This window comes from Solanum dulcamara, chromosome 1 (assembly GCF_947179165.1).
Source record: "Solanum dulcamara chromosome 1, daSolDulc1.2, whole genome shotgun sequence".
Taxonomy (NCBI): Eukaryota; Viridiplantae; Streptophyta; class Magnoliopsida; order Solanales; family Solanaceae; genus Solanum; species Solanum dulcamara.
Window position 1 is genome coordinate 76,915,662 of NC_077237.1, and position 72,089 is coordinate 76,987,750.

General features: G+C 34.3%; 3 protein-coding genes and 1 pseudogene across 5 annotated transcripts; 3 read left to right on the top strand and 1 right to left on the bottom strand.

The window, feature by feature from the left end:
• The first annotated feature begins 24,522 nt into the window (after nucleotides 1-24,522).
• Nucleotides 24,523-28,992, top strand: LOC129894299 (uncharacterized; annotated as a pseudogene).
• Nucleotides 28,993-30,771: 1,779 nt separating this feature from the next.
• On the top strand, nucleotides 30,772-46,056 carry LOC129902708 (GBF-interacting protein 1-like). 3 transcript variants are annotated; one of them, XM_055978114.1, is made up of 10 exons: nucleotides 30,772-31,186; nucleotides 33,273-33,316; nucleotides 33,620-33,752; nucleotides 35,173-35,302; nucleotides 36,433-37,022; nucleotides 37,329-37,617; nucleotides 43,654-43,924; nucleotides 44,033-44,116; nucleotides 44,319-44,774; nucleotides 45,596-46,056. In XM_055978114.1, exons 1-10 carry the CDS (start codon nucleotides 31,012-31,014, stop codon nucleotides 45,929-45,931), a joined length of 2,508 nt encoding a protein of 835 aa, XP_055834089.1. In that variant the 5' UTR covers nucleotides 30,772-31,011; the 3' UTR covers nucleotides 45,932-46,056. The 3 variants fall into 3 exon arrangements, with proteins under 3 accessions (XP_055834089.1, XP_055834168.1, XP_055834246.1); XM_055978193.1 differs by having other exon boundaries at nucleotides 36,436-37,022; XM_055978271.1 differs by having other exon boundaries at nucleotides 35,179-35,302.
• Nucleotides 46,057-52,851: 6,795 nt separating this feature from the next.
• LOC129888995 (uncharacterized) lies at nucleotides 52,852-54,277 on the bottom strand. Its single transcript, XM_055964092.1, has 2 exons — nucleotides 54,026-54,277; nucleotides 52,852-53,050 (listed from the first exon to the last, which is right to left on the bottom strand). The coding sequence occupies exons 1-2, from the start codon at nucleotides 54,257-54,259 to the stop codon at nucleotides 52,853-52,855; spliced, it is 432 nt and encodes a 143-aa protein (XP_055820067.1). The 5' UTR covers nucleotides 54,260-54,277; the 3' UTR covers nucleotide 52,852.
• Nucleotides 54,278-68,232: 13,955 nt separating this feature from the next.
• Nucleotides 68,233-69,977, top strand: LOC129889003 (protein BIG GRAIN 1-like A). The gene is made up of 2 exons (XM_055964103.1): nucleotides 68,233-68,826; nucleotides 69,527-69,977. Exons 1-2 carry the CDS (start codon nucleotides 68,763-68,765, stop codon nucleotides 69,973-69,975), a joined length of 513 nt encoding a protein of 170 aa, XP_055820078.1. The 5' UTR covers nucleotides 68,233-68,762; the 3' UTR covers nucleotides 69,976-69,977.
• Nucleotides 69,978-72,089: the final 2,112 nt, after the last annotated feature.

The following is a 72,089-nucleotide window of genomic DNA, read 5'->3' on the forward strand; positions in this document are numbered from 1 at the left end:
ATCCAGTAAATGTTTATCTTCCCGTAATAATTTATTGCTATTACCTTTTATTGTTGTTAATAAAATATATAGACTTTTGGTATAAAATGAAATGTTCAATAATTTACGGTTAAAGCCACACCAATTTGCACTGATATATATATATATATATATATAAAAGAAGACCCTTTGATTTATATAGATGGAGTGATAGATAATCAATAAATAATTCAATTTAATTTAACAAAAGGTAATCATGTAGTTAAATTTTGAATGGAGAAGAAGGTTTGTGTAATAAGAATTAGGACGCTTTATTGAATTTAAATGCAAACTTGAATTTGATTTGAAACTATAATTTTAGATAATATTTTGATTTTATAATAGTTCAAATGATTGTTTGTAAATCGCCTGCATGTCAGCGCGACAAAAAATAAAATTTTAAAATAATTAAAATTAATTACATGTAATAGGATTAAATAATAAATCATTATTTTATTTTTAAAATGATTTTAAAGCAGTTTACACCGTACATAATTGTTGCTATGTTAAAACTTTTAATTTATCCAATCTTTCTAAATTTACTATATCTTAAAACTGTGTGGATTTGTCAATTCAGGTTTAGTCTTGTTCCAATATTATTATAAGAAATTGAAATATCAAAAAATATTGAAAAATACAGAATTTTTTTTTTTGGGGGGAACAGACCCTACACGAGGCTCCCACCTCTCGTGCACAGTTAGGGGTTGAGCAGCACCCCCAAGACTTAACATAAATAAAACAATAAAAATAATAAAATACACGGAGGGGGACATAAACCTTACCTCCGAACTTAAGATGGTTCAGAAGTCAGCCGACCTACTAAGATCGGCCAGCTCCTCTCCATTGGTAGATGGAAATCGATAAACCTATGAGAGGACTCCTCTCAATACAATAAAACTAAGAAAAACGTAAATGAGGGAGACTCTCCCCTTCCATGTCAATACAAGAAGAAAACCTACGCTAGTCCTATTCAACTAAGCTACATTAAAACATAGCTAAATTGAAGAACAAGTATATGAAACTTCCAATTTCCATGGATCGAGATCGTTCATTTCATCTTCGCCTTCTTAATCTTTTTCATACCGAGCTTGTCCATGAGATGCGAGTGCTTCATGCAATGTCAGTGCATGGTGTTGCATATTTGGTGACATATGGATGTATTTCATTTGATGAGTCTTCAGTCGGCTAACTTTTTCAAGGTTGCTCGACTAACGTCTCCAGTTATCCGTTTAGGTTGTGACTTTTTGAGGTCTGTAGTTGCTACATATGCTATCATACTACAACATGTGGGATCAGTTTGATGTTGCATGATGCATATTGTTGAGATTTTGCTGACTGTTGCTGAATTGTGTGTTGCTTTTGGCTTGTGTTGTTGCTGATGCTGTTGAGTGGTTGATGCATATGGAGCTTCTGTGTGACCTGCAGAATCAGTTGGACCACAAACAAGTACTACTGTTGTTGCTCTGGTATCTGCAAGGGATTTAGGGTTGTTGTTGTGTGCTGGAAATGGTTGAAGATCTTCCAGGTAAGCTGCTGCTGTTATAGTACATGGCTTGTGCAACTGCAGCTTGTTATAGTTTGCAGCTTCTGATGCTCTAGCAACCTGCATAAACAAACAAGCAAACACAAAGGTAGTGGAGCTCTTGTTGGTTCCAACAGTTGCTCCAGCAGTGGGTGTTTGGTTTCCTCATCTGGTGTAGTTGCATTGTTGAGAAACAGCCATAGTGAGTGCTGCCTGTTGGAAGTTGATGGATTTTTTCCACCTGTTGGTTGTTGTTGGTGTTGTGTGATTCATCAAGGTGTTGTAGGGTGTTGGTTGTTGGTGATCTTGTTGTGGGATGCTGCATGTGTGTTGCAACCATGAATGGGCCTCCAATTGCTGGATGGTCTATTGTATGTCTGCACCTACCTGCACATCCAAGAATGAGAATAAAGGAGAAGACCTCTACTCTATTCTTTACCTCTAGTGGTATGTTGATTATTCTATGAAAGCAATAAACTAGGGAGACTCTCCCTTTACAATATGACATAGCTATGTTGACTAAGAAAAAGTACATTGCAAATACATATAGGAAACTATTACACAATCTGACTTAAGATATATTAATCAAGGAGGTTGTTTGATCCTTTTTAGGCTTTTCCTTCTAAAACTTGCCAGTCCTAGCTTGTCCATCTTGAAGTAACCCTTTGTTTCTTTTGGAAGCTGCTGCAAGTTGTAGAATTGTTGTGTCTGATTGAATATGTGGCTGCATTTAGATAAGGTATCTGCAGGGTGATTTGTTTCTCTGAATATGTGTATGCACTGAAAGAATTCCAGTAGCTGGACCAAAGACTGCAAATTTGCAACATATTTGTAAATGCTCCAAGGTGGTTTGATATCTTGTTTCAGCCACTTGGTCAATAATTCTGAATCAACTTCCAATATCACTCTATTGTAGCCATGTTGAAGGCACCATTTGATGCCAATAGTTGCTGCTAGCACCTCTGCTTGGTTGTTAGTACCCTGTCCCAATGGAGTTGCAAAGGCATATATTAAGTTCCCATTGTGGTCTCTTAATATTCCCCTGCTCCAATTTTCCCAGGGTTGTCTAGTGCACTTCCATCAGTATTCAACTTCACTATGGAAGGTAGAGGCCTGATCCACACCACTTTGATCACTCTCATATCATGCTGGCATTTTTCTACCATAGTAACTAGCTCCTTCCAGCTCTCTGGACACTTAATGTATGGGTAAGCATTGTTTATCAGCATGTATAGATCCTTACCTATGGAGAATTTAACTCTAGTAACACTAGATTTCTTTCCTCCACACTTGCTTGCACATCTATTCTTCCATATATGCCAACAAACAAAGATAGGAGTGGCCTGCAACATGAGCTTATGGACATCATTATTGGGCTTGAAAGTCCACCACTTCATCAGGATGCATCTCAGGGACATGGTGTCATGCAGGATCCCCCAGGAACTGGAGAATTATTGCCAAATATGCTTGGCAAAATCTCCAGAAGCAAATATGTGCTCTATATCATCCAATCCAGGTCTGTAGCAACAAGAGCATGCTGCTGGTGCTACTCCAAACTGGCCAAGTTTATTATTGGTGGGCAGCTTATATCTGAGAGCTCTCCAAAGTAGAAAGGAAGCTTTGAAAGGAATGTTGGTGTGCCAAGTGCTGCCATCAATTAAGGTCCTAGCTTTCTTCTCCCTGATTTGTTCCCAAGCAGATTTGCATGTGAAGCCACCATGAGAATTCAGTTTCCAGCAAGCTTGATCAGGTATGTTGTGTTTGTAGATAATATCAGTGCTAAGTATCTGCTGCACCAGCTGAGGAGGAGCATCTTTTCTGATTTTCTGCACATTTCATTCCCCATTCTCCAGATATTCAGAGACTGTAGTATTATTGAGCCTTGGTAGATAGCTATTGTGATTAGCTAGTGGTCCTATACCCATCCAATCATCCCACCAAAAGCTACATGTACCTGAATTGATGTGCCAATTTATATGAGGCTCAATATTCATTTTATTTGCCACCATATGCTTCCACATAAGAGATTGACCTGTATTCCATTTTTTTATCACTGGATGTGCTCTTTGGCAGTACTTAGCCTTTAAGAATTCTCCCCATAGTGTTTTCTTGGACCTGAAGGTCCACCACTGTTTGTATTGCAAGGCCAAGCACACATCTTGTATGTTTTTCATACCAATACCCCCTTCCTCCACAGGGTAGCTGAGTGTCTTCCAGGATGCCCAATGGTATTTTCTCTTTTCTTTGTCCCAGCCCCAGAAAAAATCTGCCATAAGCCTTGTAATTTGTTTAAGGGTAGTGACTGTAGGGGTGAGAGCTAACAACAGGTGGATTGGAAGGGATTGCAACACTGACTTAATAAGAGTAGCTCTTCCCCCATAGCTCAATATTTTGGTCTGCCATCCTCTAATCCTGGAGATCACTTTGGAGACCATATTATTAAAGTAAATGATTCTTTGACCCCCAATATATAAGGGACATCCTAAATAGGTAATAGGGCCATGAGTTGATTTGAAACCAGTGATAGAAGTTACCCTTTCAATAATAGCTGGATCAGTATTCAGAGGGATCATACATTGACTCTTTTCTTTGTTAATAAGCTGTCCTGATGTGTGTTCATATAGCTGCATAGTCTTCATGATCAGCTTGAGGGAAAAGTTGGAGGTTGAAGTGAAAATAATTACATCATCAGCAAAGCTTAGGTGATTAATTGAAGGACCCTTCTTCTCCATGTGAAAGCCTGTGTACAAATAGTGTTGATGAAGGTTGTTGAGTAGTCTTGACAGCACCTCAGCACCTAAAATAAATAGGGCTGGAGACAAAGGATCTCCCTGTTTGAGGCCTCTTGTAGAATGAAAGAAACCATGCCTACCTCCATTCACAATAACTGAGTACTAGTTATTAGCCATTAACCTCCAAACCATGTCAATAAATACATCTCCAAAACCCATTCTTCTCATAACTAGACATATAAATGACCAAGACACCCTGTCATAGGCTTTGGCCATGTCTAGTTTGATAACAACATTGTCTCCAATCTTTGGTTTTTTGATGCCATGAATGATCTCTTGTGCTAACATAATATTTTTAGAAATGCTTCTTCCCTGTACAAACCCAGACTGATTTTCAGAGATTACCTGAGGGAGAATTGGGGCTAGTCTGAGGTAAAGGACTTTAGAAATCACTTTATTGGTGAAGTTGCTGAGTGATATAGGCCTGAAATCTGAAAGTTTATTAGGATGGTCTACTTTTGGGAGTAGAACCAAACAAGCATGTGTGATGAACTTGGGAATAGAATGTCCACAACAAAAGTACTTTACTAAGTTTAACAAATCTTCACTAATAATATCCCAACAAGTATGGAAGAATTTGCCATTAAATCCATCAGGACTTGCAGCAGACACATCACTGAGAGAAAATACAGCAGCTTTCAACTCCTCCTTGGTAGGCATAGCATTAAGAATTTGGTTTTGCTGAGCTGTGATGGTATTGGGTATGCATTTTAGGATATCTTCATTGATCAAATCCTCTTTTCCAGTAAAGATCTTCTCAAAGTATTCACAGGAAGCAATAGCTATGTTTTGATCACCTTGAATGGTGTTTTCTTGGTCATCAGTAATTTTATGAATAAATAATCTTCTTCTCCTTCCTCTGATGATAGCATGAAAATATTTGGAGTTGGAATCTCCATCCTTAAACCACTGAAGCTGAGTTTTTTGCTTAAGGATGGAATGCTCTATCTTCAAATATCTAATGTACTGAGCATTCACCTGATTAAGCTTGCTCCTATTACTTTCAGAATTGTGTTGGATGATAGCCTCTTCTGCTTGTTGTACCTTCTGTTCAAAATCCTTGACAGCTTCATATATGTCTCCATACTATTGTCTTGACCAAGTGCTAAGAGTGTTTACCACTCTCTTAAGTTTCATATGGAATATTCTCATTGGATTACCTTCAATAGATTCTTCCCAGCATGCTCTAACAGTGTCCAAAAAGGACTCATTCTCCACCCAGCAATTAAGGAACTTGAAGTATTTTATAGGATTATTGTGAGTCTCCTTGCATTCAAGTAAAAGAGGACAGTGGTCTGAACCTGTAGAAGCAAGATGAGTCATGGTAGTCATAGGTATTATCTCTAACCACCTATCATTCACCATGGCCCTGTCCAACCTCTTCCATATTCTAGCTTCCATGTCCCTGTTGTTGCACCATGTAAAATTCTGCCCATGGAAGCCCAAATCAATGAGACCACATGCTTCAATTACACTTATGAACTCAAAACTTTTGTTCATATTGTATGGTTTCCCTCCTAGTTTTTCTTCAACATCTGTGATCACATTAAAGTCTCCAATAGTGCACCATGGTTTATTTGTGTTAGCATACTGCAGCATCTTATCCCAGAGGCTCCTTCTCATGTAATCCTTACACTTGGCATAAACAAAGGTAATAATATGGGAATTAGGATTAGCCACATGTTTGATTTCACAAGTAACCTGCTGTTCATCTTGATCTATAACAGAGCAGTCCACATCCTGATTCCAAAACAACCAAATTTTGTTATTAGGATTATGGATGGCACTGTCCATTCTCAATTGATTTCTGTAGTGGTTGAGCTGTGATTGATTTGCAAATAGTTCCAGAATTGTTAACATGGATAGGTTGTGATAATACTTGAGTTTTTGAAGTCTGTCTAAGGCACCTTGAGTATTAATACTCCTTGCATTCCAGCAAATTGTACTAATCATCAAAGTTTGTGGGATTTAGACCTTGTGTTGATGTTGCTTTTGAAAGCAACATTATCAGAACTGGTGATGGTACTTTTCTTATTCTTCTTCTTTGTTTGTTTACTTGTTGAAGATGGATCATTTTCCTCATTGACCTGCTGCTTTTTCTTCTGCAACAAAACTTCCATAGTGGTTCTAAAGGCTTTTATTTGATCTTCCGGGTTTATTTCCTCCCTTTGGTCAGGATCATCCTCATCTTCAGAATGAGTGACCCTGTACTCATCAGTTAAATCTTCTGAGATGTATCCTTTTCTAAGTGCACACTTCTCATTAGATGTATCTTGAATTTGTAGAGGGGTCACATGTATGCCTGCTTGTTCTGGCACAAGAACATAGTTCACACTTGGTTGTCCAGATTTTATGTCCTGAACAAATTTCTTTTTAATAGCATCCCTCTTCTTTTTACTCAAAGATAGAGTACTTTTATTGTTCAGAAGCTGAGCTACTGCACCCTGGTTTTGTTTACTGCTCTTTGGAGATTTAGCATCTTCCTTATCAGTCATATTAATCTGGAGGATGTCCTCAGAGATCTGTTGAACATCCTCTTGTTGAACCTGCCAGTTGGACCTTATGGCTGCTGAAAAAGTGGTTGCAAGGGCTGTAGAGTCTCTTCTATGGTCTACCAATAGATGTTCCCTCCCCCTGGGTTCCCCTTCCTGCAGATTAGTGAGTTTCTCCTGTATTCCCCCAACCTCACCTCCACAGACTTCTTCAGCCACAACAGCAAAATTATTTAAGACATTAAAAGTATTGGGGGGGGGCCATGGTGGTGTGGGAGCATTGAGTCAATACCTGTGATGGCATTGTTGCATTCCACATTAAGCAAATCAGTATTAGGATCAGATCTGGTAGTATCTGCAGGTTTGCTTGCTTTCTTCACATGTAGTACCTACTGCATGGGATTATGGGGACTGGGATTCACTATTGTATGGGGATGGGGGGGTTGGCTCTGGACTCTAGAGTCAACATTACAAGTTTGGATATTAGAAGTATTAGAGTTAGAGTTAATAATCATACCTGCCTGCTGCTGATTTCTTACTTGATGGTTGTTGTTGGTCTTGTGTTGGAGAGGTACAGAACTTTCCCCTTGTAGCATGAGGCTTTGTGTTTTATTCTTTTGTGTTTGTTGTTGGTGGTGTTGTCCATCTTTCTTGCCTTTCCTCTTTTGAGTTTGCCACCCTGCATGTTCTTGATTTCTCTGTTCAGCTTCAGCCCTGTTAGTGTTTTGTTGTTCCTTAATGTGTTGGTCTTCTTGGTGCTGTGTTTTCTTGTGTTGATCAGTAGCCTGTTGCTGAGCCTTTCTCTTATCAGTGATGTTCTTGTTGGTGTTCCTGACCTCTTCGTCTTGATCATTCTTTTTCTTATTATCTCCATCTCTTTTTTTAACATTACAAACATGTATGGTGTGCCCTTGATGCTTACAGTAAGGACAGTAATCTGGCACTCCCTCATATTGAATGGATTTCCACCTGCCATCTCTATTTTCATCTTCATCAAAGCCCATCCAAATGTGCTGGGGTCTTTGTTTGGTTAGATCAATTTGAATTTTGACTTTGGCTACACTACCTTTTGTTTTCTTGTAAGTTGCCAAGTCCAAGAATAATGCCTTTCCAATTGGAGACAGTAAAGGGGTTACCACTTTAAGCCTATAGCAGTGCCATGGCAGTTCAGGTAAGATAGCCCATATAGGAACCAGAGGTGTTTCTTCTTCAGGCTTGAAGGTGGGAGTCCATAGTTGGAGTCTCATAAGCTGCCCATTTATATACATTTTTCCTTTGGACCATACAGTAGAGTGTTCATACTCATTGTCCAAGTCTATGTAAAGATGTCTAGAGTTAAAATGTGTAAGTTTCACTCCTCCTCTGAGTTCTGTTTGAAGGATGAATTCCTTTCTAATGATTTCCATTTTGGGCATGGTGTTGGTGAATTTACCTACTAATGTATACTTACAGTCAGTGGCTAGGTTTACCATGAAATCTTCTTTTGTAAAAACCACAGCAGGATATCCCTGTTTTGTAGTAATTTTAGGAGGGGTAATATCAATATCATCATTTTTCCTTGCCTCTTGGGCTCTCAATTTAGTAGCTAAAGTGTGAGGGATGACAGGGTTAGGAGGGGTGGTTATATTGGTATTAGGAGGCTTATTTTGAGAAACACTCAGGTTAGGATTTATGTGGCTAGGCTTGTTTCTAATGATAGCAGTAGCTGGGTTATTGGAGTTATGCCTTTCAAATTTATTTGACACTCTCATAGGATTACTATTAGGGATATAAGGTCTTTGTACTGGTTGCAGATTCACATTGTGTCCCTCACTCAAATGTGTTGGTTGTTTTTGCACATTTCCAATAGTAGTATTCCCCTTTGCATTGTGTTTATCCACATGACCAACATATTGAACTGGAGGAGTCACTGTAGGACTACTGTTGCATTGCTGATCAGCACCTCCTTTTGGGACATGATCATGATCCTCAATGCATTCCAATGTATGCACTTTACCCCTTTTCTGCTGGTATTGGTCATGAACCAACACACCATCCACTGTTTTAGCTTGAACATTCATGTTACAGTGTTCTTCCGCTTGAAGAGTGTCTCGACGACATTTTGAATTTGAGCTTTTTGGCACTGATTCGAGGTACCCTTGATAGCTTGGAAGTTGTATAACACGTTGATGAACCTTTTGGCATTGGTCGCCAGTCAATTGGATCGCCGGAGCTCCGGCACCACCACAATCGTCTTGACGACTTTTTGAATTTGAGCAATTTGGGGAAGATTCGAAGTTCCCTACCTGGATAGGATGATGCGCACCCCCATTGTGGTTCTTTTGGGGTTGATTTTGTGCCGGAAAATTCATCGGAGCTCCGGCGAGAAATGTACTGTCAGTGTTCTTGGAGATATTCGAAGCTTTTGGTGAGGAACTGATATGGTGCTCGTGGGTGGGAAGATGCACAGCATCTTGTTGAAAATATTGGCATTCATCTTGTTCGATTTGGGTCACTGGAGCTCCGGCGCCGCCATGACTATGTTCGCCGGCAATGGTTCCTCCGTCAAAACTTATACCCAAAGATTCATCTTGGCATGGAGAGCAAACCCCTGCTACTGCGCCATCACGAACGAAGCTGGAATCTGCTCGAATTTGAAGGAGCAGTTCCTGTGTGTGTGCAGCGATGCTTGAAGAAATTGTCTGCTGATTGCTGGGCATATATTCGAGAGAGTTCACCTGGTGGGGTGTATTTGTATCATTGAATCGCCCCGTTTTGCATTGGTTTCCACCTGAAAATGTCGCCTAAGCTCCGGCAACCTCGCCGGTAACATCGTCCCCGATGATTTCATCGTCCATTTGGGTTGAAATTTTGGTGGTAGGAGCGCCATGAGGTGGGGAACAAACCCCTGGGGGTCCGCCATCTCGAATGTCGCCGGAACCCCTTCGAATATGAAGGCGCAATTCCGGCGACTCTGCGATGTTTCTCTCAGGAGTCTCCTGTTCAGTGCTCTCAAAAGGTGCGGTGGTTTGATCCAATTCTTGGACTGTATGTAGTCCAATTGATAAGGAATCATCTACCACAGCTCTTGATACTCGAATCAAACCATGTTTCTGAAAATTGATGATCTTGTGTGCAATTCTCAGCTCCTCTTCAGAGACAGTGATTGCATCAGTATTTTGTTGACCGATCGATTGTTGTTGATTCAAACCAGCTTCACTTGAAATTGCAGTGTTATTTTGCAGATTCAGAGTGTCATTAGCCGGATGAAGGGGTGGTGTTTGATGATCTATATTCGGTGGCCAAGGGAGCTTCACCGGCGGCGGTGAAGCCATTCAGAACTGACCGGAGCTGATGAACAGTATGAGGAGAGAGAGATGAGATGACCGTTAGCTAGAGAGAGATGTTACGGACACTGATTGCTAAAAAAAAAATATACGGAATTGCACTTTATATATATTGTCTTTGTTATGTTTTTTTTTTTACCCCCAATTTTGGAGGATTTATAGTGTTTCCACACTTCCCCTCCCGTGTGACTCGAACCCAGGACCTACCGGTCGTGGGTGAAGGTGCTTAACCAACTGAGCAACCCTCACTTGTCATTGTCTTTGTTATGTGGCTGATAATATCACACCATTCCAAAAGTATATTTGAATTGTTTTAGCCAGTTTTTTGTTTTCAAGTTCACACACAATAAAAAAAAATGAAAATCTCAACAATAATAACATACACACACACACTGTATTATCATAAGTGAAATCTTGGAGAACAGAGTGTATGTAGAACTTTCTCTACTTAGAGAGTTAGAGATATTATTTTTAATAAACCTCAGGCTCAAGGGGTAAAAAAGTTTCAAGCAGGTCGAAAAAAAAAAAATTATCCAAAGTGAACTAGCAAAATAATATAGCAATGGAGAGGAGCTGGCCGATCTTAGTAGGTCGGCTGACTTCTGAACCATCTTAAGTTCGGAGGTAAGGTTTATGTCCCCCTCCGTGTATTTTATTATTTTTATTATTTTATTTATGTTAAGGCTTGGGGGTGCTGCTCAACCCCTGACTGTGCACGAGAGGTGGGAGCCTCGTGTAGGGTCTGTTCCCCAAAAAAAAAATGTCAAAATATTAAAATAATATTAACTTTAAATTGTGGTGGTTGTGGTTATACAACATAACAACACACGTTCTGGAATCCTTCTTAATCTAATGTTAGATAATTTAAATTTAAACTAAATCACGTTTACAAGTCCTATGTTTAAGAAATAATTTTAAATAGTATAAGAAAAACTAATTTTCAATAGTAGCGGCATTTTTCCAGGAATAGGAAAAAACGGCCGTAAAATAAATAAATAAATTAGGTTAGGTGATAATTAATTACTCTTTTTGAATTTGAAAAATATTAAATATCAATATATTTTTTTAACAAATCATGCATACGGTTGAAACAACTCTCCATGTATACGCAATGGAAGTTATCAGATTCTTCTATTAACTATCTGAACTTAAAAGATAAATTTTAATTAATTTAACATATTTGAATTTTCGTTTCAAGACCTATTGTTGTGAAACAATATGAATAAATTTCTAAGTGCATATTAACGCTCCATGTTGTAGTCCTAAAAACGTGCAAAGAAAATTCAATGTATGTTTAGGACTTTTATTTCTTTTTTTGTTTTTTGTTTTTTGGAAGTTATTAAAATTTTATATTAACCATTTAAACTAAAATATATAAAACAATTTTTAAAAACTAATAAAATAGAAAATTAGAACAATAAATGTTTACAAAGAAACTGAAAAAAATAATGGAAAACGTAATAACTGAAAGTATATTTAAATTTTAAAAATAAAACAAGCCTAAATTTGTGCCATACTTTTCTACTCATATTTATTTTCATTTGAATTTCCTTTTTTCCTTTTAAAAATTTCACAATTCAAAGTATTTTAATTTGTAAACCTAAAATCCAAAAAAGAAATTCAACAAATGAATAATAAAACATTGCAGACTCAAAAATAACGATACCACTAAAAATTTTAATCACATTTTTTTACTTAATTTTATAGCAAATTAGCAACTACTTCTTTATAACAATTACAAAGTCAGTTTTATCTCCTAGAGATGTTAAATTGATTTATTTATCTTTAAATTGAAATATATCTTTTAGTGTTATTGCAGTTACTAATTTTTATTAATGGGGGTCAATTTAAAATTTGTGTAATTACAGTTATCTTTTGAATTTTGATTTAAGCTGAAGGATAGTGGTGGATTCCTCAAAATTAAGATAACTAATAAATATTTTTTTTTGTTGAAAGTAAATACAATCAGAAGGAAGGAGGACGGGGGGGGGGGGGCGATAATAATATTTAAGTGTAAAAAGCAGTTATATATGATCTCAAACAATAGGAAGACATAAATGTGTCTTATCCAACATAATTGAAGTCTTATTAAAATAAATATACTAAACAATAAAATTAAAATACAAATAACATAAAAGCTATGTATGACTTTAAATTAGCTTATATAATAATATAAACAAAATAACATTACATAGATATATTATTGATACTATATCTAACTTATAAAATAAATTTCAACAATCTAATGAAAGTTTAAAACTAAAAGAAAAATTCACTATAAAAATTAACTATATTGTATTAAAGGAGAGTAATAGACAAAAATATTTAAAAAATGAATAACAATCATACAAAATTAAAATTAAAATTTCATTCAAAATGAAAAGGTGATAACTCCATCAGGGGAGTTAGACTTGAGAAAAGGAAGGCAAGTAGCAGAAGGAAGAAGAAGAATGTACAGAAGAAGAAGAATTGTAGAGAGAAGGAGGAGCATGGAGGTAGAGAGAGAAAAATATCTAGCAAATGAATAATGTGTGTATTATTACTTCATCAATGTATATACATATACTTTTCCACTTGTACATGTACAACCTTTATACATTTATACATTTAACTACATTTCAACTAACTACAACAACCTACTAACAACCTACAAACTACTTTTAACAACTCTCAACAATATTCTAACCTTTCTTTAACCATGTTAGCTTGTCAAGTTAACACTCCTCCTCAAGCTTATGGTTTGAAGAGGTTCATAACTCCAAGCTGATTTAGCAATTATTGATGTTGAGATTTTCCTAGACTTTTGGGAGTATATCAGCTAGCTGGTCTTTAGTATGTATGAAGTTAGTTTTCAGCATGCCTTGACATAATCTTTTCCTTACAAAATGACAATCTATATCAATGTGTTTGGTTCTTTCATGAAAGATGGGATTTACAACAATTTGAATAGCAGCTTTGCTATCACAGAACATGTTAACAGGCAATTCAATCTGAACTCCTAGCTCTTTAAACAGACTTACCAGCCAGGTGATTTGAGCTGCACAGTTGGCCATACTTCTAAACTCAGCCTCTGCTGAGCTCCTAGACACTATCTCTTGTTTCTTTGATTTCCAGGAGATTAGTGATCCACCAAACTTTACTAAGTATCCAGTGACAGATCTTCTTGTTTTTAGACAAGCACCCCAATCAGAATCACAGTAGGCAGTCAATGTATTTGTACCTTGAGATGGCATTAACAGCCCAAGGCCTGGAGCTTCCTTGAGTTATCTGACAACCCTCAGTGCTGATTCCATATGTGACTCCTTAGGATTATGCATGTATTGACTCAACACCTGGATTGGAAAAGTTATATCAGGTCTGGTCATGGTGAGATACAAGAGTCTCCCCACCAGTCTCTAGTACCTTTCAGGATGCTGCATTGGTTGATCATCAACTCTGCCTTCATGTGAGATGTGTTCATCATATTTCACTGATGTAAGTTTCTTATTCTATTCTAGTGGTGTTCCAGCAGGCTTAGCTCCTCCTAGCCCACATTCAGCAATCAGTTTTAGTGCATATTTTCTTTGAGACATATGGATTCCTTGGCTGGATCTAGCACACTCAATGCCTAGGAAGAACTTCAGCTCACCTAAGTCTTTCATTTTGAATTGCTTTTGTAGGTCTCTTTTTGTATCCTCTACTAGACCAGTGTTACTACCTATAACTAGCAAGTCATCCACATAGACTAGTACTACAAGTATGTTACCATCAACTTGCCTGGTGAACAGGGAGTAGTCATAGTGGCTTTGATAAAATCCCAACTTCAGCAAGGACTCAGTGAGCTTCAAGTTCCACTATCTGGGGGCTTGTTTGAGGCCATACAAGGACTTATGGAGTTTGCAGACCTTGGTATTGGATTCCCCCTATCTAGCAAACCCATTTGGGATAGTTATGTACACCTTCTCCAGCAGTTCCCCATTGAGAAAGGCATTGTGCACATCTATTTGATGAATAAACCACCCCCTAGATGCAGCAAGTGCCATAACAGCTCTAACAGTGACCATTTTGGCCACTGGACTGAAGGTTTCACTGTAGTCTAGGCCCTTTTGTTGATTGAACCCTTTAGCCAACAGTCTTGCTTTCAGCCTTTCAACTTCACCTGTGGATTTATATTTGACTTTGTACACCCACTTACAGCCAATAGGTCTTTTGCCAAGTGGTAAATCTACCAGAGACCAGGTTTGATTAGCCTCTAAGGCATCAATTTTCAACTACATTGCCTGAACCCATTGAGGATCAAGAGAGGCAGTTTTATAGATGGTGGGTTCAGTGATGGTTGAATATGCAGCCAGATAGGTGCTGTAGGAAGGAGAGACGTGAGAATAGGATATATGTGCTGCAATAGAATATGAACAAGAGTTGCCTGTAGAGGTTGTGATAAAGTCTTGAAGCCAAAAGGGGGGCTTACTAGGTCTGAAAGATTTTCTGAGAGGGACAAGAGGGGAAGGAGGGAGGCTGGAGGTTATCATGAGATGTTGTAGGAGTAGAAGGTGGTTGGATGGAATCTGAGTATAGATGTGGAGAGAAGTCTAGAAGTGTAAGAACTGGAAACATGGGATTAGAGGAGGTCTAGACATCTTTGAAAGGGAAAATATCCTCTTTGAAAACTACATGTCTGTTAACAAAGAAGGACTTGGAGTGGAGATCATACAGGAGATACCCTTTGTTTGATAAGGAGTACCCCATAAGGACAGCTGGGATGGCTCTAGGAGAGAATTTGTCAAGAATATGTGGATATGTGGCATAGCAAAGGCAGCTAAAGACTTTGATGTGGGCTAAAGAAGGAGGATGTAGATGAAGCATCTCAAATGGGATTCTAAACTGAAGTAGTTTTGATGGAATTTTGTTAAGGAGGTAGACTGTAGTGGTGACACACTCCCTCCAGAATTTTAAGGGTATAGAGGATTGGAACCTGAGTGCCTTGTCCATCTCCAGAATAGTTCTATGTTTCCTCTCAGCAACTCCATTTTGTTGAGGAGTATAAACACAGGTACTCTGATGGAGAATGCTAAGTGTAGACAGCATAGTCTGAAATGCAGCACTGAGGAACTCACTGCCATTATCAGTTCTCAAAATCTTCACTGTTGTGGGGAATAAGTTGTGAATTTGTGTGAAGAAATTTCTTAACACCACAATTGTGTCAGACTTAGAGGCTATAAGAAAAATCTAAGTAAACCTGGAGTAATCATCAACCACAGTTACAAAGTATTTCTTTCCATCATGAGTGGGTACCCTATAGGGACCCCAAATGTCACAGTGAACAAGTTCAAACACAGCATTTGACACATGTGAACTTACAGGAAAAAGAAGTTTAGTTTGCTTAGCAAGTGGGCAAACTATACAGGTAGAATGTTCATTGTCTAGAACCTCAATACTAGAGGATTTCTTTATTATAGCTATAGGTACATGACCTAGTCTTAGATGCCATAGAGTAGCTGAGATAGGTTTGCCAACTGGATGGACACTGCTACTTATGGAGAGTGCAGGAGCTACACCTGGGAACTGAGTTGAACAACTATTGACTGCTGCCTTTGGACCCCCTTCCTTTAGAATGTAGAGCCCTTGATCCTCTTTACCAATCCCATTGACCTGACCACTAAAGAGATCCTGGAAAACACAGAAGTCAGAGAAGAAGGATGCCATACATTTGAGCTCTTTGGTGAGCTGTGATACAGAAAAAAGATTACACTTGAAGTCGGGAACAAACAGAACATTGACAATAGATTGATTCCCAAGGATGTGTGTGTTACCAACACGTGAGACTGATACAACATTTTCAGTGGGTAACATTACTTGTCTCCTCTCAGATGGTGGTATAGTATGAAAGTTATTTAGAAGTCCAGTCTTAGAAGTCATATGATTTGTGGCTCCACTATCAACTATCCAGCTTTTATTTACATATTTAAACACTAAAGCAGATAAAGCACTACCTGTTGTAGCTGATTTAGCTGAGTGTTCTCCTCCATTTTCACCTCTTTTGGCCAGCATCTGCAGTATTTGATGGTACTGATCCTGTGTGAAGAAAGTTGTAGGTATAGGTATGTCACCAGTAGATTGTGGACCTCCATACTGAGTAGCCTCAGCCTGATAGGCATATGAATTAGAATTGAAGTGTTCCCTCTTTTTCTTTGACTTCCACCCAACCGGATAGCCTTTCACTTTGAAATATTATTCCTTAGAGTGTCCCCTAAAACCACATGTGATACCCTGGAAATTTTTTCGCAAAGAATCGAACATTTCTTCACGTGTGGGTAGACTCGGACCGGAGGACTTGTAATTCTACACATGAGTTAGGATTAATTCCTAAGTATTTGAAGTGTGTTAGATGTGTTTAGGGGTCATAAGGGATCTCTAACACCAAGTCGAGTCCAAAGAACTCCAATCGATTAAGTTTTTGGACGAGTTAGTACAAGGGTCAACTTCAAACGACCATATCTCCTAGGATATAAAGAACTGTGTGGCCCATAACCTACCAAATTAAAGGTCTTTGAGTCTTATTTCCAACTCTACCAAGATTGTAATATTTGGAGTTCAGAGTAAAAAACTATGACCAATTTACTACAGTTTAGTACTACAGGAATTTCAGGCCTGGGCGAAATTCAGGCTTGGCGCTCCAGTGGCGCCCCACGCTACTATAGCACCAGAAAACAGCCTCAGTAGTTTGGGGCTTGACGCGACGTACCACTATTAGATGTGCAGGGTTTTAAGCCTATTTTGGCTTGGCGCTGCAGTGGCGCGACGCGCCACTATAGCGCCAGCAAGACTTTTACCCAAATTTCCAGATTTTTGGAAGAGGGGCAACTTGGACTTTTTCCAAATTATATATACACCATCCTTGAGCATTTTGTACCATTATTTTCAGCTTCTCTCTCTCTCTAAAAAGCCCTAGAATTTTTTCCTCTCTTCTTTTTTTTCTTCCCTAAATTCATCTCCAACAAAGGGCGCCTTCAAGAGTTTTAAGAATTCAAGCCTTCCATTGAAGACTAATATCAAGTTCCTTCAAAGTCTTCAAATAAGGTATGTAAGGCTAACCCAAAAATATGGATTGAGTTCTTCCATATGCCCATAGATGTGTTGAATAGGAGTTGTGAAAGAGTTGAACCTTCTAAGAAGGTTTTCTTAAAAGTTTTCCTAAACTATAGAATGTGTTTTTAGATACTATTGGTTGATTGATGTTTTTAATGATTTGAGTTACTAAATAGTTATCTTTCATATTATTGAGTATAAATGTATCTTTGTATATAGGTGTTGACGATATTCTTGAGTTGAGTTTTGTTGAGAGTATGGATTCATGTTTCATTCACATGAACCCAAGATGAGATTTCTTTGGTCATAATTTATCTTGAGTTGAGGTGGATGGTTTTGCGTATATATGTATTGATTGGATAGTTAAGAATGTCCTTTTGCTTCTATAAAATGAATATAGAACTAAAATAAGGATTTTGGAGTAAATGTTTGATGATGATGTGAATGATGATATATGATGATGATGTGATGATAATGTTTGATGATGATGTGAATGATGATATATGACGATGATGTGATGATGATGTTTGGTGACGATGTGAATGATGATATTTGATGATGATGTGAATGAAGAGGCTATGTTGATGAGAATGTTGTGTGATGAAGTGGATCGGAGTCTAATGTAAATTTTTGGTATGTGATGTGCATAATTTGAGTTGATTGGAGTCTTAGGGGTATTTTAAAAATAAATGATCTTTTGAGGAGGAGCTCTAAATAAAATATTTGTGAACCGTTTTGCATAAACTATTCATATACTATTTTGAGTCTAAAGAATTATTAGTTTCATCTTTGATTTAAAAAGGAGTTTAAGTATGAGTTGAGTATGAGGAGCCTTTAAATGAGTTGAGTATTTTTACATTAAAATATCTATTTTTAGATTGAGTTGAGGAGTTGAAATTATATTTTAATGTATAAAATATTTTCTGCATTCATTGAGTTGAGATTGTATAAATTTTAAAGAGAAGATTTTGATGATTTGAGATGAGTCGATTTGAAAGAAGGTCCAACGAGGCCGGATTTGATTGAGTTTTTGAAAAGAGTCCAATGGGACTAAATGAGTTGATTTGAAAGAGTCCGATGAGACTAAATGAGCATTTTGAGTATTTTACTCACTTGATAGATATGAACATATTGAGTCTTGGGAGGAGTATCGAGCACCAAATTGGGTAAGAGTATAGTCCATACTCGAACCAATAAACTACGTCGCCAAACGTAGAAGGGGATTGAACCGTTAAAGTCGGATGCTTCCCCAAAATATTTGTCCTGACATTATAGGACTTGGTTGGATTGGATCCATGATTGGTTGATTCGTTCATGCCCTGGCAAGGTATGAACGGATGTGGCAACAACGTCGGCTTGTTGTACTATCACTCGCTCATATGGTGATGGTTGTCGGTTAGAGAAACTCCCAATTGAATGGATTGTGCTTGATGTGATTGGTTTGATGGTGATTGTAGATGATTGAGTTGAATTGTAAAACATTTCATAATTTAATGTGCATATTTATTGAGTTGAGTCCTTTTAGTTGATATTTGAGTTGACTGTTGAGTTGATGGTATATGATCGGATTGGATTAGATGAATTGTGATTGGATTGAATAGAATGGTATGTGACTAGATTGGATTTGATTATTGAGTTGAACGTTGAGTTTAGTGTATATAATCGGTACATGATTGAAAGAGATCGGATTGTAAATGATTTGATTGAACTGTATTATACATAATTGGATTGGATTGTATGGTATATGATTGGTCTCTGTCTAAACTGTATTCTTACTTTAGACTTACGATACCTTATTTGATGTCTCTCTTAGCTTTTTGATTTGAGATATGTGTACCGATGTTATTCTTTCTTGAGGTATGTTTCATTCTGCCATATTACATACTCGTATATTCCACGTACTGACGTCCATTTGGACCTGCATCATTTCATGATGCAGAGACAGGTTTAAGAGATCATCAATAGGAGCATCATTGGGGATCTATTCGCATTCAGCGATTGGTGAGTCCTCCCTTACATTCGGAGGACACCTCTTATATTATTCTTGTATCGAGTTAGCCCTTTTTATTTGATTTGAGGTAGCCATGAACATGTCATTGGCACCAATTAGATAGTAGTGATAGAGGCTTCATAGACTAGATAGTGAAGGATCGATTGAGTATTTCTTTCCTTAAATTATTCTTGTCAAACTATTTTTAATGACAAATATTAGAGTTGATTTGTCGGCCCATGTCCTTTATTCTTTGAGTTAGATTGATGTTTTGAGTTGCCCACCAAATATTCTCTTTATTTTAATTCTTCCGCTGACTGAATGAATGAACGGATGTCTGATCAGGCTATGTGGTTCGCTTGGGAGCCAGAAATGATTTCTGAGTGCCGGTTACGTCTAGGGTACCCTCCCGGGGCGTGACACCACAGACCTCACACACAAGACTTGACTTCTGGAATTTTTGTGGCTTGTATTGGTTGTCATAGTGCCCTCTTCCTGGGTTGCCATTACCTCTTGGTTGATGGCCAAAACTACCACCCTGATTAGGGCCATTTCCCTCTTTTTTATTGAACAGAGCAGTACATTCCACCATTTTAGAGTCAACACCTTCATGACATGCACTTGCCAGGTTTCTTTGGCTTTCATGATCGACAATCAGAGAGTAAGCTTTGTTAAGGTTAGGAATTGGATCCTGCATCAATATCTGACCTCTAGCAGCTGAATATGACTCATTTAGTCCCATCAGAAACTCAAGCAACCTCTGGTATTCAAAGTGTTCTTGGAACCTTTTTGATTTAGCACAAGAGCACCCTGGGCATGGCATGATGGAATCAAATTCATCCCACAACCCTCTTAAGTATGTGTAGTATTCTGTAATAGTCATAGTTCCTTAAGTGAAACTATGAATTTTCTTGTGCAGTTGAAATACATGTGCACTATTAATTTTGTCAAATCTCTCTTTCAGATCACTCCATATCTTGTGTGCATCACCAGCATAAACAATACTACTCAACAGACTAGGTGTAACAACATTCATTATCCAAGACAAAACTACAGCATTACACTTTTCCCAGATGTCAAACAGTTTAGGTGCAAACTGAGACTTATGAAACCGTCCATCCACAAACCTAATTTTCCCTTACCTAAGAGCCCAATGCGCATAGACCTACTCCAAACAACATAGTTCTCGAAACTTGTGAGATGAAGGGAGATTAGAGAGCCACCTGGAGTGTCGTTAGGATGGAGGTACAGAGGATGATTGTGACCTACAATCGGAGCTTCATAGCTGGTTGGAATAGCAGTTGCATGCGCTTCATTCAAGTTTGGGCCACCAGTTTCCATAGATTCCGACGTAGCTTCAGCTGTATACATCTCTATTGACAGCTTAAGCCCCTAGATCGCCGGTTGACTTCTTCTACTGGAGTCTAGATCGCTGATTGTGAACCTTTTTTCTTCTACCCTACGATCCTTGTAGGCTCTGATACCATGATAACTCCATCAGGGGAGTTAGACCTGAGAAAAGGAAGGCAAGTAGCAGAAGGAAGAAAAAGAATGTACAGAAGAAGAAGAATTGTAGAGAGAAGGAGGAGCAGGGAGGTAGAGAGAGAAAAATATCTAGCAAATGAATAATGTGTGTATTATTACTTCATCAGTGTATATACATATACTTTTCCACTTGTACATGTACAGCCTTTATACATTTATACATTTAACTACATTTCAACTAACTACAACAACCTACTAACTACTTTTAACAACTCTCAACAATATTCTAACCTTTCTTTAACCATGTTAGCTTGCCAAGTTAACAAAAGAATAGTAAAATTTAATCGCTATTGCACGAAATATCAAAATAATTATCAAAAAATTGATATATCTTAGATCAATACTGATTAATGAAATAATTCCAAACAATAGAGTGAAAATACAAAAATATAATTAAATCTCTCATATGTGAAATGTTTATTATCCAAAATTTAAGCCGTTAAAAATAAGGACAAATAAGAGGTCATTTTTGGTCCGATAGATAGACGAAGAGTAATTTTGTACCAATTCGCATAGTTGAGGAGTATTTTAGGTCCTTTTTCATTTTATTTTTAAAAGAAAATTAAGCTCAATAATTTTTTTTTGTTTTCTAGAGTAATAAAACAATCGTGGAGGTCGATGATTATTAGCCGATCAAAAATTAATTTCTTTGTTGTATTTTTAGTAGTGTTTTATTTATAATAACCGTTAGTTTTTTTAAGTTTGTTTCAGATTTAAAACCTAATACCTTTAAAAATATAAAAATTCATAAATCATATAAACATCAAATCTTTTTAGTAATCTCAGCCCATATCTCGATATTTCTTTTAGAGGTGGTTTTTGTTTGTTAATAACCGTTCGATTTTAAATATATTGTTTTGGAATAATTTTTTATTCTTGATCTTTGTGGTTAAACTTTTCTTCCTTTTAAATTTTTTTTGTTTCTAGATTTAGTGCATACGGTGCTGATAGAAAGAGATCCGGAAAAGGTACCAGAATATAGGCCTATTCAAAATTGAATCGAAATCGATATATCGAATTGAATTTATTTTATTGGTTTATCGATAATGGGTTATTTGTTTAGCAGTTTCGATAATGGTTTTAATTTTTTTTTATTATCAAGTTATTGATTCTTAACGGTTTAAGGTCTTTTCTTAACGGGTTAACCGATAATCCGATAATAACTTAATAATTTATATTTATTACTATTCAATATATAAATCCTTCAATTAGGGTTTAGTTTTCATACTTTTATTTTTTGTTGTCTCAAACTATTGGTTATTCTACAATGTTTTGCATTTGTTTTTGAGCAATACTCAGTTTATCAACTCATGTGTATGATTCATTTGATTTGTTACCTTGTTTCTAAGTGATATTCAATATTTTTTTTGTCAAATCTTAAAGGTTAAATTGATAACCGAACTGATAATGATCAAAACCGATAAGCCAATATCTTTATAACGATTTGATATGTCTATAAATCGATAATCAATAATTCAAATTGATAACCTTCAAAAATTGAACCGAACCGACCGATATGCGGCCCTAGCAGAATATTACTTGAATTAAAGGTGCTCAAATAGTATCGACCCTCAAATTGATAATGTAGAGTATATATTTTACAATATTGAGTAATTAATTATTTTAAATAAGTACTATGATTAAAGTATCTTATATAGTTTGTGTATCACAATTGAAATAGTTTTGAATACCACAATTGAAATGATTTGGATGTCATGAATGAAATGGTTTAGATAGCACTTAAATTTTTGTACAATAAAGCTGTAATTTATTAGTTATTCCAGATGTTCACCAATCTAAAAAAAATTATAGATTATTTGTATTTTTTGAAAACCTCACCTACATCACCATTTAATATTGAAAAACTAAATAATTCAGCAAACATAAGTATTATATATGAATAATCTAGTGATACCAAAAAAGTGAGAAATCTATCGAACTTTATTGGTCAAATTTTATAAATAAATAATCAATCTCAGTCAGTCTTTTTAACTTTTAAATAATCTACAATTAAAAAAAAATTGAAGCTCAATCGAATTTTTTTTTTAGAGTTAAAAAATGATGGAGGTCAGTCGATTTTTCAGCTGATCAAAAATTAATTGATATTTATTGAATTTCTAGTAGTGTTTTATTTATAATAATCATTGATTTTTAAGTTTATTTTGTTTTGTTAGTTGAATAAGTGACTTTCACTCCGATCTTATATTTATTTTGAAAATTAAGTATAAAATATTAATTCAGAACCGACTAATAAACTTCAAATCTATTTAGTATCTCTGTTCATATACTTGATGTTTCTTTAGAGATGAATTTTATTTGTTAACAACAGTTCAATTTTGAATATGTTATTTTGGAATAACCTTTTTGATTTTTGAGCTTCGTGATTAAGCTTCTCTTCCTTTTCTGATTTTCTGTTTCTGGGATTGATAGATATCAGTGATGCCAGAAAGAAGAAGGGAGAAGAAACTGACAAAGAATAGTGATACTCACTCTATATGTTTAATAGGTAATAAAATCTTACTTGAGTGAAAGGTGACCAAATAGATACAATTCTCAACTAAAATTGTAGAGTATATAATTTGCTATATTAGAGTTATTCCCAGAGACATTGGTAATACCATTGGTAGTTTCAAATAAAACGATATAAAAAATCATGATATGGTTTAATTTGAAAAGACTACATGATGATACGAGCGAGCATTAACATTCAAAAATCACTTAAACGATCAATGAAAATTAGGCAACAAGGAGATGGATGTGCGCAAATTTCATTTAATTACGAAAAATTGGGAACTTTTTATTTGTTTTGTGGTTTGATTGGTCATACTGACAAGTTTTGCTCCAAACAAATCATCACCCAAAAATTGATAAAGTACAATTTCTTTATGGGCCAAAATTGTGTGCTGAATAGCGATAATCAACCCTGGCTTGCATGCGATGGATTAGGCCGGAGAGTAGATCGGCAGGAGGTGCATGGCACGATAAGGAATAGAGGATTATCAGTCGGATTCTTCAGACGGATTAGGTATGAAAAAGGAAAACAAATCAGGGAATGAGGAAGAAAATAATGGGGAAGTGAAGAAGGGAAAAAGAAAGGAGAAAATGGTGTGCATTGTGCGAATGAGAGTGTGGCTAATAATAGAAAGAATTACGAGAATCTTGAGATAATTATAAGGAGTGGAGATAAATATGGAAAAGATATATAGGAAGAAGAGTTTGACGATGAGAGATTGACGTCATTAGAGAAAAGAAGGAAATATGACGTAGATGGCAAATTAATTCCTTTTGATGGGTAAAAAAAACTTGTTCATAGAGGGTTTTGATCTTCAAACCCGCCTAATTCAATGAGCTCTTTAATGTGAAATTTTCTTGGGCTTGGAAAGCCATGTATAATTTTCGAATTAAAGGACTTGGTCCAACAAAAGAAGCCCAACTTAATTTTTTTACAAAAAACTAAAGTAAACAAGACTAAATTACTACAACTTTGTGCTAATTTAGGCTGAAGGCTCGAGTGTTGTTGATTTAGAAGGACAAGGTGGTGGCTTAGCCCTTTTATAGAGAGAAAAGGAAACGTGCTCAGTAATCAATTCTCAAAATTATTTTATTGATATGAAGGTGCGAATAACAGGCATTCCTGAATTTTGTTATACCAGTTTCTATGGTTGCCTCGAGACAAATTGTAGAAGGCAATCTTGAGAGACTCTGGAGTCTTTGAAGAATAAATCTCAACTATCGTGGTGCATTGTAGTGGACTTCAATGATATTCTGAGCTATGGAGATAAGATGGGAAGAATTCAACAACCGGCTTGGCGACTTGATGGGTTTTGTGAATTACATGACTTGGGATATATTGAAAGTAAATTTACTTGGGAAAAGGCAAGAGGTACGGAGGGGTGTGTTTCAGAGAGAGGTTGGATAGAGCCCTTGCAACGGCTAGTTGGCGCTTACTATTCAATAGAGCTACAGTGTACCATATGAAAATTGCTTATAATGACCATATGATGTTTTTTATCTCCCTAGGAATAAGCATCATTTGATATTCATCAGTGAAGTTTCGCTTTGAAAATTCATGGCTTAAAGAAATTGATGTTAAGGATACAGTAAAAGAAGGTTGAAATCGAGAAAAGGGAAAACATATTACATCTCAAACTGAACACCAGAGCTTTTCACAAATCAGGGGTCATAAGAAAAAACAACAATTCCAATTTAAGATGAGGCATTGCAAGACACAGATGAAGAGACTTAGAGGTAATAGGGACCCGAGTCACATTGCTCTCTATATTAGTGCCAAAAATACTTATGAAATCATATTGAGGCAAGAAGAAAATTATTGGAAGGAGAGAGCCAAACAATTTTGGCTTTCAGAGTGGTGATAAAGATATCCATTATTTTAATCTTATGGCCTCCTCACGACAAAAAAAGAAAACAATTACACAATTAAAAAATGAGTTTGAAAGTTGGTTTGATTGAGAGAATGGATTGATCGATCTTATTATGAATTACTACAACAATTTGTTCAAGACACAACAGGTCCAGTTAGTTTCATTATTGACATTGTTGAGAAGAGAGTTTCTCATGAAATTAATGAGGACTTGAAGCGCCTTTTTACAGCTAAAGAGATCAAAATGGCAGTCTTTAACATGCACCGTTTAAAGCTTTCGAACCGGATGGACTAAATTTAAGCTTCTTTCGACATTTTGAAGTACTGTTGTAGATGATATTTCTAAGACAGTTATGAAATGCTTGAATAATAATTCACCTGCACCAAGAAGTAACAATACTAATATTGTGTTGATCCCGAAAAAAGAAACAACCTGAATTTATTTTAGATTTACGGCTTATTTCCCTTTGTAATGTTGTTAGAATCACTTGTAATGCCCTTACGAACATAATGAAATGATGTATGGATCTAACAATCTCTGAGGTCCAAAGTGCATTCATTTTAGGAAGATACATTACAGATAAGACGGACATGAGTAATGCTTATGATCGCATCAAATAGGATTTTCTACGAGCAATAATAATAAGGATGGGATTTTATTTGGAGTGGGTGTATAAAGTTATGCATAATGTAACCATAGTTACTTATCAATTTAGTCATGATGGTGAGCAGTTAGGAAATATTTCTCCAAGAAGAGGCTTGAGGCAAGGTAATATTGTATCACCTTATCCATTTTTGATAGTCGCGGAGGCTTTGTCAGCATTGTTGAAGCGAATATCTGGTGTTAAAATTTGCACTATCTATTTCACACTTATTTTTTGCGGATGGTGCTTATATTTTTTTAAAGCAACAAAGGTTGAGGCAGATACTATTAAGTTATGTTTGGAGATTTATCAGGCAGCCTCTGGCCAACAGAGAAATTTTCAACAATATGATATATTTTTCAGCCGTAATACTAATAAAAGTGTGAAGAAAGAAATTGCAGATATCCTTCATGTTAAGGAGGTGAATGCTCTTGGAAAGTATCTTGGCTTGTCGAGAGTGGTTGAAAGAAGCAAAACATCAGTCTTTTTTTATATTCAAGATAGAGTAATCTTAAAAATAAACAGTGAGAAATGTACTAGTCTCTTGCGAGCGGGATGAGAAGTTTTTCTCAAAACAGTGGTTCAATAAATTCCAACTTATGAACCTATTGAGCGAGCCATGAATGGAATTTTGTGGAAATCGAGAACAGGGAAAAATCAAGGGATAATGTGGATGTCTTGGCAAAAACATTGTGTCCCCTAGGAGAATAGGGGTTTGGGATTTTGAGAGATCCATCACTTTAATATTTATCATGCTTGCTAAAATGGGATATAATCTATTAACCAGGACTGAGGCTCTCGTGAGTAAGCTTTTTCAAGCTCGATATTATCATAAATCTAATTTCCTCCATGAGAAACTAGGTTCAAATCCTAACTTTGTATGGTGAGCCTTATGTGCAGCTAAGCAAATTCTGAAACAAAGATGCCTCTGATGTATTGAGGATGGAAAGACAACAAGAGTCTATATCAACCCATAGCAGGCTAAGAAGAATTCAAGTTATGATGAAAGCTCTAATTTTCTTGGGAGTAAGAGTTTATTTGTAGCAGATCTGATGAAGGTGCAAAAGGATGGGATTTGAATTTGTTGTATGCTCTCTTTAATGATGTTGACATAAAGGATGCTAGACAAATCCTGTTGAATATTAAGCCCCGAGGAGATACTTGGATATGGAAATTGGACAACAAAGGATTATACTCCGTGAAAAGTGGGTATCATCGCCATTATAGTCAAAATATAGCACTTAACTCGTAGGACCAACAACTTTGGAAATTCATCTAGAGCATCTCATTACCTTCTAAGATGCTTAACTTTATATGGAGAGCTTTAAGAAATATCCTATCGATCTACTTGTGAGAGCCTTTCAAGAAAAAATGTGTAACTAGTTCAATCTGTCTTCGATATTTGTACACATCGAAGAATGTGAAACATTGCTAGGTAGATTGTCATTTGCAAAATAATGTTGGATTCAATCAAATTTTGTTTGGCATGATGTACTAGAATATATTTGCTTTGGTTTGAAGAGCAAAGAAAGAGAACTGCAAAAATAAAAATGGAGAAAGCAATATAATTTTGTGGAGCTTGTGGGAAGTCAGAAATAATTTATGTTGGAATGATAAATAAAGTGTGTTTGCTGTCACTTTGTACCATGCAAAGAAGGAGCTGAAGAAATGAAGGAGTGCCAGTTTATGGGCCGAGGGATCTGCTGCCGCAAAATAATATGATTATTAAATGGGAACGACCTCTGCTAGACATAATTAAATGTAATACTAATGCCTCTTATGATATCCATACAGATTTAGCTTGGATAGGCATGGTGCTATGTGATCACTTGGATCAATTTATTGTTGAAAAAGTTAAATTCATAGATCGTGTTTCTAGCCTGTTATTGGTCGAGATCATAGAGGTGTGTGAGACTCTTATTTGGATAAATGAAAGATTCAGTAGAACAGGGCTGATTGTGAAAACTGACAATCTACTTGTGAAGCAACCTCTCGAAGAAAACTTGGTGAACTACTCTTATTTTGATTCCTTAGTTTTTGATTGTAAACTCTTATCAAAGAGTTATTTTTTTCTTCTTGTCAACTATTAAGAAATCAATAAATCATGTTGCTTTGCTAGAGCATCTGCTTCTATGTCTGATTCATGGAGTGAGATACTAATCCTCCATCTTTCATTACCGATGTACTCATACTTGATTTGAATAATATATAATAAAAGAACCATTTTAAAAAAAAAGAATAAGAATCATAATTGTTTCTAGCCAAATAAGTTAAGATTGCATAAAAATACTTATTCACTCATCATTTGCTAGACATCTATCTATTTTTTCAAGAATAAGATAATGGTTGTTTTGGTAATGCTTGCTACAATTCAAGCATATTTATTTTCTTGAATTTCAAGTCAACAAGTTTACAATAGGTATAATTCTTAAAAATAAACTCTGTTTTTTTGGGAACAGATCCTACACGAGGCTCCCACCTCTCGTGCACAGCCAGGGGTTGAGCCGCACACCCCCAAGCCTTATTATACATAAAACAGAAAATACAAGAGGGGGACATAAACCTTACCTCCGTTCTTAAGTTGGTTCATAAGTCGGTCAACCTACTAAGGTCGATTAACTCATCCCCGATACAATACAGTTCTTCCTAAGTACTAGAAAAGCGTTAACCTACGAGAGGACTCCTCTCGATACAATGCAACTAAGAAAAACGTAAATGAGGGAGACTCTCCCCTTCCATGTGAATACAAGAAAGAGCCTACACTAGTCCTATTCAACTAAGCTACATACATAGCTAAATTGAAGAAGAACAAGTATACGAACCTTCCAATTTCCATGGATCGAGATCGTTCATTTCATCTTTGTCTTTCTTAGTCTTGTCATATCGAGTTTTTCCAAGTTGTAGAAGTATGAAGTCCCTTTTGGGTGATGTTGGAGATTTAGGCGTTGTATCTTGTTGACAAACACACTATATCAAGCTTAACAAATAAGGCAAGGTGTATTGGATTTGTGTAAATTGGATGTTGTTGCAGTTGCCCATTGTTGGTTCCAGTGCTGTAGATGTGCATCATTCTTGCATCCCCAAAGCAGGCTCCAAGTTGTCCATTGTTGCACTATGCAATTGCTTGCTAAGTCCCACTGCATCTGCAAGTCCTGAGTATGCCTACACAAATAGGAAAAGCGGAAAACACAAGGAAAGAAATCCAAATGTTGGTTGAGGTGTTGTAGGTGTAAAAAAATAAACTCTGTTAGAATTAATATTGTGCAAGTAAACGAGATGGAATTTTTGACCGATCAATTTTAATAAATCATTTGAACCCTAGTTGTCAACATTTTACTATTGAGCGGTGTTTGAGGAACCATATGAAAATTGAAATGGTGATCAAACTTTTTAATTGTTGTTATACTTCTTCTCATTCAGTTCATAAAAATGTCATGAGTCATTTTATGAAATTTACTCTTGTCACCAATGAGGTTGATAATATGGTATTAAAACTAATTGAAGTTGTAGTAAAAATCTCAATTATTCATGGCACAAAATAAAATGAATCCCTGATAAAGCCACCAAAAAAATATTTGAATTGATTCTATCAACAAATGGATTCGTAATTTGTGTCTGGGACTTGCACATCGCATTTGCGACATCAACCAAAGATTCTTTGATTACGTTCTAAGATGGTTATAGAATTATTTAAACAAAACAGTATTTGATGAAGGTAAACTAATCAGATAATTTTTTTTATATTAATGATAAATATATTTAATAAATTATCACAAAGAAATTAAAATAAGAGAATTAAGTGTTATTTGCTTTGTGTCAATTAGTTTGTCATAGTTTGACTTGAAATGAAATTTTAGTAAAGAACACCTTTGAATATTATAGTATTATATATATATATATATATATATATAATGTACTAAAATATCATTTAATTTGTGGTCTGAAACATGACATGTGAAATAATGAAATTAAAAAAAAATTTAATCGTGAAAGAAACAACTTTTTGAAACAGACTAAAAAAGCAAGATGACATAATTTTAGTGTTACAAAATTAGACCTAATGGGAGGTCTATAAAATTAGAAAAAACTACATAACTAAGCAAATATAGCTATATATATATATGCATAGTCTAGTGATACTTTCAAAAATTATTTAACATATCCCTATTTAGAGTTTTATAAAAATCTTTCATTTTTCTCTTCTCTAAAACTGTTGTTATGAATAGTAATTAGGCACACTATAGCTACTATTCATAACTATGGTGCAAACTATAACTATTTATGAAAATTATCCCCCTTTTTTTATATGCCAACAAAATCAATTATGCAATTTTCTCAATTTTGTATTATGAACTCATATAGATAAAGTACATAATATGTTGAACATCAACAATAACAAATTCAATGTAATACATGTGGAGTTGAAGAGAATATAGTGTACGCATACCTTATCTTTGCCTCTGCCTTATCCTTGTCTATGGAAAGATAGAAAGACCGTTTTTGATAGACACTTGACTGAATGAAAGATGAATAGATGCAACATAATAAGCAAAAGCAACAACAAGAAAATAAAATAATGAAACTAAAGACTGACATGTAGTAATAAAAAAAACAAGAAAAATAATACTAACACTTTTGAGAATAAGAAAGAAGTACACTAACCTTCCTTCCATCCACCCTAATCTTTAACCTTCACAAGAACCAATCAATGAAATAATATATTGAATAACACCACTATAATATTCCGCATAATTTCATAAGTAGAGTCTAAAAAAAATAATATATACACAACTCTACCCCATCTTCCGAAAGTAAAAGGACTATTTCAAATAGACCATCAACTCAAGTATATTAAATTGCACATTAATACCATCAAAGTTTAATAAATAACTCTTTATGGCTTTTAATTAAAAAAACTTTTTACCTTTGAATAAAATAAATTAATAGGCAATAATTTGGATATAATCACACCAAATAAAACCCCTAATCAAAATGGTAAAGTTAAGACACTCTTTAAAACCCTCATGAGCCGTTCTTCTGTACTTCTCTTCTCCGCCACACCGAATGCAAAAACCCTAAAATGATTGCATAACACAAAATTGTCTTCTTTCAATTCATTCAATCACCGGTACAAGACTTTGATTATCTACTTCAATATCGATTGCATTTCACTCATTCGCATATATTTTTTCAAAATAGTACGCAGCAAATCTTCTTCTTCTTGTAGTGATTGGAGATGGTATCGAATTCAAAACCAGAAAGTGGGACTCATGTTCTATCTGCCGGCGTACGGGAAATACTAGAATCTATCAAGGAAGTCGTTGGAAATCATTCTGATGCTGATATATATGTAGCTCTTAAAGAAACCAACATGGACCCTAATGAAACTGCTCAGAAATTGCTCAATCAAGGTGTTCTATTTGACCCCTTTTTGTTATTTTTATTGGTTTATGCTCAATTAGAGCTGAATGGGTATAGAGGATTCGTACTGCCTATTTCGAATAGTTTGTGATTGAATAGTTGTTCTTTTGCTTTCTTGATTATGCTGCATTTTGTTTGATCAAATTAGTACAAGCAAGGACCTGTTTGGCCATATATTTTGGAAGCATTTTTTGGGCCAAATATCTGTTTTATCTAGTTTTTGGGAGGCTAGTTTTTCAAATCCCAAAAGCTGTTTCAAACCTGTTTTTGGGCCAAAATATAACCAAATCTAACTTTTTGGTGTTGCATCCCGTTTAGCGTTTGCTGCCCAGTAGTAGGGGTTTTGTGAGAGGCCATGATTGGATTCTGAACCCATAAATTCTTTGTGGTAATGGGTAGGGTCTAAGGATTTAATGTAAATGCATAAGGGCATTTTCAACTATATGTTTCTTTATTAGAGCTTGCATCTACTGTCAATTTGGTGCTTCGGCCACTGCCTTTTTTGGAAGTCTTGGAGAGCAGGAAGGGTTTGGAGGTCAAGTATTAAGGTAGAAGGTTGTTTGGTAGTTGAGCCTTCTCTACAGTAAAAGGATAGGCTTGGTGGTCGTATTTGGACCTTCTTTCTTACCAGGGGTAATAGCACTATTCTCGTTGTTCTTTATTCTTCGATTTCGGTTATCACCTGTGTTTTTTACGCTTCGATTACCACATTATTTTGTTCTCATTACTGTTCTTTTCATTTCACATTATTTCGTTGTGTTACTGCCTTTGTTTCTGTGTTCTCTTTTTCAAAATGCTTGGAAATGTTTTAAGTTACTTGTTTCAAAAAAAAAACTTGGAAATGTTTTATTTTAAGCCGACGATCTATTGGAAGCAACCTCTCTATCTCTGCGAGGTAGGGGTAAGGTCTGTGCATATTTTACCGTCTTCAGATCCCAGTGGGATTACCTTGGTATGTGGTTGTTGTTGGTACTATTGTTGCTTGGAATGGTTTTATATTCAGCAAGGTTCTGTTACAGTTAGGTTCGACTATTTTGCTCATTTGTGTACTTCTTAATCGATGATGTAAGGTTCCTGCAAGTTAATTTTAGATATCATGGGCTACTGTAATTATAAACATGCACTAGAAAGGGGAGATGTGGTGTTAGTTATAAGGATTTAAGTTATATACAATGTCATTGTATATGTAATATAGTTTACAACAACAACATACCTAGTGGAATCCCACAGAGTGGGGTTTGTGGAGGGTAGAGTGTACGCAGACCTTACCTCTACAACTTGAAGGTAGAGGGCATGCAATATAGTGTACCTTCCTAAATTTTCAAATTATCAATCCATTCTTGAATTGTTGTTGGATCTTTCCAATAAGATGGTAAAATATTATTTCCTCTGTAAGTACATAAAAGTTAATCACTTACAGAGGAAATAATATTAGGGTATATAGAAGGCTAGTAAGGGTAGAAGGCTAGCAGGGGTAGAATGTTTGTCTTGCCTTGTGATGGTTTAGGGTTGGTCTTAGGTCTAGGCGTGCCATTATAGTTGTGTTTTTATTGCCCTTGATTATCCCATTATCTTGATATTGATATTGTGCTTGTCTTATAGAATTTGCATCGCCTTTCGTTTCAGCTGTTATGATATATATATATATATATATTATATTGTGATTCTCCCTTTATTGGGACTGTTACTTTGAGCCGAGGGTCTTTCAGAAATAGCCTCTCTATCTCCATGAGATAGTGGTAAGGTCTCTGTATTACACTCTATCCACCCCAGCCCCACTTGTGGGATTTCACTGGGTATGTTGTTGTTGTTGTTGTTGTACTTAATCATATTCTAACTTTTCTTCCTAGAAAAGTAGAAAACTGATGTGCCCATGGATTATTTTTACTCCATCAGATTTATTAGTTTTATTCGGTTTTAGTCTTCTGATGGATACCAGTGAGATTGCTGCATTTTGGTGCCGGTTTTACCCAGTATCCTCCAATATGGAACAATCTGTATTCACCAGAAAAAAAATCATCTTTTTCTTCATTCTCTGATGTGAAGCGTGTCTAATGCTTCAGTTTTTGCTTTCAGATCCATTTCATGAGGTGAAGCGAAAAAGGGACAGAAAGAAAGAGGTAAATGTTATCAAACTGTTCTGTGGTTCTAGTTCGTATGTGATGTGCTTGGCTGATTAGTATACTTGATGTCCATTGCTGTCAGACAAACATTTGATACTTTTTCTTTTGGGTAAATCTGTCAAATTCTACTCGAACTGCAAGGAAATTGCATGTTTCTTTCTCTTGTTGAAGTTGATTTCTAAGATTGATAGTGTCCTCTTATCGATGTATAATTGTTGACTGGTGACTGCACTTATTTTTTTATTTTACTACAGTTTTTTATTTTAATTCTAACTGAAACTATCTTTCGTCTTGCTTCAGAACCATGGGTATAAAAATTCTACTGCTCCAGAAAATGGAAGTTATTCAGAGCTTGGTGCACAAGAAATGAGGGCCAACACACATATCAATCATAATATTCGAAGAGGGAGCTACAATCGAATTGCTTTACCTGGTAATTTGATCTTATGTCAGATTCATGTTCTTATGCTTACCTTAGTCTTGATGCCCTTTTATGAATGAAATACCTTACTTTATCAAAAAAATGTTTTGTAGTACCTTAAGGTCCTAGATTTCCTGGGGAGGTGCTGGTTGTGGGAGGTTATTGAGCCTTTTGCAATGCAATAGAATACTTACACCCTTAGTTGTTGAAAGATGATCTCTTATAGAGGCATCTTTGTTTTAAAGAACCCAAAAGCTTCTAGATGTTTGTAAATGTTGTTCTATTGGTGGAGGAAAAGGCATTTGAAGTGCATCAGTTGTAAGAAGAAGCTCCCTTTGTGCATGCTCGATTTTGTGCAGAGAACCATGTCTTAAGTGGGTCATCAGATGTACATGTAGTATATATCTGGGCGGAGACAGGGATTAAGGTCTTTGCAATCTCAGTCGCAAGTGCTTTTAGTGGCAATATGTAATTGTTGACTGATCTACACAACCCAACTGTTAAATTCAACTCTTTTTGATAAGTAAACATAACAGGGTACATCGGGGTTGCACTGATTAAAAATAAGAATTAGGATACAGCAGATCATTAGAAAACCCAGCCGCTACCTGCTCTAATCAGCGAGCTGAGACTGTTATATTCAACTCTCCTGCTTACCCTGCATCTTCTGTGAATATGTTGGTGTTCTTAATTTTTACTGAAGACCATTTTCTTTTTGTTCTACAAGTCATTGATAGTTTGATACTTGTTAAGAAAAAGAAAACTACCAGTCATTGATGTCAAAAAGTCAAAAGTGCAGAAAAGTTATGTCAACCGGAGCTTTAGGTGCAGAGCTTAATTGAAGACTCTAGTAAAGAAACTGAGAAGCATTTTGTGTGTGTGTTTGTGTATATGTAGGTGTAATGCAAAAGACAAAAAAAGCTACACATACAAACAAGAATTGTATGGACAAAGATAAAAATATGTAGTGTCCATTAAAATAAGAAGATAAAATCTGTAATTTAGTTGAAATGTATATGAAGTAAACCATTCTCTTATCGTTTCCTGGTAAAATTAATTAGCACTTGTGTAAAAAAAAATCACATAAGAAGTAAAATCCATGTCAATGTAGTGCAAATGCACGAATGTAGTTTTTAAGTTCTTAATGAAGATGTTCCGACTACTTGAGGAACTCTTAATTTTTCTTAATTGAAAACATATTTCTTTTTTGTTTTATCTAATAATATATTCCAATATATTTCTTAAACATTTAATGTTTCACTTTTTCAGCTTAAGCATTCCTCAAGTGCATCTTTTGACAATAGCACTAATGATAACTAAATCTCCCTTTCTTCAGTTAATTTCTGGTGATTCTATAACATACTTCTTAGTTGTTTGACTTTGTTCCCTGAGGCATGTTAAGGTATGCAATTTGATTGCCAATTATCTCTAGATGCAGGATTTACTCGAGAATTCCGTGTTGTGCGAGATAATAGAGTTAACCAAAATGTCAATAGAGTGGTAAAGGCTGTCCAGACTTCTACATCTGCTGAACCAGTGATTTCAAATTCTTCTGTACAGAGGTATATCGTGCTTTCTTGTTTCTAGTACAGTAATACTTTCCACACTTAGAGAGAACTGGCTGATCAAAGTAATGTAAATATAGTACATTGACCTCCACATGATATCTTGATCAAATATTCATTTTCTAAGTTAGACAATATCAGTGAGCTGTTAAATTAAAGGGTGGACCTGGAATTGATTGAATGCCGTGAGATGTTTTTTGGAAGTTGAGGTGTATTTCCTACAATGTTCATGGCTTATATAATGATGTTTGAGTCAAATGGTGATCAAGCTCTTATGGTAACTAGCTATCCCCCCCCCCCTCCCCCCCAAATTCCCTTTGCTTTTTATTTTTTTAGGCATAGCTTTGGGGCTAGTGGAAATATAGGCTTGCCAATTATGTTCATGTATGTGTAACCTCTGTGTCAGTTCTGCGTATTTCAATCTTTTGTGCACTTCAGATTTAAGTAAAATTGAACCCCACCCCTCTCTCAGTTATTTTTTCATGGGTCTACCTTGATAATATACCATTTCCATCTTAAATCAGATTAATTGCTACAACTGACGTGAACACTAAGAAATATTGAAGTTTGGGATTAATATATTTAAAATTATAGTTGAACAGGCAATTACTCAAATTTTAACATAATAGTTGAACAGGTAACATAGTCTAGTTGACATATGCTTGTTTACTGTTGTTATTGCATGTGTAATGATTCGCTATCTATGTAATGTCTAATACATTTTTTTGGTACTTTTTTCCTAAGATATCCGAGGACGGTGTCACATATTGAGTATTATCCTTTTATTCCACTCAAATTGAATGCATGTCTACCTTTTATCGTGTAGCTGCATTAATTTTTGTTGATTTTCGACCAACGTTGACCATTCTCTATTCACGGATATATTGTACCTTAAATATTACTGTGCCTCACTATTATGAGAATCATACCTCTATTCATGTACCTTTGAATTTTGCTTTTCTACCTATTATTTTAAAGCGTAAAACTCCTAAAAGTTTTTTGGTTCAGCAGTGCCAACATATCTTCTCTGTCTTCTTGTGATCATTTTTACTGCATTTGCTGTATATACGGTATAAGGTGCGAGTCTAAGCTAGTAATGTATATGTTTTTCTTGTTGGACTTCGCAGCAGTTCAAAAGGGACCTCTGGCAATACTCTATCTACTGGGAGTCGTTCATCTAAAGCTCCAAATAGGAATTCTCAACATACACACTCCAATGATGCTAATTTAAGTAGTACCAATGGTCAAGGTTTGTCTGGTGAAATGCATGCATCTGTTTCAAATGCTGCTTCACAGATAGGAGGGGTGAAGCCAAATGGTTCTCGGCCACATTCTATTACATCATCTAGCAATTCTGTCATTGGGGTTTATTCTTCCTTTTCAGATCCCGTTCATGTACCATCTCTTGACTCCAGACCAGCTGCAAAAGTTGGTGCTATTAGACGTGAGGTAGGGGTGGTGGGTGCTCGTCGCCAGTCCACTGAAACTTTTGCCAAGTCCTCATCTTCACAAAGCAGGTCATCTTCAAACTCCCACATGGAGCAGGCCAGACAGGATGGTGGTAACTCTAAAGGATCACTGCGACCTTTGAGCTCGAATTCTAGAAGTGACCAGAGTGCAATATCTGATTCCCCTAAATCCAGCTTGCCAATGAACAGGCCTCTCTCGGGAAATCAACATATTAACAGACCGCATCAATCTGCGGGTCATCAGAAAGGTAGGCGCTTCATCTTAATATGTATCTTTCTCTTTTTTCTTGCTGCTATTATTTCAATTGGATCTGGGGCATCCTAATAAAGAAAAGGTCGTTCAATTCCTACTCATGCTTGAAGAATAGGGTTAAAGTAAGCAGTAAAATAAGAAGAAAGGGAACAGGGGGGTTTGGGGGGGAAGTGCCCTGAAAGTTACCATCACCATCTGATTTAGTGAATAAATGGTTTCCGAATGGTGCTATGTTGGCTCTTTCTGCATGTGCTCATTTTCTAGGTAACCTCACTACATTTTCTTTTTTGTCCTTATATAGCTGTTCAGTGGAAGCCTAAGTTAACAAAGAAGTCAAGTGTTACAGATCCCGGGGTTATTGGAAAACCTTCTGAAGGTGTCTCTTTAACCAGTAAGTCAGAAGACTTGGAAAACGAAGGATTTCAGTTGCAAGATAAGATGTCAAGGCTAAACATCTCAGAGAACGTGATCATAGCTGAGCATATTCGTGTTTCTGAGACTGACCGGTGTCGCCTGACCTTTGGCAGCTTTGGAGCTGAATTTAAATCTGCGAAAGATTTGGAAGAAGAATCACAGACTGAGTCATCAAGGTTAGTGATGTATAATTCATACTATTCTGTCCTGGTAAATTTGTTTTTTCCTGTGAACTTTGAATATGGGGGATTTCAACATCTGTAGTATTCCCTCCTTTCCAACTATCAAACTATATGCAGGAATGAAGGCTATAATTTCAGTTAGGACACATTTTAACAGGCTATATATATATTTCACGGAATCACTCTAGGCAATTAGACAGGACCAAGCAGTTGTGCATGCATATTCAGTGCCGTAAAATTAAAAGAGTGGTCAATGGATATTCCCCCTCCTCCCCCCAAATATGAAAAAAAAAAAGTCATTTGAAGGAATGGTGAAGGTGGATATTTTACTTTACTATACTACAAATTATAAGATGGTATAGCACAGAGGGGCCCATCAACATGCTTGCCAATGTAGGTGTACTTTTGGAATTATCTGTTTTTCTGGCTGAGCTATATTGCACGGTGAGGTCTAGAGATTTAAAAGCCAGGAGATTTTTATCTAATTCCCATCACGCCCTTTTACTTGTTATGCATCTAGTTGCAGTCCTTTTTAAAAAGTCTCATTCTGCCCTTCCTTTTGCACTTTTTACGGTAAATGCACTGGTGCACTTTGCTAAATTTATGAATGTATGAGCCTCTTCTCAATGGCCAAAAAGGTATTACGGTTGCTGATGTCACATGAATGTCATGAATGGAAAATGCAGAAGTTTGGGCCCCACAAATCAGCACCAACTCAGTTCTTTGTTTATTTTTGTGTACTTCTGACGACCTCCGTTGTCTATTTAAACATTTCAGCCCAAATGTTGTTATTCACATTGCTACTATTTTTCCATTGTTGATGCTGAGTTGAAGAATCATACTAGACAACACACTAGCCATACCTTTACGCTAGACTATATTTGCGTAATCATCCTGTCATCTTTTTAAAAACTTCATTGATAAAATTATCATATTTCTCATCAGTATTTTTTATAACCTCAGTTTTAAAAACTATCTTAATCCACATGTGGGATTACCTCTCTGCTGTCCAGGTAGGGGTAAGGTTTGCATACATCCTACCCAACCCAAACTCCACTTGTGGGATTACACTGGGATGCTGTTGCTTAATCCAAATGATAAAGTATATTTGTAAATTCATTTGTTTTCTTGCAATATGAAATGTTAAATTATTTTCATTTAAAAAATTAATGCAAAATGTAATCTTTGTTGATGTGTTTAATCACATAAAGAAATATTTTATTCCATCATGAATACAATTAAGGTACATTTTAGCTAGGAAATAATGGAACTTTGTATTTAACTGTTCATTTGATTCATTTTGTTCTTAGATGATTCATAGATATAATGGATGGCTTCTATGTTAACATGGACAATAAAAGGAAATATGAACATTTTAATTATCTTATTATGAATTAGTAAAGTTTACTTGGAAAATTGCATTTGAGATTTGAATTTCACGTGTTTGCACTTGGATAGTACTTGGTAAATGTGATAAGAGCGATTCGCTCAATGCGAGTTAACGATATTGAGTGCCAATCATAGACTCCTATAAGTTGGGGTGTGACATAATGAGACTATGTTTTCATTTTAGATATTTTGCAAATAAGCACAATAAATAAAAGCATTAGTTAAGCAACCATGTAATAAAATAATTTATATAAGGTAAAATTAAATTTTAAGTCCTAAAATTTAGGATATCCTACATGATCCATATAAGGAAAGATTTAATAACACAAATTTTAATCAATTTCAAAGTTGAATATTTTGCAAACAAGCACAAAATAATAATAAAAGCATACTAATAATTAATTAAGTAGCTCTTGTAAGAATGATTTATATAAGATACATGTTAATCAAGTTGAAGTCCTAAAATTTGGGATATCATACATGGTTTATATAAGGAAAGATTTAATAACAGAACTTTTAGTCAATTTCAAAGTAAATATTAAGAAACTAATTAACTATTTGTCTAATAATGTGAAATCTATTTTTAAAAGGTTATCCACATTTTGTGTTGGGCGTCATGCTCTCTAATCTATCTATTCTATGATCCATCTATCTATTATATTCAAAATGAGAACTCCAAAACTATCTATATCATGTTAAAAATGAGAACAAAACTAAAAAGTTCTACTCCCTCTATTCCATATTGAGTGAATTTTTGAAGTTCTTTTCATTGTTCAATATAATTGAATTGTTCAAAGTTCAAGACAAATGTTTAAATTATTTTCTAGGTTTTCCCTTTCCTTTAATGAAGTTTTATATTTTCTAGGAGAAAAACTGCACTACTTGGGAATAAACAAAAGGGCAATAGTGAAAAATATGGTTTAAATTATGTCCTTTAGTGTTTTTCTTAATGGGTGTGCATCGCTTCACAAATTTTCACTTAGTATGGAATATTTAATTACCCTTCTAAATAACTTAAATGCCCGACATATATAAGATATACACCTATTCTTTATGAAAAGGTGTTGTCAATTTTAAGGAACACATCTATTCTTGGAAAGGTACATTCATGGAATGAACATACCCATATTGATTATAATTTCACGTTGTTGGTCATAACAAGATCCAACATTGTTGGTCTCACCCTATAAGATGAATTCTTGGATCAACTTTAGGTTAGGAATGCTATGTAAATAGAAGCATTGCTTAGGGAAAATGTCACAGCCAATTTCTTACCTTTCCGAACCATTGAGTTGCTTTCATGGTTCAAACTATTAAATTCTCTGTCATCTTATTATTGATGCTTTGTATAAAGCAAAAAGAAAATAATAATCAGGAATGGACTATATATGGAGAAAACATGTAGTGTCAAGCCAAATTTATTAGCCAGTGTGATACATGACTCAAAAATGTATCTGACCACGATAACATCAACTTGATATGTGTATCGATCACCTTGTAATATGCACATTAATTGACACGAAGATTTTTTTAAAAAAGTATTTTGATTTACATATGATCAATGTATGTGATTCTCTATTAAAACTTGTTATGCTTCTCTACTATTAATCTATTATGAAAGTGGGAAGCCCTTAACTATAAAGTTGAAAGACCAATTTGTCAATTGTTAGACCTTTTTTTCTCTAACAAAAGAGAGGACGAGAAAGCTAGGGAAAATAAGGTAAAAGGGACCTTTGAGAGTTAAATGAAGGATAGGGGATTTGTATTTTTTTTATTTTTTTTTATATAAATTTTAATTAGATGTTAATTATGAAGAGATGGGGTTGAATTAGAATATTTAAAAGTTTAGGGTAAAAATTAAAAGATCAAAAACTTTTAATAAAACCCTAATTTTCATTCATTTACTCCACTTTTTTAAACTTATGTTCTCTATTTCCCTCTTCTCTTCTCTCTTCTGTTCTTCATTTCCCTCTTCTCTTCTCTTTTCTTCATTTTTTTTAACGCTCTTGTTTCTTTTTCTTCCTTAACTTCTTTACTTTTTTCCTTCTCTGTTTTTCCCTTTCTGTTTAAACTTTTTGTGTTTTCATCTTCTTCCTCTTCAGATGTTGTCATTCTCATTTTTTTCTTCACTCCGATTTGATTGTGAAAACTATATTAAAAAATTGATGAAAAGAGATGAGAACAGAAGAGAGGATATGTTGTAAATATTTATATAAACATGAGTTGTTCAAGCAACCAAGAAGATATTTAAACAACCAAAAGTTGTTTAGTTCAAACAACCATAAGATATTTAAACAACCCTAAATTGTTTAGTTCAAACAACAAAAGTTGTTTAAACAACCAAAAATTATTTAAACAACCAAAAGTTGTTTAGTTCAAACAATCAGAAGATATTTAAATAACCCTAAGTTGTTTAGTTCAAACAACCAGAAGTTGTTTAAACAATCAAAAGTTGTTTAGTTCAAACAACCAGAAGATATTTAAACAGCCCTAAGTTGTTTAGGTGTTTTTTACAACCCTCTTATATGTTGGACCTATTTGTAAATAATAAAACTTTGGGGTGTATAAAAATATTCTTTTTTAAATTAGCATAACTCATTAATACCTAATTATACTAGAGTCCCTTTTACCCAATTTTTAAAACTTGTGTCCTATATCCTCAAATAGATAACTCAAAAGTCTCTTTTAATTAAAATCCCCAGAAAGCTACATATTTAATTCCCCAAATGTCCAAAATACCTTTAAATGTGAATTAGGAGTATAATATAGACTTAATACATAGCCAACTCCTTAAACTTGCGAAGATATTCCATTTAGACACTCGAACTAAGCCTTGTTCCAATTGAACACTTCAACTCCTAATAAAGTGTTCCAGGTAGACACTTCGATTTAAATTTTGAAAAGACTTTTGTGCGTGTTTTCATTCGGCTTTCAGATAGTCAAGTTAAACTACGTAAAATATGTCGTCTCATTTAATTATACGCATTAAACCTCAAGTTGTAAAAGGGAGTTTACAGCTTATTGAGGTGAATTCATATAATTAAATGAAATGACATATTGTATGTGGTTAACTTAACTACCTAATACATGAATGAGACCGCACACATTTTTTTTTTTAAATATTTGAACCAAAAGTATCTAATTGGAATCCTTTATTAGGAGTTGAAGTGTTCAGTTGAAACAAAGCTTAATTGGATTGTCTAAATGAAATATCCTACTTTGAAATATCCTGACAAGTTTAAGGGGTTGGGTATGTATTAAGCCTATAATATACCCAAATGAAACTAGTTAATATTTCAACAACTTCATCAAACCATGTGCTTTGATTATGAATCAAGATACCTACTTTGAAGTACTATTTATAATTGGTCTTTTAATATGTCGCATGTATTTTGTTTATTATTTCAGCTTTTCATTTATGTGTCTTAGTTTGAATGTACATGCAATATAAGAAAGACTCGAATTTTGTGGTAATAAAATTGAAGATGTGTGAAGTGTACCAAAATGCCCTATGAAGCTTACGATATTAAACATGATATGTGGATCTTGGAATTAAAGAGTTGCTAAATATAGGAAGTACAACAACAACATACTCGGTGAAATCCCACAAGTGGGGTCTGAGACTATATAGGAAGTGACATTTCTATTTAAACAAATGAAAAAAGTAAATAAAACACATAAATTAAAATAAGATAAGTGTTTAACACAGAAGACTTGAAAATTGTTAGGTGCAAAAAGAGTGTACCATAGATAGAGTAGAGCCATTTGGATGCCCCTTTTTGTTTGATTGTACCATGGTCTTAGTCTCGATTAAAGAAGAAGTCTCAAAAAATGATTAAAGTACATTTACGAGAATTTGTTATAAGTTACATTGATTACTTGAGTTTAATATAAAAATACACATAATTTATTCGTATAACGTTTAGAAACTTATTTGAATTTTTCTAGCGTATGAAATCATTAAATTACGTGTTCTGACATGCTTAGTAAAAAAACGTCTTTCCTAATCACTGAAAGGTAGAAGAAGAGTAACTTTGTTTCCTTTTATTTTAAAAGTAGATAAGTAGATATTTTATGTTGCATTTCAAACAAATTCCAAAATAAAAAGCAACTCAATGTTGCATTGCTTAACCAAGCTTTTCTATCATGACTATTTATAATATTCTTGAAGACAATTTGATGAGTACACTTGCAATTTTTTGTTTAACGGTGGCTATTAGACTCTTAAGTTCGATAAGTATGATTTACAGTTTATCCTTTCAGAAAATGTTGAACTGCACTTTCCCTAACCTAACAAGATATAACAAACAAAAGTAAGAAGGGAAGATTACAAAAATCAACTTAATATTAAAGGTAGAACTTGGGCCTGTCATTACTAGTATCCTTATAGAAGGGAATGGAGAAGGCTGTCATTTTATTTAGCAAGCTAATGTAACAGCCTAAAATACCCATTGTAATCTGCCAGATTGTATATGCAGTAATAAGTAGTCATACATGCATGTATTCAATGATCTTGATGCTTCTGTTTTCAAATCAACTACTTTTGTCTTTCAATAGGAAATTGTGGACAGATGTTTTTGTTTTCCCCCTTGAAGTTTGAATGTTTCACTGATTCTGGAAATGATTCAAATTTTGTGGTAGACTGTCAGTTTTGGTTTCTGAATCTTCCACTGAGGATCCTGTTAGGAGCGAGCAATTAGATTTGGCTGATGACCGCGTCCAGAATCCAGGGTCTACTTCTCCTGGATCTGGTGTAATTTTAGATCAGAAGCTGGCAGATAATAGAGAGTCTTCAAGTCCCGAGGATTTGGGTAATTATGCAGAAGTTGGGTTGGTTCAAGATAACTGTGCATCATATACTCCCCCAGAGTCTCAACAGCAGCAAGATGCTTCTAATTTATCAAGTTTCTCGGTGAGTTTTGTTCTTTCTGGTTTTTCATGTAATTCGGTTTGTGGTATTATTTCTAATGTTCTGTTTCCTCCTCTTCTATTTTTGCGCTTTTGCATGGGATGCAAGCAGGCCTACGATCCCCAAACTGGGTATGATATACCATATTTTAGACCTGCAGTAGATGAAGCTCTTCGCGACCAGGGTTCCCAGGAGGTAAAATTGAATTAAACTGTTTAACAATCATTATGCCTCACTTCTCTTCAGGTGCCTAATTGTGGTCTTGACTCAGAGATATATCCCATCATATTATCATCACACTGCTGGACTTTTATCTGAGTTCATGTATGAATTCATTTGTACTCTAGGTTGACTCTATTCTGTAATATTACAATTTTTGATGTTTTCTGAAATTCAGGCCCTCAGTTCACACGCTGCAAATAGCATGCCTGTATCGTCAATTCCAATGGTGCAGCAAGTACAACAGCATCAACCAATTACCCAGATGTATCCCCAAGTTCATGTTTCCCATTATGCTAATCTTATGCCATACCGCCATGTTTTCTCTCCTGTCTATGTTCCTCCAATGGCTATGCCTGGCTATTCTAGTAACACTGCTTATCCTCATCCACCAAACGGTAGCAACTACTTGCTGATGCCTGGTGGTGGCTCCCATCTTAGCGCAAATGGACTCAAGTATGGAATCCAGCAGTTCAAGCCTGTTCCCACAGGCAGTGCTTCAGGGTTTGGAAGTTTTACTAGTCCAACTGGCTATGCTATAAACACTCCTGGTGTAATTGGCAGTGCAACAGGTCTTGAAGATTCATCTCGGATAAAGTACAAGGATGGTAATCTTTATGTTCCTAATCCACAGGTGAATACCCAGTTTTCCTTTCACTTTTATGATTTAACAACAGTTTTTCAGAGTCTGATATTTATGGAATACAACAATACCCATTGCCATACCTTCATTCCTAATCCCAAAGAAAATAAAAATAAAAAGTCAGTGGTCTCGTAGAAGTATCCATGCTATATAACATTATTGGTCAGATTTTTCTTTAATTTCCTTACAGCAAGTATTTTATTGTGATTCCACTGCCTTCTTTTCCCATCCTAAGACCAACCTTTGGAACGTCTGTAATATCTTAATCGCACTACTATCTTGCTCTCTTTAATCTTATTTTGTAAATAGCCCTTGGTCTTGAGGGAGGTTAGACCAAAGGGATTGTGCTGAACAGAGGAAACTACAGAGAACAATTTTTGTGGTACTTGGGAAAAAGGGGAGAGAAATCGAGAGAACCCGCATGGACAATAATATATCAAATTGTGCCTGGGTTGGCCCTGGAAAGTTCCTTAGGGTTCAAATTATGGTTTAGTCAGAGTTCCTTGTGGTTTTATGGTTTGGCTCAAGTAAAGTGGTTAAGCTTTTTAAGCTTAGGCAGTCTAACGAAGGTTAAAAACAAATGCCTGTTCATTTGGTTTAAATATGTGGCTGCTTGTCATTTCTGCTAATGCCAAGGCAGGACTATGTAGAACCGGGACATTTTCCTCCTTTTGAAGTGTGTTAATGTGTAGACTACTGAACGATGTTTTATTGCTGTTAGAACAACAGATATTTTTACCATCTTTCACAAACATTCAGCTATGGAGGGTGCTAATTTGATATTGATATGGTCCTTGAATATTGGTTGACAGGCAGAGACATCTGAAATGTGGATGAATCCAAGGGATATTTCTACTATGCAGTCAGGATCATACTACAGCATGCCTGGGCAAACTCCTCATGCCACGTATCTCCCATCTCACAGTGGACATGCTTCTTTCAATGCTGCTGCTGCACAATCATCCCATATGCAGTTTCCGGGCTTGTATCATCCACCTCAGCCTGCTGCAATGGCTAACCCTCATCATATGGGCAGTGCCATGGCTGGAAATGTTGGGGTTGGTATGGCTGCAGCTGCTCCTGGAGCTCAAGTGGGTGCGTATCAGCAACCTCAATTGGGTCATCTGAATTGGACAGGGAACTTCTGATGAATATCTGTTAATTTTGGCCCTATTTTATGTGGGATTACTTTAGCTATAGGATTTTCCTTTTCTTGTGGAATGAGAAGCACATAGTATTTCCAAATCAATGCTTCAATGTTAATATTTTCCCCTGTTTGGTGTATTCATTGTCAAGTAGCCCCACATTACCCATTTTCCTTGTGGGGTACAACACATATTGTGTTCGGTTGATAGTATAACTTTATCATGGGATAAATTTATATTGACAATCAAACACATTATAAATTTTATCCCAAGCTTAATCGTGCACTTTCTCCTCTACGAAAGGACGACTCTTAAAACATACCAACTCATGCATATCCTGACAAACTTAAGTTAAAAGCTTTATACATTTGCATGTTTTTGATATTTTTGGATTTAAATTATGTAATGATTATATGGGTACAATCATCAAAAACAAAACTTGCAAAATGCAATTCTTGTTTAGAATATATATACGAGTCTTTAAAACTAATTATTTAAAAAGATGAAGTTTTTCATGAAAGAGAAGTAGCAACACATGAAAATCATAGTAGAAAACTTTTGAGCACTTTGAACCCGTTTTAGATTTATACGTTTTTTTGTATCTAATTTATTTTTAGCCAATTGATTATTTATAAATATTTTAGATAAGCCATTATTAAATCATAGTTCTCATCTTCAAAATGTATATAGATCCTTAATTTTAACTTTACCAATTTTGTTATTTCTCTTTTTCTTAAATCATTTCCCTCTATTGATGGTGAATGAAGGAAAGGTAGAATATAATTTGAGTGTATTCTTTTCTTTGTTTTATTTAGATCTTGATTAGGTGGACGTTAAACTGTTAAACTGCGTAATAAATGTGAATGAATAAGGGTGCAATGTCTTAGGAGCTCTAAGACATTGCAAGGCTAAGTGACAGGTGCAATATCTTAGGAACTCTACGACATTGCAAGGCTAAGTGACACGTCAAAGGCTAAGTGAAAGCCAAAAAGTTGCCTATTCAAAGTTGGTGGAGTGCGTGGACGAAGAAGAGAAGCGGACGCTTAAGAAAATATATAGGACCATGAAGACAAAAGTTAAGTTAGCAGTTACAGTTGCTAAGACGGCTATTTTCGAGTGCTTGTATGTCGAGCTAGGGGACAAAAGTAGGGATAGGAAATTTTATAAGGTTGCGAAAGCAAGAGAGAGAGGGGCTCAGGACTTGGATCAAGTGAAGTGCATCAAATATGAGGAAGGCAAGGTGTTCGTGGAAGAGACCTCCACTAAGCAAAGATGGCAAATATACTTCCACAAACTCTTAAACGAAGGAGGGGACATAGACATTGTGTTAGAGTGTAAATTCAGTGTTGAATTGAATGAAGAGGATGTGGAAGTAAGGCTTGCCACACAGACTATTCTTAAGAGAAAAAGATTTATGTATCTTGGATATGTAATCTAGGATAGTGGGGACATCGACGATGATGTCACACATTGTATTGGGGCGGCATAGATAAAATGGAGGCTTGCCTCTGGAGTCTTGTGTGATAAAAGATACCACCTAAACCTAAATGTAAGTTCTACAAAGTGGTGGTTAGACTATCCTTATTGTATGTGGTGGAGTACTGTTAGCTAGTCAAGAACTTACATGTTCAGATAATACATGTTGCAGAGATAAAGATATTGAGATGGATGTGTGGGCATACCAAGAGTGACAAGATTAAGAAAAAAGTTATCTGGGAGAAGGTGAGAGTCGCCTCTATGTTGGATAAAATGAGGAAAACTAGACTGAGATAGTTTGGGCATATGATGAGGAGGTACAGTGAGGACTCAGTGAGAAGGTGCGAGAGACTGGTTGTAGGGGATACGTGGAGGGATAGAGTTGATTAGACTGTACATGACGCATATCCATATTATCGAGGACATGACTCTAGATAGGAAGGAGGAAGATCGCATTTAGAGTAGAAGATTAATAGAAATTTGGTCTTGCCTTGCAAAGGTGTAGACTTGTTAGTGCCTGTCGTAGTACTAGTCATACCCTTGCAGTTCTTGCCGTATCTTGTTTATTATATTTCGATTATCACATTATTTAGTTGTTGTTATTTTTTTCTCTTGTAGATTTTACACTACTTTTCTTATTAATTGCTATGCTTTCGTCATTGTTTTCCTTTTCTTGTATTGAATTTGATGCACTTGTACCGAGAGTCTTTCGAAAATAGCTTCTCTACCTTCATGAGGTAGGTGTAAACTCTATCTTCCCCAGACCCCACTTAGTGAGATTTTATTGATATGTTATTATTGAAGATTAAATAGCTTAGAAAAATAATACAAGGGCTAAAATTGATAAGAGAAAGTTGTTTGAATGGTAAGCGCCCCTCACTTCCAACTCGAAGATTGTGAGTCCGAATAGTAAAAAAAAGAAGGAATAAAACAATAAAAAAAAGGGCAAAAAGGTTAATAAGAAAATACCGTTGAAGTGAAATGGCGTCAAATATACAAGAAATTTCTAGAATACTAAGCTATTTAGGCACATTCAAAGTTGAAGGCCATAAATTTAAAATGGTTCAAATTAAATGACGCATATGATGCCTTTTATCTTTCTCTCCAAGGCTCTCCAAAAAAAAAAGAAGAAGCTAAAACCTAGGCAATGGGAACACCCACGAAATTTTTTACTTCTCTGAGTTGCTCTGGAAATGGCATTATCTTTCAATACAATGTAGGGGTGGTAGTGGATCGGGACAACCCGACCCGATTTCGATTGAACCGATCACGGCAAGTACGTGGGATAGGGGGGTTGGGGGTACGCGGGATGGGACCGGGCCACGGACCGTCCCAATAGTCTCGTTCCCGTTCTTTCCACATTTAATTTAATTTTTTTAAAAATGCAGTAGCCTTTAGGGACCATTGGCCGATGGTTAGTGGGCCCCCAACGACTATTTCAGCCAATATACACCCTCCATTCTCCAAACACCTTCTACCCCTTAAACTTTTATTTTAATCCCAATGTTTCATAAAATACATTTTAGTCTACTTTACATTATAAATACCCCTTTATTCCTCACTATTTCTCACAAATTATCCACTCTCTCATTTTATTCTCTCATTCTACTTATCTATAATTCTATATTCTATTCTCAAATCTCAATTACTAATTTACTATCATAATATTTCTAATTCAATTTATTTATATTTATATTGTGGCTATCAAGTATCAAGTAATCAAGTTACAACAATATTTTTGGAGCAACCTTCAAGTTCAAGTATCAAATTTTGGTTATAATGGTCTATTACAACGGATCTTTGGTACATTCGTTCAAGTATCAAATAGACATTTGCTGATTTGTAGAAAAATGAAATATTTGGAGGCTAAAGCTTTCCGACAAAAAAGGCAGAGTTGATCCCGATGCCGCTAATCTTGAATCAAGAGGGGCTTCTCACATGGTTCAGGGTACATTAGATACGGAATGCTTTATTCAAGTCTTTTTTATAAACTATTATCTTACGTTAAATAAAAGTAATATATTTTAAATAATTAAACAAATTTTAAAAATTTAATACTTATCAAATTTACTTTAAAATTTGAATTTTGAAATTTAAAGTTTGAACTTTGAACTTTGAACTTTTTAATTTTGAAATTTTCAAAAAACTTAAGCATTCTTACTTAGCTAAAAAAGTTATTTAAAACCATAAGTATTCATACAATAAAAACTTAAACATAGAATAATTTGAACGATTATATCTATCAATTCCGTCCTACACCGTCCTGTCCCATTAAAGTGGTGTGACAGTACGGGACTGCCGATTCGTCCCACAAATTCCGGCCCGGTTCATCCCTCTCTCGACGGAATCCCGACTGATGGCGTCCCGGACTGTCCCAGACCATACCGCGATCGGTCATCCCAGCCCACTCGTCCCGCGACCGGTCGCCCTGCCATTACAATGTTGAACTCTTTACTTTTTGACATCTCTTTCCTAGTTGGATCGATTTCCATTCAAATCAAGAAACTTGAAACTGTACTTCGAGATTTTTCAGGAGGAAAAGAAGAATCGACAAGTTGTGACTATATGAAGCGGTTGGTTTATACAACAGAGACACTAACTTTGTTCTTGAAGAATGCTACTATCAACAAATAGGAAGTAGATGATTTGGATAGCGAATCATGGAAGAATTGTCTGAATCCTCAAAATGTTGCACTACAGAGAAGAAATCACAAGCTGGCTCTTATGAAGCTGAAAACAATCAATGATACAATCTATGCTTTCTCTGAAATGGTGAAGCCACTCTTGGTCTTCAAAAGATGATATCCCAAAGCAACATTGAAGTTATAAATCGTCTGCAATTTCTTTACAGTCACAAATAGAGGTAAGACAACACCTTGTGTTGTATTGTATCATACTTTATTGTGTAATAGATATATCTGTATTGTGTTGTGGATATATTGTATCGTAGAAACAAATCAAGCTATTCACACTTTGCGCTACTAACATCTATGATGTCTTCTATAAAGTTTTTACAATCTTATTTTGCTTTCTAGTTGCAATCCTCTGCAATGTTTGATCTATCAGGTACTTTTCCCATGTTAAATTCTTAGCTACTATGCCTACCTTTAAAGACAAATCTGATTCTATAGAGTATGTCACAAGAAATTTGAACCAAGGGAGCCTGTTTTGGTCACTTATACAACGAGCATTTTATTTGTCATTTGCTCTATTTATTTAAATATTTGGTCCCATAACAATATTTGTATGTTGCCAAGTAATGTTGATCATTCTGTACTTTTTGAATACCACTTCAAGTTTTACAAGGGATCTCCACTGTCAATCTATAAGTGAGCAAAGAAAGGAAACTGTCGTGGATACATAAATTATCTACTTTAGAAGTTGGTATGACATAACGAGTTCACTGTGGGTGTATTCAGAGTCTAGTCTGTAATACTTGACTGTTTTATTAGGAAGGTAGCTTGTTTCTTTGTGACTTAAGTTTCACCCTTTGGTTTCTGTATAATGAAGTGGAAACTTGTTGAAGATAAATTTTATACTGATATATAAGAGATTTATACACATTAATATATAACGTTATACAATATTATACAATGTATATGTAATGTGTGTGTATATACTCATCAAGATCCAAGATTAAGTTTTCATGCCTTTGGATTCAAGACAACTCAGTATCAAGACCATTAAATTCAAGTACAACCTTGAAAGTCCTTGAATTCAAGTACAAGTGAGATCAAATTTATCAAATTCACGATTGAAGATCAAGACCACCAAATTTAAGATCAAGCTCAAAAGCACACCTAGTTAATGTTTATTCTCTAACTAACAATGCATTAAGTTAGTTACAACTAGAGCGGTCAATATGGGTTGGCAAAGTTGCTTTGGAATTTTACTGGTTAGGTCGGGCTGACCCATTATTTTGGCGGATCAAAAAATAGTTAGGCCAATTACTTATGTGGGCTACAGGCCGTACCGAGCCAACCCACTTTTTTTTTAAAAAATATTTTTTAAAATTTAAATTTTAAAATATTAACACAAATATCGATAAGACAATATTACATGGTGTTTATTACTTATTAACTAATTGTCAAATTTATAAATAAAATGATCTTAATAATACTTATTAAATTTGGCTTCAAGTAAAGATTTTGTTGTATGACTCCAATCTAAAATCATTGTCATTTTATGTAAATATTTTGAATACAACCATACAATAAAATACTTTTTGTATTTGGGTTTTTGAACTTTGTAATAATCAATTTAAGACTTTAAGTTTGAACTCCTTCTCCGGACCCCGCGCATAGCGAGAGCTTTAGTGCACCGGACTGTACTTTTTTTATTTTATTTTTTACTTATTTTTTATTTTGCCCACAAACCGGCCCAACCCACATTGTTCAAACCCAATAAACTGGCAGACTTATACCGGCTGGGCTAAAAAGTCCTACATTTAAATTGGGCTCTAAAAATCTTCATACATTTAAGTAAACTTTACCTAAATCCCATAATGGAAAAGTCTAATTACTATACATCCCTCATTGTATCAAAATTACCCGATATCCCCTTTTTTTCAACTTTTCTGATACATTAGTTTTGTATCTGATACATCAATTATCTAATGAGTAATTAATGAAAATCATCTATTTATGGATAATATCTTAATATAAGGGATGATTGGTTCTTTAAATCAATTACTAATCTAATTAATGAGATTAATTTGGTTAAAAAAATAACGGTTGTGAAGTTGAAGATTCAAGCCAAAAAAACAGAGTATAAATTCAAACCAACTTCGATTTCAATTTTTTTCCAGTTTTGGTGATACATAAGTTATGTATCTGATACATCAATTGTTAAAAAAATCAATTGTTATGTCCATGAAGATTCAAGCCAAAAAATAGAGCGTCGTCTCGAATGGAAAAAACAGAGCATCAATTCATACCAAATTTGATTTCAGTTATTTTTTCACTTTTGCTGATACATAAGTTATGTATCTGATACATAACTTTAGCTATAGAATAGTTAATGCACATCAGCTATTTATGGATAAAAGATTGGCTCTTTATATCAATTACTGATCAATTAAAGAAGGCGGCAGTTATGTACGTGAATTTTAAAAATTAATGTATCGGAATCATTAAATATTGAGAAATGAGAATTTGATACATGTGCATGATGTATCATAATAAATAAAACTTGATTCATGTATCAGAATTCACAAAATGTGACACTTATGAATATTATACTCGATACAAGTTTGATACAGTAGAAATATAAAACATAAACTTTGATTTTATATTCGATTTTGACACCAGAGAAAAACATAGTAAATCTGATGTATGGAAATATTAAAACATATTAAATATGATACATTACAGTTTATGTATCAGATACATTAAAAGAATCAGAATCACCTAAAATGTTTACTATCAAAAAAAAACTACTGGACATCAATCAGTTCTCCTTGGTTTGGAGAGATGTCTCTCCTAGTTTTTTTTGGATCGTCGTTATCGCTAACACAACCATCCATGGCCTTCTGACAACAATATCTCCACCTATTGATGATTCAAAATCATCAAGAAAATTAGCCCTATATGCCGTTCCGAATCTCAATGGGTGGGACGGGATCTTCTTGATGACGTATTTCATTCCCTGCATTGACATGAAAATGGTTAAATACAACTTGAACTTTATACATAAATACGATGTATCATATGCATTAAAATATCTGATGCATGAGATGAGAATCCGATACATACAGAAGATGTATCAGAAACAATTATATATTATATTCTGATACATAAATGTAGAAGTATCAGAATCATTAAAACTTGAAACATCAAAAAATGACACTTACACATGATGTATCAGAAATAGTAAATCTCCAAAAAATTGCATTTGAAAAAAAACATTATGTATCTGATACATAAATGTATATGTATCAGAATCATTAAAACTTGAAAATAACAAATACTGAGACTTAAAGATGATGTATCAGAAATAATAATTCTCAAAAAATTGCATAAGAAACAGACATTATGTATCTGATACATAAATGTAGATTTATCAGAATCATTAAACTTGAAATAACAGAAACTGAGACTTAAACATAATGTATCAGAAATAGTAAATCTCAAATAATTGCATTTGAAAAAGACATTATGTATCTGATACATAAATGATATGTATCAGCTTCGTTAAAACTTGAAACAACAGAAACTGACACTTAAACATGATGTATCAGAAATAGAAAATCTCCAAAAAAATACATTTGAAAAAGACATTATGTATTTGATACATAAATGTATATGTATCAGAATCATTAAAAATTAAAACAACAGAAACTGACACTTAAACATGATGTATCAGAAATATAAAATCTCCAAAAAAATACATTTGAAAAAGACATTATGTATCTGATACATAAATGTATATGTATCAGAATCATTAAAAATTAAAACAACAGAAACTGACACTTAAACATGATGTATCAGAAATATAAAATCTCCAAAAAAAATTCCTTTTAAAAATACATTATGAATCTGATACATAAATGATATGTATCAGAATCATTAAAACCTTCACAAAATTTTCATTCTAAAACAAAAAACTTAATTGAACACATACCTTTGGGAGATTAGGGCGTGTTGTAACCCCTTCAATCTTGTTGTCTATTTCTTTGGGTGCATGTTTAACTGTAGCTTTCGACTTCAATTTCTCACGTAGCTTATTCATCACTGTTGGATCGTTACGATGTTTGGATCTAACTTCGTCGTAACCTTCCCAAGACGAATCAGAACCAGGAGAAACAAGAATTCGTTGATTTTTAGTGGACTGTTTGAGACCATGAACGGATTCCATTGAAGGAATGAGAAACAAAAACAGAAAGATTTATAGAAGAAAACAAATGATAAAAATTTAGAAGATTTTTCAAAGATTTTCAGAAGAAATCAAAATATACAAATTTTAGGAGAAATCAGATTGAATGAGGATGAAGTAAAATTTCATATAAGGAAAGATTGAAATATACCTTATTTGGAACCTTGAAATTGATTAATAGTTGAAGAGTAACAAATTAACTAGAGCAAATTAGGGCAAGAATAAAGGAATAGGCGGATGTATCAGAGAGGTATAGAGAGAGAAAGGAAAAAGAGGGAATTTGAAATTTTTTTGGTGTATATGGGAATAAAAGTAAATATATTAGGGGAATATGTGTAAAAGGGTAATTTTACCTACATTTAAATAGCCTCATTTTATTTGTTGGGAAATTTACATAAATGTACTACATTAAGAAAATATTTACCATTTATAGCAATAATATTTTTTTTCACTGAACACTTATAATACATATTAATGAGAATAATTTATAAAACTCATATAATACAGGTTTTATTCATGGATAATTTATTTATCACATATTTTAATACACTTATAATACATTATGTCAATTTCTTACCAAACAAGTATAATATATTTTAAAACACTTATAATACATTTATATTGCATGCATAATTCACTTTTAATACATAGTAAATATCATAATATTGCTATATATTGCTATAAATGGTAATAAATAAAAAGTATCGCTAAAATCAGTAATTATTTATTAAAAAGTGTTTTTCCTAGTAATTTTTCCTTATTTTTTTTAGCATTAAAAAGTTTTTACAATTTATATTGGCACAAAATAGCCCCATTTTATATTCTTGAAAAAAGAAATTATTTTATGATATTTTCTCTCTTTGAGACATGGTAACCCTATGAGAAATATTTCTTTGTTACTTTTTTTTTCTTGTTAATTACAACAAGTTGATTTTTTTTTTCTCTTTCTAAAATCCTTCACACTTATTTCGAAGGAATTTCTTCTCCTAAATTTACTCTTCTCCTATTTTTTTCTGCTATTCCTTATTCTGCTCAGTGTATGCATTTCTAATATAACCATTTGTTTGTCCACTGTTATCTACTTAAATTTCATTTTCATACATAATCTTGCAATTTCTCTTTCTTATTTATTCTCCTAAAAATTTTCAAATATTGTCTCTCATATTTTGCCCCTAGAATAAATTTGCGATTTGGACATTTTTTGGAGTTCCATAAAATTTTATCTGTCATATTTATGGAAAATCAAATCTTTTTGGCTTTACAAATGCAGAACAACCTTGCGATTTGGGTAATTTTTGAGTGATGATTTGGTGTGTTTCTTGTGTGATTTTGCTTAATAGATGGATGGGTAAGAGAGGTTTTCTGAAAATAATTTTATCAAATAGAGTTAATGATTCTGATTATGAATGACGTTGTAGTTGAATTTGTGGATTGCTCAACACATGTTGATATGTATATACATATCGTTTGCTGCCGAATGTAATTATTTTTAAATTAGTTTTTAACTGAATTTGCATACATATAATGTATACATATGTTAGCATTGATATTATTAATGCTATCAGGCCGTGTGAGCATCTATTCTAACACTTAGATAAGAAAATTCTTACCACCCAAATAGAATTTAAACATGCAAAAAAATAAATGAACTACTACAAAAGCTCATTTCCCTTAAGAACACTTATGAGCGATTAATTAAAAATGATATAAAAATCATTGAATTTCAAGGCTAAAGTCATAAGAAAATCATTCACACTCCTATTAAGTAAATCAATGTTTCTTATGAAGTTCTCAAAGTTATTATTCTAAATATTTTAGTAATGCAGATTGATAATAAGATTAATTTAAAAAGATATAAAAATTATTTAATATTTAGAAAATTAATTAATTAATATTTATATTCGTGCTTTTATAATAAATATAGATAAATGATATACAATAGGTAATTAAAACGCAAATTTTGAAATGATACTATATTAAATGTAGAATATTAGTTTTTTTAGCTTAATAATATTCTATAGAAATTTTATTTTTCTTTTAAGTTTAGGATCAATATTAATAAGAGATGGGGGTTACGGGGATGGGAGTGAAGATGGGGAGTATTGGAGGGCGGAGATGACATACAATCAATATGAAATGTCACTTGTGAAATTTATTTTCTCTATTTTTAAAAAGGAAGTCATTTTTCCTCATTTTTATGTAACTTGTTTTTCCAGTGAAAACGTTTTCCAAAAATATTGACCAATCAAATATGAGAAAATTATGTTTTTCTGAATTTTTTTTCCCTCCAATCCTTGCCTAACATACCCTAGCCTCATTTGTTTGCAATTAATGTAGGTTTGAATTTGAATGAGTGCATTTATTTTTATTAAGATTTAAACACTTAATTTGTCTGAATTGGTCATAATCATTAAGATTTTGAATAAAGTCTTAATATTATTAATAGGTATTCTTATGTGGTACAATAATCACCACCACACTATTCATAATCACCGGCTACCATCATTAACTAGCTTTGCAATCGCAATCACTGTCATCATTGTCAACCATCATTATCGTTATCAACCACCAACTACCTCTAACATTACAATCACCACTAGCAAACATCATCACTGCCAACCACTAGTGTTAACCGATATTACTACTATCTCCATCATTATAATTATATTCATTGTCACCATCATTGCATATCACCGCTGCCATTGCCATCTCCACTACCATTATTAACACTGTGGTCAATCCCTACTATCATTTAACTCTAGTATCACAACTAGCACCACTGCTAAATACAACAAACACATCATTAACCATCACACATTCTTAAGCCATCATCACCAACGTCGTCACTGGCACATCCACCTCCATGACCACTATCAACGACTATCACCACTGCGGTCAATTCCTACTGCCAACCACCTCTACCACCAAAACTAGCACCATCACCAACTACTACAATATATCGTCAACCACCACACATACTTCATCCATCACCATCACTATCTTTAGTACTACCACCACCTCAGCGACCACTATCATCCATTACTACTGCTATGATCAATCTTTACTACTAACCATCTCCGTCATTACAACTAGCGCCGCCGTCAACTACCATCAACACCGTCGTCAACCACTATAGATTCTTTAGCCAATCACCACAATCAACACTGTCAACCACTAAAATCAACCACTTTACGATCAAGACTATCATCACTACCAATCGCCACCATCATGCCAGTCACATCAACACCAACCACTTCCACCATCACAATTATCACCACCACCATTACCACCACTACCACCACTACAAACCATCCCACTATCACTAACATTTTTTAATCAAATAATAATTTTATTTTATTAATTAATATTTTTTAATATTTAATTAATTTTTTATTTGATTTGTGTTTTGTTATGTTTATAAATAAATAAATTATGCACATTCATATATTGAAAGAAAATAATTGTACTTTCGTGTTCAGATCTAAAAATAACATCTTAATAATTCAGATGAACATTCAATTTCAGACATTTTAATTTTAATAAAAACAAATGAGGTCTTAATATAATCTAATTTTATCCAACAAAACTTGTGAAGGAAAAGAAAACAAGAAAATAATTTCAATTTCATTCAGTACATGATGCCACCAACCAACAAAACTAATATCTTCATTTATTTCATGAGCCGTAAATAAGGCTCTAACTGTCCTAGTATTATTTCCTAATTTGTATTCATTGAACCGACAGTTTGATTTTATTTGATTTCTTTCTTGCAAAAATTAAACTCATACATCATAATTGTTTGATTGATTGGTACATAAGTTATATTATTACCACCTTTTTTCCTTCATTATTTGAACACACAGACATCATGACATGTTGCCTCGAATGCAACATTGAGAAAAATTATCTCTTTCTTTTCTTAAATAACTCAACAATTACGAAAAATTTTACAATGGGAGAGGCACAACCAACAAATGGTGTGTGAGGCTCCACATAATATAGCGGCTCCCATGAGCAGATGAGAGAAAGTACTTATATAATTTAGGCGAAATAAATCGGTAGCTCCTTAAAGTTGGCATCAACTTTCACTTAGACACCTAAATTAGAAGATATTTATTTTAGATATTTTATGTAAGGGTCTGATGTGTCATGTTGTCACTTTTTAAATAATCTGTTATTAGACTCAAGCGCGTATATTATAATTTCATCCACATGGATTAATTGGCCAATTACATCATGCCAACTCTGTCTTCCCTTTTTTCTTCTTTCTTTTCCCCTTTTTTCTCTTCCTTTTTTCCCTCTTTATTCTCTTCTTTAGCTGGTCCCACTGATAATATATCAATTTTACATCAATTTTTTCCAATTTCTTCACCACTGCAACTGTATCCATCTCTCCTATCACTGTTAATTTTTGCTCCTTTAGATCTGCTGCTATTGAATCTACATTTGTTTGATTTTAAAAATAATTCAATTTTTTTGATGATTAATTAAAACTAGATCATCAAAAACTAAATAGGGGCCTTTTAGTCAGTAAATTAATTAATTACCTAAAATATCAGTTGCAGCTTCTATGGGTGTTTCAACACAGATCTTACCGAAAACCATGCCCATTTTCAGAAAACTTAATTATTGCAAATGAAATTTGAGAATGTTGAGAGTAAATGTTGGCTGTGAATTGTTAGTACTTAAATGGAAGAAAAGGAAGTTTCCGAGGAACTTAGAAGAGCCGGCAAAAAGGATTTGGAGTTTCGCTTGCTGCAAAATGAATGGTCTTATTTTACAAAGACATAATTTTTTCTTCTTTACTTTTAAAAAATCAGTTACTAATTAACAATGGAAGAAAAACAAGTACTAGATCTAGGTAATAACAATGAGATTACAAAATCAAGGTTCAAAGTTACGGAGGAAAATGTCTAGAAAATGGAGAAGAAGAACAAGTTTTTTTTTTTTTTTTAAAATATTTTTTTAAAAAATGCTCTTCACGCGCTAAAAATGGGTGCAACACACGCAATATGCCAAGTCAGCACAAAGTGTCAAAATGACACATCGGGACCTTACTTGAGATGTCTAAAATGAACATTTTCTGATTTAGGTGTCTAAGTGAAAGTTGGTGCCAACTTTAGGGGGTCACCGATGGATTCCGCATATAATTTATGTGTGTTCATCAAACATAATAAATATATTAAATAAATACAAATTTAATTATTTATGTGATGAATCTAAATATAAATTTACGATTTTATTTTTTTCTCCTTTTTTCTCATTCATTATATTTGTGCAATCACCTTTTTTCCCCCCTAACTTTCAAATTGATAATTTCTTTTATACATAACTAATTATGGGAAATTATTTATCAAATGAAGACAAATGGGACCCGCTATCTTATGTGTCAAAATTATAGTGGAGCCTCACAGACCTTTTTGGTAAAAAATTTCAATAATTACAATGTGTGACCCTTTGTCTTTTTTGCACTATATAAGTCACTCTAAAAACTAAAGTTAATTGGAACTTGGAAGTGACTGACATGACAAATATCATGACACATGCATAGTAAAATAATACAATCTCTGGCCACCCTTTATAACTCTACTCCGATACACTCCCATAAATTGTCCAAAGATTTTTGAATAATAATTACCTAATCAGATAAATTTATACATTATATTTATCAAATATTTTGATAGTTTCTGAATTTCACTAAAATTTACTTTGTATCAGTGATATTATAACTTACTTTATATTTGTAATTTGTTTTTGTGTCATTGATATCAAGGGAATCATAGAACTTATTATATCACTGATGCAAAGCAAATTTTAAAAACTCTCGCTACATTTGGTATTTATTCAAACTATCGTTATGTGTAATTCAACCTCAAAATATCATTTTTTTTGTTGAAAATTTTCCATTTTTTTTCATAAAAAAGATCAATCATTAGATAATTGCTCATTCGTCTCAACTCGTATGTCTGACAATTTTTGGATTTTGAGAAGTAAATAAGTTGTTTTTAATCATATTTTTTTTATATAACTTTAAAATATTTTAAATTATTAATTATTGTGATTTATAATACATTTAACATAGTTATTGAATATGTAAATTTTATTTTTAAAATATATTCAAATAGACAATCAAAATTAAAAAGTTTGAATCTCAAAAAATAAAAAATATCACATTAATTGGGATAGAGTGTAATGACTCTGAAGATCATTTTGGTATTTTTTTATAAAATAACTATTTTACCCCTCCCAGTAGTTGTTTCGAGTCATGTTTGATCAGTATTCGAAGTTGATTTTGTGAAATCCCTTGAAAAGTTGAGATTTTCGAAAAGTTTTGAGTTTTGAAAGCTTAAGTTGTCAAATATTGATATTCGGGGTCATTCAGAATTTTGAGTTTCGAAATAGAATTTTATCTATTCCATCAACTCCGAAATGTGGAATTTGATCTAGGAGAGTTGACGAAATCAGATTTGGAGTGGTGTAATGGATTTGAGGTACTAAGTTGGAATTTATTGAGTTTTTGATTGTGAAGTTGATTTTGGTCGAAATTTGGAGTTTGGATGCTCGATGGAATTCCGACAGCTCCTTTGAATTCGGAGGATATTTTAGGCCTATGATGAGTTTCAATATATTTTTCGAAAGCTCCGAGGCCATTTTGGTCTTTTTGAGTTCTACACTAGTTTGGTTGCGATTAAACGAATTTCGAATCAAAGAAACCTCGAATTCGAATTCGGATAGTTTCATTGAGTCTGACATATTTTCACTAGAAGCGATCTCTCGGTTTCAACCTAGTGGCCTATCGATCTGGAGATTTTACAGTGAGGAGCTACTTTTGTCTCCTTCTTGGTTATTTTCCAGAGTGATCTTCCGGCGGACTTCATCTTCTTCTTTATTTTTCAATAAAGTTTTCCGGCAAAACTCTTCTTTCTTTCTTCTTCTATATTCTTGCATTTTTTGGCGAAACAGGATTGTCCAGATTCAGACGGCTTCAAGCAGATTCTGGCGATGTCCAAGATTCCGGTCAGACTCTTACTCACAGCTTTCTCCAATCAGTTTAGGATTGTGAAAGTTTGCCCCTTTGGTTCTTGATTGCTTTGAGTTCCTTCATTTTTATTATTATTATTATTATTATTATTATTATTTATTTATATATATATTTTTTTTTAATTTTTTAATTTCATTTGGTGCCACTTTCTTCTCCTTAATCATTTTCTTGTAACAATTTCCTGTAACATAACATCAACATAACGATATACACTTCCGACGACATCGACCATCGAACACTCCGTGAAGGTTAAGAACCGACAGGCTATCATCAGATTCTGTTCGCTACTGCTTGGCTGAAAACACGGCTGATCAAATTGGCCCACACCGAGGAACTCATTTTTGGCGGCAATCAGGTTCATTTCGACTAGAGTTGGTACCTCTGGTTTCCATATCTTTTATCTTTTTCATATCTATTCTTTGTTCATACACTTGTAGTTATATTTTACTGACTTTAGACCTTTGAATAGTTTATTTGAATAATTTATTAGTCCATACGCATTTTCGTGGCTTTGGATAGTGATGGTAGACTAGGGTCATGTTCTTGCTCAGAAATGGAGATGGGGATAAGGACAGGGCCGAGGGTAAGGAGGGGTAAGTGGGTTAAAGGAACGTCTAGACTGAGAGTAGGTTCTTAGAACATTGGGACGTTAACGGGAAAATCTATAGAGCTAGTTAAAATTCTAAAGAAGAGGAAGATTAATATAGCTTGTGTCCAAGAGACCAAATAGGTAGGCTCTAAAGCTAAAAAGGTAGACGGGTATAAGCTTTGGTTCTCTGGTAGATCGAAGTATAGAAATGGGGTAGGCATTTTAGTAGACAGTGATTTAAAGGATCAGATGGTAGAGGTTAGGAGAGTCACTAATAGAATGATGTCGATTAAGGTGGTCGTTGAAGGGATCACGTTGAACATTATTAGTGTTTATGGGCCCTAAGCGGGCTTAAGCGATGAGGATAAGAGGTGATTTTGGCAGGATTTGGATGAGTTAGTGGAAGACATACTGCCTACTGAGAAGCTTTTCGTAGGAGGGGATTTCAATAGGCATATTTGGTCTATTTTTGGAGGGTATGATGATGTGCATGGAGGCTTTGGCTTCGGGGACAGAAATGGAGGAGGAATATCACTTTTGGATTTCGCAAGAGCTTTTGGGTTGGTGATAGCCAATTCGCATTTTCCAAAGAAGGAGGACCACTTGGTAATCTTCCGTAGTTCGGTGACTAAGACTCAGATAGATTATTTACTCCTTAGGAAGGATGATAAAGGTCTATGCAAAGACTGTAAGGTCATTTCGATCGATAATCTTACAACCCGACATAAGCTCTTGATAATGGATTTAGGGATCAAGATGATTAGGAAGAGGAGGGTCAGGGATGGCCGACCTAGGATGAGATGGGGGAGTTTGACCACGGCTAGTGCCCTGGAGATGGGAGAGAAATGAAGGATATGGGGCCTGGGATAGTAGTGGGGATGCAAACAGTATATGGGATAGGACGGCTAGTTGTATTAGGATTGTAGCAAGGAAAGTGTTGGGAGTCTCGACATGTAGTTGTAGTCGGTATCGATGGGATTGGTGGTGGAATGGAGAAGTTCAAGGGAAGGTGGAAGCAAAGAAGATAGCTTATGCGAAGTTGATTGAAAACAAGGATGAGGTGGAGAAGTGGACGAATGGAGAACTTTATAAGATAGAGAGGAAGAAGGCAAAATCGGTAATTTCGACGGCAAAAACGACAGCTTTTGAATGCCTTTACGCTGAACTAGAAGAGAAAGACGGGGATAGAAAATTATTCAAGCTAGCCAGGGCACGGGAGAGAAGGGCACGCGATGTGGATCAAGTAAAGTGCATTAAGGACGAGCATGAAAAAATATTAGTAGACGAGAACCTCATTAAACAGAGATGGCGGTCCTACTTCTATAAACTCTTGAATGAGGAAGGAGACAGAGAGATTGTGTTGGGAGATTTGGAATATACAGGGAGGCGTTACGATTTTGGGTGTTGCAGGAGTATTACTATCGAGGAGGTTAAGGGTGTTGTTCGTAAGATGCAATGGGGAGGAGCGACCGGACCTGACGAGGTTCTTATGGAATTTTGGAAGAGCGCGAGCTCGGTAGGTTTGGAGTGGCTGACTTGGTTATTTAGTATCATTTTTAAGACGAAAACGATGTACGAAGAATAGAGGTCGAGCGTAATGATCCCTCTATACAAAAATAAGGAGGATATCCAGAGTTGCAACAATTATAGAGGTATCAAGCTTCTAAGCCATACTATGAAAGTGTGGAAAAGAGTGATGGAGATGAGGGTAAGGAGAGGCATGTCTATTTCAGAGAATCAGTTTGGATTTATGCCGGGACACTCAACTACAGAAGTCATCCATCTTATGAGGAGACCGGTGGAGCAGTATAGGGAGAGGAAGAGGGACTTGCATATGGTATTCATAGACCTAGAAAAGGCCTACTATAAAGTGCCACAAGAGATACTATGGAGATGTTTGGAGGCTAAAAGTGTATCTGTGGCATACATTAGGGTGATCAAGGACATGTATGAGGGTGCCAAAACCAGGGTAAGGACAGTCAGAGGCGACTTAGAGCACCTTTCAGTTGTGATGGGGTTGCATCAAGGATTATCTCTTAGTCTATTTTTATTTGCCTTGGTGATAGATGAATTGACGCGACAAATTCAAGGTGAGGTGCCATGGTGTATGCTTTTCTTAGATGACATAGTCTTGATCGATGAGACTCGTAGCGGAGTTAACACTAAGCTGGAGGATTGGAGACAGTCCTTGGAGTCTAAAGGGTTTAAGCTTAGTAGGACCAAGATAGAGTACTTATAGTGTAAGTTCAGTGAGACACCTTAGAAGGTTGGCACAGAAGTTAGGCTTGGTAACCAGACCATCCTAAAGAAAAGTAGTTTCAAGTACCTTGAGTCTATTATGCAAGACAACGGGGAGATTGACGATGATGTCACACATCGTATTGGGGCAGGGTGGATGAAATGGAGGCTTGCTTCCGATTTGCTATGTGACAAGAAGGTGCCACCACAACTTAAGGGCAAGTTCTACAAAGTGGTGGTTAGACCAGCTATGTTATATGGGGCGGAGTGTTGGCCAGTTAAGGTATCTCACATTCAAAAGATGAAAATTACTGAAATGAGAATGTTGAGATAGATGTGTGGGCATACCAGGAGCGATATGATTAGAAATGAGGCTATCCGAGATAAGGTAGGAGTGGTCTCAGTGGAAAATAAAATGTGAGAAATGCGACTGAAATGGTTTGGGCACGTGAAGAGGAGAGACACAGATGCCCCAGTGCGGAGGTGTGAGAGGTTGGCCATGAATGGTTTCAGAAGAGCTAGGGGTAGGCCGAAGAAATATTGGGGAGAGGTGATTAGACAGGACATGACACATTTACAATTTACCGAGGACATGACCTTATATAGGAGGGTGTGGAGGACCTACATTAGGGTAGAACGCTAGTTCATAGTCTCGTTATTCTTCCTTTTTAGTAGGCGTATTAGCGCACTATAATTCCTTGTGGTCTGATTTCTTTTATTATCTATTACTTTCTGTACTTTGATTACTCTATTTTATCTGAGTTGCTTTCATTATTTGTTTTGCCATATCACTTTGAACTTCTTATTCTTATTTGACTTCTTTTATTATTTTACTGAGCCGAGGATCTTTCGAAAACAGCCATCCTACCTTGGTAGGAGTCAGGTCTGCGTATACTTTACCCTCCCCATACCCACGTTGTGGGATTTCACTAGGTTGTTGTTGTTGTTGTTATATAATTTTATTGAGTCTAGAACATTGCATTTAGTGGGGCAACATGTTTGGTTCGTATGCTAGAATTGTGATCGGAAACGTGAACTTTTTGACTTGAACTTGATGAAATGTTATGATAGCATTAATGTGATTGTGAATTTGATGAAATTGTCATTTGCTCATTGTTGATTATGAAAATTGACTTGAAAAACTTGCTCACCGATTGATCCTAATTATGTGATAAAGGAGTAACGAAACAGAGACTTTGATGACTATAATGATGTGAATAATGTAAATATTGAATGTGATGTACTATTGATATTGTAACGTGAATGATCTTGATATGAATTGAGTTGTGGTTGTGGACATTATTATATTCTCATTATTTGTGTGAACATGCTTATGTGCATTGGTTGTGGAACACTGTGATGAGACCCGATTGATGATTATGCCCATGGAAAATGCTTCCGGCAATTGATACTTATGCCAATGAAAAATGGTTCCGACGATACTTATGCCGATAAAAAATGGTTTCGGTGCATAAATGGACCTTGTGCGTCCCCCATCGGTTCTGGATTGGGCTACAACAGATGTGTATCATTAGGACAGCCATGCATCACTTTACTTGGCATTACATTGTATTGCATTACATCTTATCTGTCATCATGAAGTTGTGTATATGCCCTTATTGTCACTATGACTGATATACTTGATACTGATGTGACTTACTCGGTGATGCTAATGAGCTATTGATGATCTATGTACCGTATGAACTGTGTACTCTAGATTAAGTTGATTTCTGTGCATGTTTGTAGTTGAGGCGGTTAGGTTGGGATGAAAGGAGTTCTAGTGTAGATTTACCTTGTTTTTTTAGTTGGTTTGTTGAGTACCGTATCGTTAGGTACTCACTCCTTGCTATCTACACTTGTGTAGATTTCGATCCCGGATTGTGATTCAGTTTTCCCCTTTCCTTATCCGAGGCTTGTGAGGAGACTTTAGAGGTAGCTGATTGATGCTGGCGATTTCCCTTGTCCCTTTTTATTTTGCTTTGTTCTATTTGAGAAACAAAGACATTAAGACTTCTATTTATCTTTCATTTCCGTTCATTTAAAGGCTTGTACACGTGACAACCAGTCTTTAGGGTTATTGTAGTTAATTAGGACTTCCGCTTTTATATATATCTATCTTATTTAAATTGTTTTCATGTTATCAATCTATAATTGTTTGGGCTTAGGCTGACTTGTTCGATGAAATTGGATAAATCCATCACACCCGTATTCAGATCTTGACATAGAGAGAGTAATACTTTTATATACCGACTCTGTTTTCAATGGACTTGCTAGTTTTATTTTGGGACAATTTTAAATATATATAATAAACTAATTAATTTACAATAAATATAGCCATGTTTTATTTACATTACTTATACATGAGCTATACACTGAATATATATTATGAGACACTCAAAAATTGAATATAACTTGACTATACATGAAATATACATGCCTATACAATGAATAGTCATTTTTTTGATAATTATTTTTGCCGAATGGCCATTTGGCGTAATTATCCCTTTTATTTTTGCAAACCTGTTGTTCCTACATTTTTCTCTTGTAGAAGTAGGCTTGTTTCATCTTGCATGCAAAAACATTTTACATTAGAAAAATAATAATATAGAATAGTACCTTACACAATTCAAGCTGATTTGTAGATATGTTCATAAATATTTTTTTAATATGTTCATAAATAATATTTATATTATACCTTATTTTCCAATATGTTCAAACAAAATTTCACTATTGTTTTACACTAAATTTTAGGCACCAAAACTAATCATTCGAAGATTGTCGCCCATAACAATTTTGTGAAATACAATGCCCACAAAAGTAAATATCCAAGATCATGGGCACTTATCTAACGTTTGTGCCCAAATTCCTAAATATTTTTTATAGTTATATTTGGGTGAAGTTTTAATGAAGTTTCACCATGTGTTTGACTACAATTTTTTTTAAGAATATTTGTCTGTTTCAAAAATATTATTTTATATCCATAAGTTCTATTATTAAAAGTATCCATAAGTTTGTATTATCATTTTATAATGAACATGCTTCGTTAAAAAAATATTATAACATAATTGATAACAATCAACAATAACAAAATAACAATATGTGGAAGAACAATACATTAATTATATCAAAATTAATTTTTTTTCTCAATCTTGTCACTCAAATTATTATTTTCCGTAGGAGGTAGATAGAGATGTTATTTAATGGTGTTGATTGACTGCGTTAATGGAGTAAGTTGATAGATAAATATTAGTTAGAATTAATAAATGATGCATGTTTCTATAAAATATAATTGGAGTAATTTTTAAATTTTTAAAACTTCCAAAATATTAGAACTTGGCCCAAGTTCTAGTTTTTTCTAAAACTTGGGAACTTAAGATATTTGTCAAATATATTTGCTAACTAATGACAAATTATATGACCTATCATGAAACATGAGTTCCCAATTTTTTTTCAAAAAACTATTTGGGACCAAATATCACCTTAAAATGTGGTAATTATAGCCTATATGGTCCCTATTTGGCGAGCATATCACGTCCATAAAAGTGTAACAAATAATTGAAACTTTGATAAGATGGAAAAAATAGTCATTTTTCTATTATATTTTCAAGATATTATATTTATTATATTTAAATGGTGATATGGTAAAATTATTTTTCTATTTATAATTTCTTAAAAATTATGCAAAGTCAAACAAGTAAAGATGAATGAAGAAATAGTTATATTATACCTTATTTCCCAATATGTTCAAACAAAATTTCACTATTGTTTTAAACTAAATTTTAGGCACCAAAGCTAATTGAAGCTTTGATAAGACGGAAAAAGGGAGAAATTTTATCACGTGTGAATTGATAAGTTGAGTGAGGGACTTGACATTTGACAAGTGGAGTGACCACAATTTTATCTCGGTATCGCTTTCGGTATCTTGTATCCACCACCTTATATTATGTATTTTCGTCTTTAATTTTATCTCTTTTCGTATATTCATAAATCTATTTAAATATTCTTATTTCGAATACGAGATACTTGAAGTAAAAAGAGAGAGAGAAAAAAAAGAACAACTTTTGAATCCATTTTCCATTGTTCCTCATTTACCCTTTGAGTAGGAACTTGGGTGACAATATAAAGCCCAAAGAGGAATAGATTATCATTAAAAAAAGCAGAATAATAAAACACACTGATCAATTGTTTTTTTTTTCATCCTCTTCTTCCAAAATACATTTCTCATTATGTTATGCTGTTTTCCTCTCTTTGTCAAACCCCATTATAATAGGCCCATTTGCCACTCCATTGACCAAGCTGGCCAAGAGAAGAAATCAAGAAGCTTTCATTCAAGTATTGGCTTTTCTTGCTGTGGTCTTAATAATTGGCCAAAACCAATTAGAACTAGCATTTCAACTAACCAAGAAAAGTTTCTTAAGCACGAAAACCCCAAAGACCAAAACTTTTGTGGTGAGTATATATGTCCATATATAATGGTATTCATTTTATATTATTAAGTCACCTTAATTATTACATGTCAGAGCAGGTAATCCACCTTATAATTTCACTATTATAAAACTATAAATTTCCATGTATTTGTCTCTTCTTGCTATGGTATTAATAATAGGCCTAAACCAATGAGAACCAGCATCCAAGAAAAGTTTCACAACCACCAATATCCCAAAGACCTCAACTTTTATGGTGAGTATATTTATCCATATATAATCACATTCATTTTATATTATTAGGTCACCTTTATTACATATTGAGGTAATCTACCTTATAATTTCATTGCTAAAAAATGCTAATCTCGAAGGAAGTGTCTCATCAAAAATTTGTTCGTGATTTTCGACTAAAGGTCTTCCAACGAACCAATAATTCATCGAATATTCATTCATTTAGCAGCATTTTCAAAATTACAAACTTCACTTGTTGTTTTGCTGGTAAATTGTGTAAATATTTTTTGAGTGATCATCTGGTAGTGTTAAATTTTAAATCCTTACATTGTTCATATATATATATATAGAGAGAGAAAGAGATAATTACAGTAGATGGTCATTCAGTAATTTTAATTACCAAAAAATGGTCATTCGGTGTATATTCACGTATATTTCTTGTATAAAGTGTATCATAATGTATATATTCAGTGTATAACTCATGTATAAATAATCTATATTGTATAATTAGTGTATACTTTCTATGACTTTTGGCAAGCTATATTGTATAGTCACTGTATATTTCCTATGATTTTGGCTATTTTTTATGTAAATAAAACTATATTTATTGTAAACTAATTAGTTTATTGTATATATTTGAAATTGTCCCATAATTAAATTCATAATTCAATGTTAACCTAACTCTCTCATAAACTTTGTTCACACCCTATTTAAATTTTCAACAGATTCTTCTCTAGCAAAGGAAAACCTTAAGCATGATGAAGATGGTTTTAAAATGACAAAGTCAAGAGCTTTGAAGATTTACAGAGAGTTAAAGAAAGTTAAGGGAGGTAGATCACTATCAAGTTTCTTGAGGTCACTTTTTACAAATGGGAAAAAAGCAAAGATTTCCTCAAATGATGATGATGATATAAAATTAAAATCAACTTGCTTAAGAAAGAATATTATTATTAGTCCATATGGGCACAAGAATTTGGACATGGACAAACAAAATGTTGAGGCTATAAAAAGCATTAATAGAAATTATATTCATGATCTAAAATTTCACAAGAATATTGAAATGTTTGAAGAAGATGAAGATGAAGATGAGGGTGCAAGTTGTGCAAGTTCTGATCTGTTTGAACTTGATATTTTTTCTCCTGTCTATCAAACAACAAATCTTACTACTAATTAATTTGCTTTTGTAAAGCTCAATAAATTTAGAAATTTCTCTATTGACATTTTAATTTATGTTTTCCTTGACCTAGTATATCTTTCTTTTGTACCATTTGTAAGGTCTTCTTGTTTTAATCTTTTCTTAATTTATTTCTTATTATGTTTGGAGCTTAGTTAAGTGCTATGCATTAATGGTGTAAAAAAATGTTATGCCATCAGGTTGGTTATAAGGGTAGTTATATGTCAATCTCCATGATAAATGTTAACTATGGCCTATGGGTGTGTTTTCCATGGAAAATGTTTTCTAGAAAATGTTTTCTTGGAAGATAAGTTGGTTTCTAACTTATTTTCTCATGTTTGATTGGTGAGTGACAAATATTTTTCGGAAAATATTTTTTATTGTTTGGTTAGTGAATGAAAATATTTTTTAGAAAATATCTTTTATTTTTGACTAGAGAGTAAAATTTTTTTTTTTAGAAAAATAGTTTTTGACATGAAAATCAACCCTAGTAATTGACTCAGGATCCGACTCCGACACCTGATGTGGGACCCAACTTGACTTTCAACCCAAGATTCGTCTTTCAAATTTAGATTCCGACCTCCAAACCTGACTTTCAAATAATTTCTTTTTTTAAAATAATTTTTAATTTTTTTTTGGAGTGGGGTTGGCAGGGGGTCGAGGTTAGGGACGGGGTGAAAAAAATGAAAAATTTAAAATTTAAAATATTTTTCGAAAATAATTTTTTTTTGTGTGTGTGTTTGAAGGGTGGGGTAAAAAAATGAAAATTTTTAAATTTTGAAATATATTTTTTTTAAAATAAAGTTTTAATTTTTTTTGGGGCGGGGTAGGGTGGGGTAAAACAAATAAAATTTTCAAAATATGAAATATTTTTTAAAAGTAAATTTTTTTTTTTAATTTTTTTTTTTTGGGGGGGGGGTCGTGGTAGGGGTGGGATAAGAAGAAAACATTGTAATTTGAGGTTGGAGGAGAGTTTTGAAAATTGTTTTCCTTAATTTTTTGACGGAAGTCATTTTCTTTAAATTTGAGAAAAAATAAGTTGATTTGAAAAATATTTTTCAAAACATTTAAGCCAACCAAACATGAGAAAATTGGAAAACATTACTAAACATATACTGTATATGTAAAAATTTATGGGGCACCTTATATGGGTACCTACTTAATCAATACCCACTTTTAAATTTAATTTTTCATGGCTATCTACTTCAAAATAACTTTCAGACTTCTAACATCAGAAGTAACATATATGATTGAAATTCAGGCAAAACATATTCTAATTTAGTTACATGTATATGTTTGAAATTTAGATAAAAGTAGTTGAACTTTAATTTTATGTGTTTAAATTTTAAATATATATATCGTCTGAATTTAGGCTTTATCAAGCTTAACTTAAAAACACATGTATGAAGTTATATCAAACTGGAAAAATTTATAATTTTTCTAAGCATTTACGGATATGACTTAAATGGTAATTCCAAATCAGAAATTTGTCCACTTCGACCATGTTAACGTCTAACTTAATACACACAGTACGTAATCCACCATATAATAGATTAAACTGTTTCTTCTGTTTATTTTTTTTTGTCACATTTCACTTTATGAGTATAATGAAATAGTGTGAAAAAAATTACACTCTCAATATTGTTAGAGAACTTGCTCTCATCGGGTGTGTAGATTTCTATTATGAAATTACTTTTTTTAGTTCGACTCTACACTACAAACAGACATCTATGACTTAACCCTCTCTTTTTTCTTTCAACCCTTAGAATATTTTGAAATTAACAACACAAGCACATGCATAAATTGCTTCTTAATTTTGTATTAAATTCGTGCACAAAAAAGCACACAATTTAACCTTAAAAAAGTTTAGCCTAATCTCGCCGGCTGTTCTTTCGGTGCCCACATATAGAGTCAATTTCACTTGAAACGATACTTAATAATTGCAAATCGTTAATTGATTATATATATATATGTGAAGTGCGTACCCAAAAACTAGAATACTATAAAAACAAACATCTAAATTACGGACCAAGAGTGTAAAACATTATAATGTACCGTATAATTTTGCAAAAATTATATAAAAATACACACACACACATATATATAATCAGTTC

Bases quoted from the DNA above. Each gene is read 5' to 3' on its own strand.
- LOC129888995 (XM_055964092.1), bottom strand. From the start codon at position 54,259: ATGGAATCCGTTCATGGTCTCAAACAGTCCACTAAAAATCAACGAATT. The intron at 53,051-54,025 runs GTATGTGTTCAA...ATGTCAATGCAG, and splicing joins CACGCCCTAATCTCCCAAAG to GGAATGAAATACGTCATCAA.
- LOC129889003 (XM_055964103.1), top strand. From the start codon at position 68,763: ATGAGAACCAGCATCCAAGAAAAGTTTCACAACCACCAATATCCCAAA. The intron at 68,827-69,526 runs GTGAGTATATTT...AATTTTCAACAG, and splicing joins CAAAGACCTCAACTTTTATG to ATTCTTCTCTAGCAAAGGAA.
- LOC129902708 (XM_055978114.1), top strand. From the start codon at position 31,012: ATGGTATCGAATTCAAAACCAGAAAGTGGGACTCATGTTCTATCTGCC. The intron at 35,303-36,432 runs GTATATCGTGCT...TGGACTTCGCAG, and splicing joins TCAAATTCTTCTGTACAGAG to CAGTTCAAAAGGGACCTCTG. The intron at 37,023-37,328 runs GTAGGCGCTTCA...GTCCTTATATAG, and splicing joins ATCTGCGGGTCATCAGAAAG to CTGTTCAGTGGAAGCCTAAG.